A 72,089-nucleotide genomic window follows, 5' to 3' on the forward strand; every position below is an offset into this window, starting at 1 on the left:
CCATTGGTCCTTGTTATTTACCTCAATTCCTTATTTTCTCTCTCTCTAAGATAATGGAGATAATGTGCCACATTATCTCTGTAGGAATTTAAAATAAGAATAATGTTGCAGGGCCAGGCTTCCTCCCAAGAGTCATCCCAAGATATGTTGGGCCTGACCAGCCTATTTCCTCTCTCTAAAGCATCATGATTTGGGCACACCCAGAGTGGACCCTTATTTTGAGATACACTCTAATTAACAACCATGGCAATTAATTACTTTACTAGAGGCCTGGTGCACAAAAATTTGTGCACTCAGGGGGGTCGCTCAGCCCAGCCTGTGCCCTCTCGCAGTTTGGGACACCTCGGGGGATGACCACTTGCTGGCTTAGACCCACTCCCCGGAGGATTGGGCCTAAGCTGGCAGTCAGACATCCCTCTGGCAGCCCGGGAGCCCTCAGGGGATGTCCACTTGCCAGCGGGGAGCAGGCCTAAGCTGCAGTCTGACAGCCTTAGTGCTGCTGAGGAGGCGGGAGAGGCTCCCACCACCACTGCTGTACTGGCAGCCGGCAGCCTGGCTTGTGGCTGAGCAGAGCTCCCCATGTGGGAGCACACTGACCACCAGGGGGCAGCTCCTGCATTGAGCGTCTACCCCCTGGTGGTCAGTGTGTGTCATAGTGACCAGTCATTCCCAGTCTTTCTGCTGTTAGGGTCAATTTGCATATTACCCTTTTATTATATAGGATAGTGAGAAATATAAATTACAGGGTTTAAGGGACTTGATGTCCATACGAACAATGCATTCTCCTCCTGAAGAGCTACCTAAAGAGCCAAGTCATCATTAGAAGGTTATTCTTAGGCTTAAAATAAAAATAGACAGAAGTAGTTAGTCATTTTTGTTGTTTAAAATCCAGCTAAAATTGCTTGATGCAGCCTTCTCCACATGATGAATCATCTTGTCAGGAGAATTAAGACATTAAAGGTTGACTAAAGCTCTCTCTTTCTTGAACTAAGCAGCTTGAGTGGATACTATCAATATTTACCTCTGTTACTTTCTTTTTTCTTTGTAGGAAAAATGATCAACCCCCCAACGTCTCTAAGTGGTTTGAGCATTAACCCTATCACTGCTAGTAAATGTATGAAGACTCTTTAGTAAAACTAAGGCAAGGCACCATATCACAAGGAGAAAATAATAATAATATAGTAATTTTTATGTAGACTTGATACATGTCCTTAAAAGAAAATTAATCTATGATAAATATGCTTAATTTCAAGTCTTTGGGGAAAAACAAACCTTGATAGCTCCCAACTTCTTTACACACCCAGTTAGTGGAATCAGAATTATTTCTTCTTCCAACTTTCTCCTTAAAGCTTGAGCTCATCACTCCCTAAAGCAGGTCACTAGAGCAAACTATATAGTTTTTCAATTAGTAAGACACTAGAAGAAATTTCAAAAGCTTGGGGGATGGGCTGGGTTCCTTACTGAAAACGATTAAATAGAGACTCCAGAGGCAAAGAATGGGTAAGCGATTTCAGAAAGCTAGAAAATATAAGAGATTCACAAGAAAGCTACCATCCCCAAAATCTTCCTGTAGGCTTGGGGGAACATCCATCCCACCATTTCTCTGTAAACCCCCACATCTAAACAAGGAGGTGCTTTATCTACCATGTGGTAAGAATAAGCTAGATATCTAGAGGAGGGATAGTACCCAATGTGTTGTATATGGCTATATGGTTTTGAAACTAACATCTGAATTATTGAGTAAAGAACTACATAGAATTTCATTAGAAATCCTGAGTAGGGTTAGATTTGTATTATAGTGTAGGATCTCCACTTCCAGCAAGCCATAAACAGGCAAGAACTCATACCCCCACTGGACTTCTTTCTATAAGATTAACTTTCCCATTCTGTAGAGAAAAGCCTACTTAGAAGGGGCAGAAAGAAAAGAGGAACTATCAAGGTTAAGGTCTTTTATGATTTACTCCACCTTTTCTTTATGATAAGTGACTAAATTATGTAGAACAGAATGGAATAAAATCTATTCTTTTTTATAATTATTCTTTCTTATATTAAACTAGAGGACTGGTGCATGAAATTAGTGCATGGATAGGGTTCCCAGGCCTGGCCGGCAATCAGGGCCAATCGGGACCTTCTGGCTTCTGGCAAGGGCCTCCCTTCCCCTGCTACCAGCTGCAAGCCAGAGCCTTCCTTTGTTCACACTTCCCCCCTGGTGGTCAGTTCACATCATAGCAAGCCATCAAACTCCTGGTCTCCCGGTTAAACTCCCAAGGGGAAAATTTGCATATTAGCCTTTTATATATATAGATGTTAATTTCAAAATTGTATTCCATGATAACAATATTATTCTTCTTATTTTTCAAGTTCTTGAAAGATGTCTTTCTGTTTTCCTCCTTCAACAATATATTTGATGTGAGGTCAGAAGTAGTTTAGGTTTATAGCTACTAAAATAGCTTTTTCATCATGGCTGCCCCAAAATACATGGAAGTGTTAGATTTATTGTGACCAATCCCTCTTGTTGGAGAAGTTGTAAAAATTAAGGCAGTATGGAGATCCTAATCCCATTTTTAAAGAGTTGGTTTGAAAACCCTCAATCCATTGAACAAATGTGTCTTGAAATAACATATAGATTAGGATTAACCCAAACATTACTATGTAATTTTATCATTCAACTTGGTGACTGGAAGCAAAGAGATATAGATAGATGTCATCAAGTAATCAAGATGTCAGAATCAAAGACATCAGACAGCATTTTCTCATATCTATACTATTCTGACACCTATGATTTGAATTTGATTGTTTTTTATACCACTCAATATTTGTTGCACTGTTGAAACAACTCTTTCCTATCTCAACCTTTCTTTATCATTAAACACATCACAGTACCTATCATTTAATTGCAATCTCTTTAAAGTTTTGACTCACCCTGTATGACGCAGAAATAGTAACCAATGTATATGCCACGAAGTCCCAGCCTTGTTTCACTTCCTGAGTAAAAAACCATTAAGGTAATATGTAAAGCAGTCCATGGAGACAGCTCTTTTGCAATTTCCCTGTTTCAGAACATGTCTTAAGCAACATGTGGCTTAGTGGTTGAATAGTGATAAGGAGTTAGGTGTGCTCTATAATGACTCTCTACCTCATTCCTGTACTGTCGACCTTTAACTTCTGAATTTGCTGGATCGCTGTGGGTCACTTATTAAATATCTCAGCAGACCCAGAATTTCATAAAATAGATAATTGATAAAATAGTTTCTACCTTGCCACCTGAGATATTTTTAGTATCAAGGAGTTAAAAGCAGATTGTAATAGGATCTCAAATGTCAGGTCTTTTAATCTCCAGGAAACATCACTCTTGAGTAGAAGATTAGAAAATTGTTTCTCTCATCTGTAATTCTGAAGGAAAAGAGTCCTGTTTTATTTATATTTTCAATATTCTTTATAGTGTTAATGATCATAAAATTCCTAGAGATCATACATTGGGATTTTATATAAACTGCTTGAGTGTAATACTTTTTAAAACTACATGTACTCCAGTTATAGTCTCTGTTCTTTAGTTATTATTACAGAAATATAATCAATAGCAAACACCACACTAAACAAAACTATTTGAAACCTCATGCTTCTTTTAGATCTACAAAGATCTCTTGATATACAGCATTACTTAAATTATGTCATATAATAAGTATGTTTTTATTGGTATTTTCTTATCCTCACCAAAACCTTCTCAAGTAATAAGTAAGTTAGCATTACCATATTATTGATTGAACTTACATTTGAATTGAAGAAATGGGGAAACAGAGGTGCAGATATTTCAGTTAAGACATATGTTTCTTCATGACTTTCAATTTCTGGAAATGAAACAAAAAATTTATTTAGGCCACAAATTCAACCTAAACCCAAACAGAAAGTTTGAAAGAAGGCATACTTCTAGGTGATTACCCAAACTCAAAGTCCTGAGAATTTTCAGTGTTATCCTTTGTGTCATTAACTTACAAATATCAGCCTGATAATTCTTGAAAATATAAATCTCCTCTTGATATCTAGTAGAAGCATATTAACCACAATCTTGACAAGTGTATTCCTTCAGTTCTATTATATGATAAAAACAATATTTTAGCACGTCAAGAGGATTGATATTATTGTCATACAGCATGCAATAAATACTCAATTCAATATTTGTTAAACAATTAGCAAAATTTCAACACTGGAACTGGGTTGTAGTGAGAAGGGGCTTAGAGATGTGAGGGAAGACTGAGAAATAGTCAGTTGATTTGTTATCTAGAGAAACTGATGTGTTAGAATATAGCACCACTGCTTTTCAACCAGGGGTTTTATAGACAGAAATCTAGGTTAATTTCCAAAACTATAGAACTGGAGTTTCAGTTATTCCACGTCTCCCTTTAGTAAATCCCTAATTAAAGAAAGCTTGAGCTTCTTGCTTTTACTTCCTGGGTATCTTGGTTTTGACATTATAATAAAAAATTGAAACCCATATTAGCTCTATTCCAGACCTATAGACCTATTAAATAGGGACACTGGAGGCTTCATTTGAAGGTATGGTTGATCCACTGGATCATCACCAGAACAGCAATAATCAGTGTATGGCATTGTAGTTAGTAGCAGAAAAGTGTCTGTTTAATTGAGGGGTCTGTTTAATTGATTTCCATATTAATCAGGACTTTACAACATAGTAATATGTTAAAACAGTAACAATATGCATAATCACTTACTTTTAGAGTCAAATTCCCATTTATATTTATATGAATTTCACCCATGCTCTATTTTAAAAGTATGCATACATGCTTTACGTAGAATTACTATTGTATAAAGTCTAGTTAATTTCATCTTCCAACAGTTTACTTAGAAATGTAAAATTGACTACACTGAGTATTTTCTTAAATTTTTGGTACTAAAAAACCCACATCTAAAATTTTATTTATTGGCTCAGATGTTTTCTTCCCTTTACCCATAGATTGTGTTATAGATTTTTATTTTATATAACTTAAAATAATAAGTGTTATTTTGAAATCCTTATGGTTCTGATAATAACTGCAGGTATGTCAAAGTGTGACATTTAGGAATTTACCTCATAGAATATAGAAGAAACAGAACATTAAAGAGTTACTAAAGAACCACTATAAAAAATGCCAAGAAACTTTACCCATGTAAATATGACATCATATCCTGACCAAAGGAGGAAGTGGCAGGTCACAGGGCTCAGACTTACTGCTGTCATAGACAGCACTGCTGTCTTCAGTTGTTTCTGTAACGACAGAAAGTGCACTCACTTGGAGTAGTCTGAATTCAAAATGCTGAAGAGAAAACCATCCAATGTTTCAGAGAAGGAGAAACATCAAAAGCCAAAGGTAAGGCAATTTTATACATAGTCAAACAAAACTAAACCACTTAATATAATTACACACAGAGAGAGAATTCTTATCTGCCAGTCATACATAAATTCAACCATAGGGCTGAATGTCTCATGGCAAATATGGAAAAAAAATTGCATTACAAAGTTAGATGTTAAATAATACCTGACAGTTATATATGGTCTTTGTAATTTAACTTATAGGTAATATTTTATTGTTTATATCTGTAACTGAACTTTGAGCACAGATTATCAACTTCCTGGAAATCAATTTGGTGATCTCTGTTTGAAAGATTGATATTATAAAATCTTCTTTCACATTTTTAATGACAGTAGACTTGTCAATGTCTATTTAACAATTTACTGAATGCATTTTACCTCTTAAGTGCTCAGGTCTTCACAATAAATTTAATTATGAGAAGATTTTAAAATAGATATTTTGGTTAAATATTTGATATTTTTTATTTTTAATATTATAATATGACAGCTTGTTGTACATATTATTTTTCTATTCTGTTTTTTGAACTAAGGAGAGAATTGGGTTGTGTTTTTGGAAGCATCTAAACCCCATAAATTAATAGATTTGACAAGTTGATTCTATTTGGCATGTTTTTCTAGTCTTTATCTTGACAATAATTGCCACTTAAAAGAAAAAGTAGGGCTGCCTGGTCAGTGTGGCTCAGTGGTTGAGAGTCAACTATGAAACAGGAGGTCTTGGTTAGATTTCCATTCAGGGCACATGCTGGGTTACAGGCTTGATCCCCAGGAGGGGATGTGCAGGAAGCAGCAGATCAATGATTCTCTCTTATCATTGATGTTTCTATCTCTCTCTCTCCCACCCCCTTCCTCTCTGAAACCAATAAAAAATATATTTTTTAAAAAAGTAGGGCAAGAGGTAGCAAAGTTTAGGTTCTATTGTAGAAATCTATATTAGTTATTGATTTATGAAATCCTGGTATAGAGACTTTTTCTAACATTTGTACATTCTTGAATTTGTTATATAAATAACATTTTAATTCTGTTTGTGAATAAATAATAGCTGAGTTCCAGTATTTTTTAAAGGACTGATTTATTACCTATTATTGGTCTTTATGTACTTGACACCCATTCTCAGAGAAAAGATTTGGGAATTGTGAACTTTTGACTTGATGTGGCATTGAATAATCATCAACATTTGAAAACTCCTTGCAAATTACACACAACCACCCTGAAATAAACTAAAATTAAATGATCTCTAATCTTTGGAATAAATGATTTTTAATATTAATTCTTACTGACTCAAAGATCTGATAAAGGATAGACAAGTATCTTCACTGAAAAATATGGCTAATAACATATCAGAATTTCTGTCTTTTTTCCTAATGTAATAAACATTCAAAGTAACATTTTCCAAAAAGTACAGAAAAGTTTCTAAAAGCATTATTTACCTTTATATTTAAGATTAATTGTATATAAAATTTACTTGATTAAATGAAATAACATTGAGTTTATAATAGTAGGTTTAGGAAGATTACAATAGAAGGTTTAGGAAGAACAGTAGTTTTCCTCCAAGAATTTAAAATCTAAAGTTAAAATATTTCATAAAGACTGTATTATGTAGTAAGTTAATATGTAATTAAACTATTTCCAAAATGGTATCTCAGTCAATTATCAATTGCCTTAATTCCAGAAACTATTGTAATACAAATAGAGTGCTGTTCATCTTATTGACTTTGTTATTCATAAAAGTAAAAATATCTTGATAAACTGCATATCTGGTAACAAAATATATTTCAGAATATAGTCACATTGGAAACATTGGCTCTTGTTGTAAATGAATTTCCACTTTCTTGAGATAAATAATTTTATTCCATATAAATTTTAAAATTAATTTTCTAATTACAGTTGACATATAAAATTATGCTAGTTTCATATGTACAACATAGTGATTAGATATTTGTATATCTTACAAAATGATCACCCCAATAAGTCCAGTGCCCATCTGACACCATACATAGTTATTACAATATTATTTATTATATTCCCTATGCGTGACTATTTTCATTACTGGCAATTTGTACTTCTTAATCCCTTTCACCCTTTGCACCCATCTCTTCACCCCCCCTTCCATCCAGTTACCATCAATTTGTTCTCTGTGTCTATGAGTTTGTTTCTCTTTTGTTTGTTTATTTATTTTGTTTCTTAGATTCCACATGTGAATAACATAATATGATACTTATCTGACTTATTTCATCTATCATAAAACCCCTAGCTCCATTTATGTTGTCAAAAATGACAAAATTTCATTCTTTTTTTAGCTGAGTAATATTCCACTGCATATATACACCTCATCTTCTTTCTCCATTCTATATAAATTGGAAGAGTTTTGTGAGTATATATGTACAAGTATGTTTCATACATTTCACATTAACTAAATTACTTCCTTTTAATATGGAGTTAATATTTTGCAAATATTATAATTATGCCTTATAAGCATTTATTTTTCTGGGTAATTTTTGAGCATTTAATGGAAAAAGACCAGAATCCTTAGAGATGGCACAGATAATGTTATGACAATCCCTATAAATACATAGGTGGTAAAATGAGGAGTGCAAATTCCTTCATCTACTAGAAGGGAACACAGGGCATGTTTTTAGAAAGATAAAATAGAACCATCAAGGAAACTGTCTGAAGTATAGGAAATCACTATTTACACTGACTAACTACATACTCAGAAACATACACACATTGTGCTGCACTATTTCAGAATTTTTGAGAGAGATTTCCTTGTGTTTTATTGTAAACTAGAGGCCCAGCGTGCGAAATTGTGCAAAGCGCCCCGCCTTCCACCACGCTGCACAAGGTGCCTCGCCTCCCACCGCACTCGAAAGCCATTGCTCGAGGGCCTCAGGGCGGGGGGGCGGGGGAGAGGGGGAGGTGATGGCATGCCAAGAGGTGCTCCATGCACCTCCTGGTGACAGGTCGTTTGGTCATTATGGCATTACAGTGTTACGGCCAGTGGCTTTTTATAATTTAGATACTGAAGTAAGTAATGGGCAACATTAAAAATTAGGGAAATATTATTTAATCATTTGGTTCACGTTAATTACTATAGGTTTTATTTCAGGTGACATAGTACCCAATTCAAATGGTGGATGCATATTATACCTCAAATAAAAGTTATGAAACTGATCATTTGAATAGGAAATAAATGGAAGAAGACTTTTTTGTTAGTATTTTTAAATGTCTTATACTTGTAAGAAGAATTCAAACCATTCATGGATATAAAATGTAGCAATAAATTGTGTGTCGTATTTCTAAAACAATTTATTATTTTCTTATGTTCTCAAGACTTATTGATAACATGTCCATCAATCAAAAATAATAGGTCAAAACACACATTAAAATACAGTGTACCATATATAATTTCATCATTAATGTGTCCTCTTTTCCACCCTTTATTTTTTTGTTTCTCCATTTTGGGTATGAGTTCTTTCTTTCAAATAGCTCATAAATAGGAACAATAGTGTTCATATTTACTTTAAGAGATTCATAATGCAGGTTAAGAGGGAGAGACAAGAGATATTTTATAAGGGAAACTAAAACAGCATTGGGAAATTATTAGAAAAGAAACCCATTATGTATACTGGAATGTTAATAAATTCCAACAGGTTCAATTTGTGACTCAGAACCCTCTATGGTGATGAGATACATTCCAAATTAAGAAAGGAATTTGATAAATACTTGTGCAGTATTCTACCTTTAGTCAATCAAAAATATCCTTGGTTAACATACAGGCAAGGAAGTGTACTGTACTTCCCTTCTTTGATTTTGTTTCTACTTTATTATCATGAGTGTCCACTATAGATATAATTTTTCAAAAATTTAAGCATACCCAGGATTCATATTTAATAACATATATAATTTCACTCTATAAATGCTTACATTATAGAACAGAATTTTTCTTGACTATTTTTTCAACTAAAATGTATTATTTTTAGTTTTCTATATTTATTGTGAGTTTTTTCCATACCTGTTGCTGTGTTCAGAGCTTTTCATATACTAATTGATTTAATATTTGTAACAACTCTGTGAGGGAATCTCTTAGTTAGCCTCACAGGGGAGAGGGCATAGAGAAGGTGAATTAACTTGAGCAAAGACACATAGGTAAAAAATAAAACTGTGTGATATGAAATGCATATGTCAATTTTCAGTACTCCTGTTCTTAAATATAATGCTGCCATTACAAGTATAGGAACAGTAGATATTATTTCTAATTGTCTTAATTACCAGCTACATTTTAATGAAACTCGGCAGAACATATTTATAAGAGCCTCTGTAGGTTGGATAGGAATTTAGAGATTCTCCATTCTTATCTCTGATTAAATGCAAGAATTCCACCTACAAAATTCAACAGCTATTGAAAAACAACAATAACAGCTTCTTTTATATTCACATTGTTCAAGAAAAATCAACCTAAGATTGAAGTAAGTATAACCATGTATCTCCTTCCTGCACCTAGCATAACATCTTCCATGTAGTAGGCTCTTAATAAATATTGGTAAACTGAATCAAGTTTCTTGAGTCTACTGTATAGTCTGGTTCCAGTTTGGATGCTTACTAGTGTTATGTACTTTCATTATTCTTGGATCAGCTCTGATGGTATGTACATAAGAAACTTTGTATGTAAATGTATAAATATAACTAATTCATAGTTAAATTTTATTTTAAAAAGAGCACCAACACTGCAAATGTTGTGCAAAACTCCTAGAAAGGCCTGTCATTATGTCACAGTAGAACTTTGTTCCAGGTCAGGGAATATGGTAGAAAATTCAAATATGGAAAAGAAATAGATCCCATAAATAAAACTCTTCAACTGAATCAGTCGGGCTTTATTTGGCTGGGATTAATGATCTGTGTTAGTAAATTTTAACTGAGGTTTTTCTTTAAGTAAAAGAGATTCAAATACCATTGTTGTTTTAAAGGAAAACACTGAAATGATGGCAGTTTTGGAAATAGATTTTTTAACCATTTTTAAAAACCTGAAATACTTAGTAAATGAGATACCATTAGTGTCACAGATGCTAATTTTTACCAGCAATGACTGAAGTGGCATTCCTTCCACTTGCATTTGATCCTAGCAATGCTAGGAGGTGAGGAGTTGATTATGAACAGTTTTCACTGCACCGCCTGCTGGGCAAATTTATTCTCCTGAACAAGGATGACACATAGTTGTGGCATTAAAGACTTTTTTTCATTGCTTTTCCTATCAAGACTGTGCAGATATATTTTAACTCTTATCTAACCAAGTATGAAAAAAGAGAAGCGTATATGCTCTGCTGCGTACTTTAGGCAAGGCATTTGCACAAGGGCTTATGGCATTATCTTTTCCCTGTAATTTACAGGAAATAAAACAGTCCTGTAGCTCAAGACATGACAGCTAGTAAAAAAGAAATTGGTTTGGGATTATATGAGACAGTTTTTCTTCTTCTAATCCTGTGGGCTTCTACCCTACTGCTTCTTTTGGCTTCTTCATCTGGGGTATAATTTTCAGACTTCAATTGATCTGAATTCAGTTGAATGTTTTGGTTTTTTAAACAAAGTGATATCAAATAAGATATGTGATATACAATATAGGTAATATTTTAAGTTTATTTTTCCCATTTAAAAAATGGTGAATGTATATAAATGTTTATTTTTTTGTTTGTTTGCTGACCTCCCTCTGCAGCCAAATATCTCTCAAGATGTTCTCTTCTCTTATGTATTTAGTAGGTGTTTATGTCATATTTATTTTCCAAGAAATATTTAAAGTAAATTATGATTCAAACCTAAAATAAAATAAGACAAGTAAGGAGAAAACAAAGCATAGACCACAATAAACGGTGTCAAAGGGCCATCAAGGTTGAGTTAACATTGGGTAAAAGTACTTGCTCCTCAGTGTGGTCCTATAAACAGCAGCGTTGCCATTCCAAGAGTTGTTTAGAGAGATGCAGATTCTCAAGTCTATGCAGGCCTATTAAATCAGAACATACCTTGTAATAAGATACCCAAGAGTTCTGTGAGCACTTTAAAGTTTGAAAACTATGTTCATATGGATGGTTCTCAACCTAGGCTGCTGAAAAGCTTTAAAAAATACTGATAACTGTGTTCCATATTCAGATATTCTGATTTACTTATATAGAATATGCCTGAGCATCTAGAATTTTTAAAGTTTTACAATCTGGAGCCATTTTTTTCCAACTAGTCTTTTCAAAAGACTTAGAAGTTATTTCATTAATTCATGTATCCATTCATTAATTCTTCAACGTAACAAATATCTACTGAGTCCAGACCATAGGCTGGAGATACAGTGGTGAATAAAACAAGGATCCCTGCCCTGATAGGATTTACATTTACTGGGGATGACAGACGACAAGATAAATATGTTAAATATATAGCATGCTATGCAATGACAAATTCTAAGAAGGGAAGGAGGGATGTGAAATATAGAGAACCAGGGAAGACTTGGTGAGAATGGGATGTTTGGAAAAGAACCCGAAGGAAAAAGAGGAGCTGGCCATGAGACTGGCTGAGGAAATCTATTCCAGGCAGAGGGAGGAGTTAGTACAAAGCCTTGGTGTGGGAGTGTCCCTGGTGTGTTTGGAAACAATGAAGCAGAGCACACAGGGGAACGAGCGGTCTGTCACTAAGAGCCAGATCACAGAAGGCCTTGTAGTCATTGTAAGGATTTTGCCTAGTATTGAAAGACTGAGAAGAAAAGGGTCTCACTTACATTTTAGTAGACTTATTCTGTCTTTTGTGTTTCGAATATATTGAGGGGAGTGAGGAAGGAAGCAGGAAGATGAGATACATTAGAAGGTATTACGGAAACTCAGAAAGAGATGGTGTTGGCTCAGACAAGGGAAGTGGCAGGGTGGATATTGAGAGATGTTGAGATGTATTTGTACATACTGTATACATTTGAAAACATATAAGAAACTTACCACATGTGCTTGAAAGATGGTAAACAGAAAGGTTGCCATTGCCCTGCACTGGTCTTGCTTCCAGCTGGTGCCACATTCCAAGGAGAGATAACCTCATTCCTCTGCTCATAGCCAGCAGAAGTTCACTGCCAAAATGATGTGCCACTTCAGAAAGGTTTCTGCTTTTTCCTTCAAAACACAGGTTTTCCTTGGACTTAATTTTCATTTCTAGGACACCTCAAATAGGAAGAGACAAACTAACAATTTCCTCATTTTACCATGTTTAATTATTTGAAACTTAAATAATTTTAGCCTTGAAAACTCTCCCAAAAAAGCACAAATTCATTTTAGCATTCCTATTATTATACACAATATAAATCTATAACAAAGTTGTTTTTCAAGCAATTAGCAAAAGGTTTGAGACCAAATAGATTGCTTATACTTGAAGAAAGCACAGTGCCCAGACACCATATGGAAAATTCAGGAGACAAATGGTTGAGAGATTTGATGGAAGTACAGAATCCCCTTTGGAAATTTGGATATTATATCCTGGAATAAAAATACAAAATCACTACTCTGACTACCAATGCACTGGATTTGTTAAAAATCAATTTAATGAGACACTTACCTCTTTAATTTTTTCTTGCCTTGCTTTAGAGATAAATGGCTTCATTATCCCTGCTGGTTATTTTTTTCTAATGGAATTAAGTCCATATTCTACATATCTAAGTTTCCAAATTTAGCATTACCAAACTGATCCATTTCTCTTTCTTTCTAGTGTTAAGGATTTAGGTGAATTTCTAGAAATCAGACATTTCATATTTAGCTTCTCGGTAGAGAAAAAAAAAAATGTCTTCCATTAAGAATTGATTAATAAGAATAGAGAAGGGTTTTAAACTGGCCCTGGTGGTAGATGAAGTGGTTCTTTCATAGATAGAGCCATTTGTCAACACAGCTGGCTATGTCCTCTTTCTTCCCTCATATGAAGATCTTTGGAATTTTTCGCCTAGTCTGTATTAGTTTTCTAGAGCTTCCATAACAAAATACTATAAATTGGTGGCTTAAAGAACAGAGCTTTATTTTCTCTCAGGTCTGGAAATTCAAAGTGCTGGCAGGGTTTGTTTCCTCTGAGGGCCATGAGGGATGGATCTGTTCCAGGTTTTCTCCAGGACTTGCAGATGGACACCACTTGCTGCCTTTTTTCTTGGTTGACCCTCTGGGCATGAGCATTCTTCCTGATGCCTTTCTTTGTGTATCCAAATCTCATCTTTGAGTGGCTGTGACCACTGTCATGCTTTCCTGTCTCTGTTTCCCTTAGCCTAGAATGCTTTTACCCACTTTTTCCAAATCATGAACTAACTCATAACTTTTAATACCTCAAGAAAGCCTCCACTAGTTAGCTAAGGCAGTGCGTTAGAGGGCAGAGCAGTAGGGAACTAAAGTATTATAGACATGGGTTTGAGGTCTTATTCTGGGATGTCTTAACATTTTTTAAAACATTTCATTAAACCTTTTTGAGGTTTGTTGTGCTGTCTAAAGAAAGGAATGTGTTAAAACATGTCACATAGGACTGATGTGAGAATTAAGTTAGTTACCACATGTACATTTCAAAGCACATAGTACATGTTTGATTAATAATCTCTCCCTCCTTTCTATTTTTAATAGACTGTGTTCCACACCTGTATTGTTTCTCTTACCACAGTTCATTCAATATGTCCTTCCAACTAGAGTAACCATCAACAATAGGGGTTGTATCTTATTCGTATTTGTATCCCTGCAGTTTTTGTTGGGAAATAAGGAGAATTAAACTCTATCTGATGTTCAGACTCCATGTGCTTTCTAATATACTTTGATTACCATCAAAGCATTTGTAATATGGAATGTAGTCATGACTTCTCAATATATGTACCGTAAGAGTAGAATGATTAATGGATAATATTAGTCATCTAAAGAAATAACCTACTTCAAGGCACAGTTTTTAAACAGGGCACTGATAAAGATCTGGTACACATCCACATAAAACAAAGTAAGCATTTTTAAAATAGAATGAAGTAAAACAAAATAATAATAAAAAATTGTAATGTAATCTGTCTGAAAAGGGGAAAAAAGCATTTTCAAAGGGTGTTACTTTTCACAGAGCCTAAAAGGAGTGGGAAAGTATAAATTTGACACTGTGGTATGAAGAAACATCCAGATCAGCATAAGCAAATATTCTACTTGGCTCAGCAGACTTGTTCACTTAGGTGAGGTAGGAACTTTTGGCTGTTATAAATTTGTCTCTGTAGCCCTTAATATCACCTACTTCACTCTACTGTGACTTTACTATACCAAACACAACAAACTCCCAACATGATTTTGTGTCCCATATAGTATTTCTTCCAGGGGAGACAATCCTTTGACTGATCAAGGCAGTTGAATTTCTCATACTGAATCAATATATGGTATTGCCAGTTTGGGTATCTTATCAGCTTAGTTTATGACTCAGTTCCCCTTAAGGTTGTTTCTTTCTACAAGCCTAAAAAAGAAAGTGTGTATATTTATCAAAATGAAGACCTGATATTGGACATGGAGACCTGGCCACAGAACTAGTTTTCTAGAAGGACTGGCCTGGGCTGCCATTGGCTCTACCTTTTCTCTATATACATACAAGGAAGGCAAGGAAATAATGAACCTTTTTCTACATTTTTTTGTGATTTTTAATAAGTTAATTTCTTAGAATAAGATTCAAAGCAGATTTTCCTTGTATCAAATTCTATTTTATAATTCAGAGTGATATGACAGTCTGGATATTTGTTTAAATTTTTTTTCTGAATATTTCACATGGCAATAGCTATGCAACTTTGATTTTTAAAGTAATAAATAGATAATTAAGCATAAATTTTATAATTCTTATAGGTATATATACCTTATAGTGTTAGTTATTATAAAGCTACCATCATCTTTTCTAAATTAGGCCATCTATAAATTTCAAATTACTTTAAAATTATGAGTATCTCACTATAATTATTTATCAATTTTGAATCAACCAATATCAATGAAACAAATGTTTATAATTTAAAAAATAAAATTCCTTCAAAGAAAAATGTTCTATAATTATCAGACATTATATTGTTGGTTAGGAATTATCATAAACTGAGTTCATTCCTACCACTACTATTACATTTCACTACCACTATTATTTCTTGATTAGATTGAAATATTCAAATAGCCAAATCTAAATTTACTGAAAGGAAAATAAATGTAATAAAAATGTAAATAAAATGAGGAAGTTAGAGAACTCAAAATTCTCTTCCAAATATTCCAGCATGAACTTACTACAGTTTTTTCCCACCTATTCTTTCCCTGTTTGGGATTACATATCATATATTTGCCCCACATAAACATGTCTGTTCTTACTAATAGAAAAACGTTTAAATTCCTAAGTATAGTGACAGTGGGTACTGCCTGAGAGCAGAATGTTTATAAGCTTTATGATATTAACTGCAGCACTCAACCTCAGGTGGCATAAAGCATGCAAAAAAGTCAGTTTTATTATTTATAAAATGGTTCCCCTTGAAGCAGAAGAGTGACCTTGCTCTGCTGAGCTGACATATGCCACTGGATTAATGGTCGAGCTCTGCTGGAGGGAAGCTCACGGAGACATTACAACTCCAGAAGCTGGGCTGGCAATGACCATTAATCAGGGGACCCAAATCATGCATCAAAAACACTGATTTAAAAGTAGTAAAAATGGCTTAAAAAGCTTTTTGAGAATTAGCTTGTTGTTTGTCATTACTTGTGTTCAAGGAGATTACTACATGACTGAAATATTCTTTGGGGATACCTTTAGAAAAGTTATTATATACCCAGAGGCCAATGAAATGCAGAGGACATTAAGTCTAATGGAAGTAACTATGATGCATGAAACTTTTTGTTCCAGAGAATTGGATGGAAAAGTTTATTAAATGAATTCAATTTTTTATAATTCATTTTTAGTCCTTTATTTAACCATGATTTCTAAGCAGGAGGTACTGTGAATGTTTGCCTCTTTGTGATAATTTTATTTTTTATTTTAAAGCCAAAGCAAATGGATTTAGTGGGATAAACATTTGACTGGTGAACTTGTTAGGATATTTTTCAGGAACATGAGTTTGAGTCAACACATTCAACAATTACATATGTTAAAAAGTATCTCAAGGACTTAAAAGTACTGTATGTTCTTCCACCATGTGTTAGCTAGTGAAAAATTTTCAAGACTTTTTCTTTCTCTGATTACTGAGAAGAAATAAAGGCCTAAGTCTAAGATCTTTAAAAAGAATGTTCAGTTTAATTTTTCTGATAGTAAGTTCTTCCTGCTTTTTAAAAATGCCTTTGATAAAATTGAATAGACAATATCTTTTATATTTTAATAGTTTATCTTTTAGATTAATGATACTATACATAACATATACATATAATTTCATTATTATGTAGAACAAATAGTAGAATCAGGCCTTTATTTAAAAAAACACACAGAATATTTGATACTTAAGATTATGGTTAATGTTGTAAGGCCTGTTATGATTAATTCTTCAAAGTTATTGTTCTAAATAACTGTTGCTTTGCCTAGCCAGTGTGGCTCAGTGGCTGAGTATCGACTTACAAACCAGGAGGTCACAGTTCAATTCCCAGACAGAGCACGTCTCTGGGTTGCAGCTCCATCCCCAGAGGGGGGCATGTAGGAAGCAGCCAATCAATGATTCTCTCTCATCATTGATGTTTCTCTCTCTCCCTTTCTCTTCCTCTCTGAATTCAATTTAAAAAAAAAACATAAAATAAATAATTGTTGCTTTGTTTTAACATAATATTCAATATTATCTTCTTTTGTTAATTATTTATTAAGAATTATTTATTGTTTTTGAAGTTTAGTTATAAGATTAAAATAGTTGATAATAATGTGATCAAAGTTAAAAATTATTTAATGGTTGATTATAAATAGAAAAAATCAATATGCACATAATAAAGAGTAAATTTCTAAATTATGGGAAGATAATATGTATTTCTTATAACTGGATATCTGAATTATTCTTTCTATCAAGCTACCTACTGGTAGAAAAAAATTAGTAATGGAAATTTAATCAGGGAAATAATTTATCTTAGAGTAGGGATAGCAAATGCTTGAAATATGTTATCTGTAATTTCTAATTTCTCTCCCACTATCTTCCCTAAACACACACTATCTTCTATAACCATGATGGACATGGTTAATAATGATATCATTAGTCAGAGTCCTTTCCAACACTGCTCTCCTTGAAGGTCTTAAAAAATTATCCATGTGGTGCAAGAGCTGAAAATTTCTTATCAATTTTGGTTTCAAGTGATAGACCATCCAGAAATGGATAATCCTTGTGAAATATTCTTGTATCTAATATACAACATAAAATGATTATATTCACTAAGGACAATCTTTCATTCCCTTGAAGAGTTAAGGAGATAATTATATTAGACACATTTTTTTAACCCAGTGCTCCTTTTGATATACAGTGTACGGTTCCTCACCTTTTTGCTACTTTACTACCACTTTAGTAATCACCATCTTTGGATTTAGTGATTTCTAAAGAGTCTCCCAGTCAATAACTTCACAACCTCTTAGAGTAATTTTTGAAGATGGTTAAGAAAGTTGAAATTGTATTGATTTCACCTAATTTCACTTCCAAAATGTGATCATTTTAATGGGCCTTTCTTTAGACTGACTATAAATTATGTACATAGACCTATAAACACAAAATGCCTCTCATGTACTAAGTAGTCAATACAAATTAGTACTTGTAAATGGGGGAATATAAATTTCCAAGTTGACATCTATTATACATTATTCATTTCATTTTTTGTTTATAAGTATCTGCTTTTAGCAATTGCTTCTATATTCATATACCATTCATTTGAATGTGGCTCTGTGTAGCTCTTATCTACTGAAGTTATTTGGTTGATGGCACCAAAAAAGTGTAAATTCCTCCAGGATAGATTCCTGCCTGATCATGGTCACATTTTTAAGAGCTTTTCATTTCCTTTATATTCTCTAGGATTTTGTAAGAATCAATGATATCAAGTGACTGAACTTTTGCCAAATTATCTTTTTACCTTAAAAATAAGAGATCTTTAAGATATAACCATACTACTTATTTTAAAAACTCCTTTCAACTAAAAGAGAATATCTTACTCTCTATTCCATTCCTGAAAGTGCAGCATGACTTACAGTCTATTGTTGCAATGCAAATTATAGGATACAGTGATAAATCATGCAGAGGTACAATTGAGAATTTCAAATGTTTTGAGTCTGTTTTACTCTCAAAACTTGTGGGGTTTTTAAAAATCTTTATTGTTGAAAATGTTACATAGGTCCTCCTTTTTCCTCCCATTAACCTCTTGAGTCTGCCCTGTCCTCCCCCCACCCCCCGCCAGGCTCTCACCACCCCATTTTCTGTGTCCATGGGTTATGATACCAGTATATGCATACAAGTTCATTGGTTGTGCTCTTCCCACCCACCCTCCCCTGTCTTCCTCTAAGGTTCAACAGTCTGTTCATACTTCTATGACTCTGGGTCTATGTTTGATCATCAGTTTATCTGGATAGGCTGATATGAATGTGAATAAACACTTTTGCAGGTTAGAGATTCTGCATTGATTTAATTTTTTTAAGTTCTAGTTTATTTCCTTTGGGTAATTTTCTTTGAAGCAGTTTCAATTTGCAGAAAACATCTCGTTGACACATCATCTTCTGTAAGTAAAGCTTTACCATGGAAATTTTGACACAATTTTAAAATACTATGGTTGAGTCAGAATCTGCACTTCCTTTAGATATTTTGCAGCTGATGGCAAAGATAGTGAGCCAGACGAATCAAGTAGACTAACTGGTTCTAAGAGTCCAGATGTACATTAAAATTATTTATAGCATTGACATGTATGTGAGCATTGGCTTGTGTTTACCCAAGGTTAAAATATTAAGTATGCAAGGCCATGTTTCACAGCTCTAGTTGTCTTTTAGCCTCAGCACCCCTGACATCCCAAACAACTATCTTCCATTGGCACCACATGATAGTGTAATTATTTAACACTGAAGCATTCCTAACAGATTATTTTAAGTCAGTTAAATTTGTTTCACATTCTTCAAAACATTTCTATGGCTGAGTTTGTTAGAACAGTTAAAACCTCGAATGTCTTTGGATAAAGGCTGATAAGCTTATTGAGATTTAACATACTATTATTATAAAATATTCATATACCCACATACACCGAGACAATTTCTATCTTTTAGAGCATATTACTAACCAATGCTCTCTGTGCAATATTGAGATTATGTGAGAACTCACTGGAAAAGTGTGTGTAATTTTTAATTTTCCAGTATTTTCAAAATACTGTGGATGTCTGACTCACATATGCAAATGTTTTCTTTGAAATAGACTGAAACTTTTCCACCAGTGCCTTACACAAATATTAAGTCAAGCTGGAGGTAAGATTTTACATGAAGACCCAAAGTTGGTGAGTGGTGAAGAAATGAAAATGAAGGTCAAGTTTTTTCTGGTGTTGGTCAAAAGGATGATTTACATTTTCAAAAGGAGACTTCCTTATTCTTTTCTGCTGTTGATAATTTTAGGCTGGTCATTGTTCTAAGAAGCCTATTCAGTTCCATTCTTTCTAACAAGTCTTTCCACACTTTCCATCCTGCTCAGATAGCAAGTTTCTTTGAAAGTAAAAGAAAATATCAAAACTTTGTAATGGAATGACATAGTGGAGAGTTGAAAAAAAAGTATTTTTTTAAAAGTTCTGGTTCCTATAATCGTTTTCTCATTGAGTTGAACTAGATGATTTCTAAGAACTCTGCCAGCTTTATATCATCTGTAATTAGAATTGTTAGAAAACTAGAGAGGAAATATGACTAGCAAAAAATAAAGTGAATCTTCCTAAATTATTTTAACTATTCATTGCATTGTGTAGAAACACACACTCACACACACACACACACACACACACACACACACACAAACGTGCTCAAAACCTAAATGATTTGATCAGCTCTACTTTTGTGGAAACCAAGTAGACAGTAAGGAAAAAAGTAATCTTTACCATGTGAACTCAGATAGTCTTCTAAAGGAAATTCAAAAACATATATTTATATCAAAAAGTTAGTTATACTAACACAAATTTACAAAGCAACACTTTATTTTCTCTTTAAATACAACTGTACTAGTACTTCTAAACAACTATGAACTAAGTAATACTAATGATATTTTTACAATCTGATTGCTTAGAAACTTACAATACCATCTACCATCTTTCTCTCTCTCTCTCTCTCTCTCTCTCTCTCTCAGAGGCACCTGCATTAACTCTTTTAATTTAAGACTAATTTTTTCAGAACAGTTGAACAGTTTTAGGTTCACAGCAAAATTGAGAGGAAAGTACAGAGTTTTCCCATATACCCCATGTCCACACATTATTAATTAATTTTTAGCTTTTATATATGCACATTTCTTTTTTGCTAATCCAACATTTTATTATGGAAAATTTCAAGCATATGTAAAATTAGAGAGTAGCACAATCTACCCCATATATCCACCATTCAGTTAATCATTAAATAATGACCAATCATGTTTTCTTCTTTATGCCCACATATTTCACACACTTGCTGCCCTTCACTGGATTTTTAAAATTACAAATAAAAAATGATACTTCCTTAATATCATCAAATAGCCACTTATTTAAAAATTCCTCAGTTATTTTTTGAATGTTTTAGTTACAGTAATTTCTTTGATCTATATTTGAACCATTCTTAAAAGCTCTTGATATGTACTTTATTTTTTCTCTTTTATTTCTATTGATAAGTTTAAATAACCAGGCTACTTGTCCTGTAGATTTCACATTGTCTAGATTTTTATGGTCAACTGCATTCTCTTCATGTCATTTAACATGATCCTCTGTCTCCCTATTTAATCTAGTAATAAGATACATAAAGTTGGTATAATTGCTTTTTTTAAAGAATATTTCATTGGTGGAATTAGGTGCTTCTATTATGAAGTATATATTCTAGTCCTCTCTTTTTGTGATTTTAGTAGCCATTGATAATTATTTTCTGGATCCATTATTGCAGTAGGTGTTTACAAAATAGTAATTTTGTAATTTCATCATTCTTAATTGATTAGCTGGGATAAACATACATAGAGAGAAACAGATTTTTTTCATTATGTATGTAGTTACTCTGAAATATATTTCATACAAGAAAGACAGATTAAATGTTTGTCTTTACCTTTACTTGCCAGTTCTAATAATATAACTGTAACATTTGCAAAGGTAACTACTGGGTTTTCTCTTTTTAATATCATCATGAACTCATGAATTTTGAGATATTTTAATAGAGTTCAGGTATTATTCTTATTTGTAATACAATTACTCCATCTTTTGATACAGTCTACTCCAGTGAAAACATTTCCAATATGATCACTGTGTTGCTTTGGCCCCAGTAGGCTTTGAAAGCTTTCTTTGTTTATGGTGTGACAAGATGAGAATTGTGAGGATTCTGACTAAGAATCTTGACTCCAAATTTAATTGACATCATTACTTGTTTGCACTGTCCCTAAACCTTTTATTATAAACCAACTAGAGGCCCGGTGCACAAAAATTTGTGCACTCGGGGGGGAAAGGGGGGTCCCTCAGCCCAGCCTGTGCCCTCTCGCAGTCTGGGATCCCTCGGGAGATAACGACCTGCTGGCTTAGGCCTGCTCCTGGGAGGAAGAGGGCAGGCCCAATCCCTAGGTGCAGCCCCTGGTTGGGCTCAGAGCAGGGCTGATTGGGGAGTTGGGGCACCGCCCCCTGTTATGCACAGAGCAGGGCAGATTGGGAGGTTGTGATGCCACCCTCAGTCACACTCGGGGTAGGGCTGATTGGGGGGCTGGGGCACCGCCCCCTATCACACTCAAGGCAGGGACAATGGGGAGGTTGCGGCACCACCCCCTGTGATGCACAGAGCAGGGCCAATCAAGGGGTTGGGGCACTGCCCCCCCCCCATCACGCACAGAGCAGGGCCCATCAGGGGGTTGGGGAGCTCCCCCTTGTCACGCACAGAGTAGGGCCGATAGGGGAGTTAGGGCACCGCCCCCTGTCACACACAGAGCAGGGCGGATCAGGGGGTTGGGGCGCCACCACAGTCACACTCAGGGCAGGGCCGATGGGGAGGTTATGGCTCTACCCCATCACACACAGAGCAGGGCCTGTGGGTGTGGGGGTTAGGTTGGGGCGCCGCCCCCTGTCACACACAGAGCCACAGGGCAATCAGGGGGTTTGGGCGCTGCCCCCTGTCACGCTGATCCAGTGCCAGGAGGCCTCTCGGCTCCACTGATCCCGGTGCTGGGAGGCATGTTACCCTTTTACTATATAGGATAGAGGCCTGGGGGCCGGCTGGTTTGCCCTGGAGGGTGTCCTGGATCAGGGTGGGGGTCCCCACTGGGGTGCCTGGCCAGCCTGGGTGAGGGGATGATGGCTGTTTGCAGCTGGTCACACACTCTTCAGGGTGGGGGTCCTCACTGGGGTGCCTGGCCAGTCTGGGTGAGGGGTTGAGGGCTGCTTTCAGGCTGGTGGTTGTTGACTGAAGCTCCCAACCTCTCCTTTTTTTCTTTTTTTTTTTTCTTCTGGGCCAGCTTTAGCTCTGGCTCTAGCTCTGAGGCTTCTGCTGCTGGTTTGTTTGCCATTCTATAATCAAAACAATGTATAACTTCAGCTCTGAGATCCCAGCCGGCTATATTTGTTACAAAGTTTCAAACTGCCAGCTCAGAGGCCGGCAGCGCAGGCGGGGAACGTTGGAGTCTGCAGTCACTGGAGCAAGCAAGCCTCATGTTCGCTTCCAGCTGCCTGGCTGCCGGCCGCCATCTTGGCTGACAGTTAATTTGCATAAGGATATGCTGATTAGCCAATGGGAAGGGTAGCGGTCGTACGCTAATTACCATGTTTCTCTTTTATTAGTGTAGATATTATGAATGAAAAGGTGATTACTAACAACAGGTTAAAATTTAGTTTGCCATCTTTTTTTGTCAAATTACTGTTTTTTAATATCACTTAAAATAATTCTTCTTTCTTAGCACCACTTAAATATGGAATTAGGCTCATTTGTTTTCATTTTTATCTGGAATTTTTAAGGTTGGTTTTTACTTCATATTGTTTATAAATATATAAAATATAATATGTGCAATAGTTACATTATTTTAAAATCAAATTTACAAAACAAGGTATATTTAGATAAGTCTATTTTCTTTCCTCTTTTATTTTGTCCCATTTCTCTAAGAAGAAAAATACATATTTGCCATATTAAAACACACTCATACATTTCCACTCTTAGAAAAATTGCAGCATACTACATATGATTTTCTTCACTGGACTTTTTTTCACTTACACTGTATTCTGAAGATCATTCCATAGCAGTATAAATAGATATATTTCAATTTCTTACAGCAGCACACAATTCCTTTGTTTCACCATATATTATTCAATGAACATTGATTTTTACAGCTTTTGATAATATAAAAGTTTTACAATGAATGTGGATGTGTAAGTCAGTTTGTGTACAAGTGTATCTCTTGTTTAGATGTCTAGAAATGGAAGTGCTGGGTTAAGGGGCAAATACAAAAGCAATCTTGATAGTTTGACAAATTACCCTCCACAGCTATTGTGCCAGTTTACAAACATGTTTAAATATTTTTATTGATTTTTAGAGAGAGAGGAAGGGGGAGGGAGAGAAACATGGATGTGAGAGGAGAACATCGATCAGCTGCCTACTGCATGGAGATTGAGCCTGAAACCCAAGCATGTGACCTGACCAGGAATCAAATCTGTAACCTTTTGGTGCACAGGATGACACCTCACCAACTTAGGCCAGGGCTACAAACATATTTAATTGGACAACAAAAGACTATAGATTTATAGAGTCAATTTAAAGACTAAATATGATCTAATGTCAACAGAAACAAAGAACTATCTAAGATCTAAATTGCATTTCTATTTGTTACTCTTCTGTTGGTAGTCAGTGCACAAAATTTGTGCATGGGTGGGGTCCCTAGGCCTGGCCTGCAATTGGGACTAATCAGGTTCCCCGCCTCTCCACCTCCCCGCCTCCTCCTTCTCTCGCCGTCCACGCTCCACCATCACACAGTTCCCTGCCTCCCCACTTTCCTGCCTCCCCCCCTCCTCTTTCTCTCAATGCCTGTGTCCACCACCACCCACCCTTGGTTTCCCATCCCAGTCCAGGACCCAGCCCCGATTGGGTGATTGGGACCTGCTTGCCAGGGGGAGGGACTGGAAGGTTGGCCTCACCTGAAGTGAGGGAGGGGTCAAGGGGAGGGGCCAACTGCTACCACGGTGGATGGGGAGTGGGCCAATTGGCACCTCCTGACTGGCGGAGGAAGACGGGGAGGGACCCAGGAGGCCTTGAGGAGGGAGTTGTCTCTCAGTCCCCCTGGGAAAGAGGCCGAATCTGCTGCAACCCACCCCCAGTTTCCCACCCCAGCCCAGGGGCCCAGCCCCAATCAAGCCATGGGGCCTGCTGGCAGAGGGGAGAGACCAGGAGGCCCCATTGGCAATTGGAGCTTTCAGGCTGGGGACAGCTCCTGCATTGAGCATCTGCCCTCTGGTGGTCAGTGAGTATCATAGTGACCAGTCATTCTGGTTGTTCCAGTCATCCTGGTCATTCCGTTTTAATGGTTGCTTAGGCTTTTATATATATAGACTAGAGGCTCAGTGCATAAAAATTTGTGCACTCGGGGGTTGGGAAAGGGGGGGGCCTCAGCCTGGCCTGTGCCCTCTCGCAGTCTGGGACCCCTTGGGAGATAACGACCTGCTGGCTTAGGCCTGCTCCCAGGTGGCAGAGGGCAGGCCCAATCCCTAGGTGCAGCCCCTGGTTGGGCTCAGAGTAGGGCCAATTGGGGACTTGGGGCGCTGCCCCCTGTCATGCACAGAGCAGGGCGGATTGGGAGGTTGCAATGCCACCCTCAGTCACGCTCAGGGTAAGGCTGATTGGGAGGTTGGGGCACCGCCCCATCAGACTCAAGGCAGGGTCTATGGGGAGGTTGCAGCGCCACCCCCTGTCACGCACAGAGCAGGGCCAATCAAGGGGTTGGGTGCTGCCCCCTGTCACTCACAGAGCAGGGCCAATCAGGGGGTTGGGGTGCCGCCACTGTCACACTCAGGGCAGGGCTGATGGGGAGGTTGTGGCTCTACCCTGTCACACACAGAGCAGGGCTGATCAGGGGGTTGGGACACCTTCCCCTGTCAGGAACAGAGCAGGGCAGATAGGGAGGTTGTGGCCCCGCCCCCTGTCACACACAGAGCCGCAGGGCGATCAGGGGGTTTGGGTGCTGCCCCCTGTCACGCTGATCCCAGTGCGGGGAGGCATATTACCCTTTTACTATATAGGATAGAGGCTTGGGGGCCGGCTGGTTTGCCCTGAAGGGTGTCCTGGATCAGGGTGGGGGTCCCCACTGGGGTGCCTGGCCAGTCTGGGTGAGGGGCTGAGGGCTGCTTTCAGGCTGGCGGTTGTTGATTGAAGCTCCCAACCGCTCCTTTTTTTTATTTTATTCTGGGCCAGCTTTAGCTCTGGCTCTAGCTCTGAGGCTTCATATCTGGTTTGTTTCGGTTCTATAATCGAAACAATGTATAACTTCAGCTCTGAGATCCCAGCCGGCTATATTTGTTAGAATGTTTCAAACTGCCAGCTGAGAGGCCGGCAAGGCAGGCGGGGAACGTTGGAGTCTGCAGTCACTGCAGCAAGCAAGCCTCCTGTTCGCTTCCAGCTGCCTGGCTGCCGGCCGCCATCTTGGCTGACAGTTAATTTGCATAAGGATATGCTGATTAGCCAATGGGAAGGGTAGCGGTCATACGCCAATTACCATGTTTCTCTTTTATTAGTGTAGATAGTTCTGTCTTGATGGGAGCTTCTGTCACAGGATAATATTTGTTAAATCTAATCCATTACAATTATGCCATGCACCATTATTAATATTCCAGTACATTCTCATTTACAAAGGACTATTATCTATGAAGCCAACTTGCTTCCACATTATTCACCTTTTCATCAGAAACTTAATAGGAATGGAAATGATAATTTATGCATTGTCCATAACTCAATGTAGATATTAGCCCTTTTTTATTATAAACCATAACCTATACATCAGGAAACCATCTCAGAAAGTTACCAACTTTCAGACTTATCAAATAATAAAATTTTTAAAATGTCATTTTAAATACATAGATTTGCTTCTTAAGGATATCTTAGCATGGATTGCTATTATACTCCTCTCGCTTAAAACTGTTGAGTGAATCATAATAAGATGACTGACACATCCAAAGTAATAGTCCTGAAGCTTTCTTAAACCACTACTCCTAAACCTGCTTCTCTTTATTGATATAATGAGGGGGGATTAATTTTAAAAGGTGGTGACTATTGATTACTTAATGGCAGAAGATAGTGTAGAGAAATGCTGAAGTGAGCCTATTCCGTACCCTCTTGGGCCACATAACCCCATTATCCATGGTGGAAACCATGCTGTAACCCTCATTAATAGTTAATAGGCAGGATGCAGGCTGGATGTAGGCTACAAATGTACCCTAAGCATAGGCTCCAATAATGCATACGAATGTTTCAAGTATATAAAAGAGTAACAGATTTCCCTGTGTTGAAATAGTTTATAAGCTGTACAACATTACATCAATTCCCTTTTCTGATCTCTGGACAATGATAGCCTGGTGGAAACACTTACTCGGCACGCTAGAGTGATTAATACTTTGGGAAGTCACTCTAGGTTAGTAAGCTCTGCATTAGAAGACTGTATTTTCCAGTGTGGTTCTCAGTTTCAGCCCTTTTTTCTTCTCCTCCTGCCATAAGCTGAAGGGCTCGTTCAGCAGGGGTGGCAAGTCAGCAAAAGGGCTAACCCCTTGCCACATGTCAGGATCTTTTTATTTCAGCTCATTTAAAATGGAAACAAAGAGTTTTAAAGATAACTATTAGGGAGAGATGAGTATAAGAGTGCTTGTAAGGACTAAAAGTCTGTGATGCTCATTTGAACTAAAGTGGGCTGTGACATCTGAAAGGACAAAGTTTTCTAGGTTACTGGTTCCCATTATTAACTTTTCTAATCACCAGATTATGTTTTGGTACCACCAGCTTATTTTGAGAATATAAGCTTGAAATAAGATGGAGTTCTTAAGACAGAACATGTTCTTAGGATTTGTGGATATCTAAGGACACAGTATTAAATATCTACCTTCTCAAACAATGTACAAAATTAAACAGAGAGTGAGGAAATATCAATTTTTTGACTCAATGACTAAAGATTTTTGTAAATATGTTTAGGAGAATATCAGAAACTATTTATAGTTACCTTCCTAAAATGAGTTGCGTAAGAATAAACATTTATCTTCACAGGACAAAAAGTAGCCAAGGGAACAAGTCTTTTATTAACATATTGAGTTTTTTCTCACAGCCAGTGAATGAAATTGACTTAAGATCTCATTGTAATTCCATGTTAAATGTGGGAAAATTCAGGTTTATTTCAAACCTTAGGCTGTGCATAACTAAGTGCTGTTTTCAGTTTATTTATAGGTCTATGTGTATGCTTTCTCTTTCTGACATCAAGTAGCGAATTTAAACTTAGCAAGAGTTAGAAGTGGAAAATATATTTGTGCTTATTTTCATTTTGCTTTTTGACTAATATGATCTTCATGAAGCATAATGTTGTATCTACTCAGATGTTTTCTTTGTTTTGTTGTTTATTAGTTGTTTGGTGGGTTAGTAATACATGCCATTCATATGAGCAAAATTAACACTATAAAATAAAAAATTAACAGATTTTCTCCAAGGTGTGTACCACTATAACATAAAACCTATGAAGATAATTGATCAAATGTACAACTACAATTATAATAATAGTTATACATTCAATGTCCTTATTCCAGAGATATTTTTTCCTTTTTATTGAATTTATTGGTTAATAACATTATACCGGTTTCAAGTATATAACTGATGCTTACCAAACCATACTATATTTTGCACTTTTATCAGTGAAAGTCACAAATCCTAAACTTCCTTTCCTTTTCCTTCATTTTCTATTTTCTAGCGCAGCAGCAGCTTCGGGAGCTTTGATCGTTTTCGGAATAATTCCGTATCAAAACCAGATGATTCCACTGAGGTATTTATTATGTTTTTATATGCAAACACACAAACATTATAAAGCCAACAACACTTTTGTAAAGTATAGTAAAACACAAATATGTTTAAAATAGCCTTCCATGTTTTTGGTGATAAATAAACAAACATTATTACATTAAGTTATAATTCTCTTCTTAAATTCTCGTTCTGCCTTCCCAATGGCCGGTTAGGCTTTTTGGGGAGTTCTTTACTCCCAGCACGATGCTAGGCACTAATGTGACTCAGACAGTCCCAAGTTTTCTGAGCAGTTCCACCATAAAACAATATATATTTTAAATTTTATTTAAGTTCTAATTCCTTTAATTTAGGAGATGGTTAAATAGCTTAATAGTAAATTTGTTAAGGAAAGCATATGGATACTCAATTACACTCTCACACTTCTGCCATCGGCACTGAAATATCTCAGAGGTGACCATTCCATATGCATTTGCAAATCATGAACACTTTAAATGTAGCTTAAGAAAAGCTTCCTATGTTACTGCATGTGATACATTTGTTTTAAAGCAATAGGTTTCAGATTTTATTCACTTCTTAATTATTCATTCGAACTAGTGTATCTGTATTCTTTGTTTTCTATATAGAATTAGATCCCTTTTTTGGATATAATTTCTCAAAATACTTTCTAGATTCTCATATACATCTATCTATAATATTTTAAAATATGTTAATTTCAATAATGGATATTCTAGACAAAAAATGAAAATAAAGTGACACCTTTTATGACTTCATAAATCTCTATTAGTTCTATACATGCATGTGTGTATAAGATATACCCTTTTATACATATATATTATACATATCCCCTTTTATACATCTATATATTTATATATATGTGCTTATAGGTAAACTTGTATATAGCTATATTTTCTATCAACATTTACATAATTGTAAATACTACAGTGTAATATATTTTTACATATAATTATAGATATACTAGAGGCCCAGTGCATGAATTCGTGCAGGGGTGGGGTCCAGCTTGCATGGCCCCAATAGGCAGATCGAGGCCAGCCTGTCGGGAGGAGGAGATGGCGGGAGATTGTCCGGCCAGCCCGCCCCAATCAGGGCCTGATCAGTTCTGGGCCAACTGGGGCAAGGGGCCACAGGTGATTGGCCAGCGGGCCCTGCCCCCGATTGGGGTTGGGGGGCCGATTGTAGGTGTATATTACATTATAAAATATATTAATTATACTGTCACATTGTCTTATGTTGTGTTATATAGTAATTTCAGAAAATGATTTTTATTGCTTATTATCTTGTCTTTTGCAAACAATTCTAACTAGGTGTTTGAGGGGGAGCCTATAAATGAAAGTGGAGAAAAAAATAAAAATTCAAATCATGGAGGAGGTTTAGGCAAAAAAATGAGAGGCATTTCCTGGACAATGAAGAAAAAAGTGGGTAAAAAGTACATCAAAGCCCTTTCTGAGGAAAAGGTAAGTGTACTCTGCTAATCACTTGTATTTTTCTATTAAACTTTTCTTAAAACATTTAGCATGTACTTCTAGATATAGAAATGCTTGTGCTTTATGAAGGACTTCAACATCTATTTCTCCTCAATAATTGTGCTCATAAGTTAGGTGGAAGAAAGTATTATTACTCCCATTTTAATAGAGAAAACTGAAGTTCAAAAAGATCACATGTGTAGTATGTGAGAAACATATGCCATTTATGTTATAGAAAACAGTACTTCATTCCTTTTTATTGACAAATAATATTCCATTTTATAGATAAGTCACAAGTTATCTTTTCATCAGTTGATGGACATTTGGGTTGTTTTCACTTTTTGGCTATTAAATATAATGTATAAATATACTAGAGGCCGGTGCATGAAGTTTATGCTGGGCTGGGGTCCCTCAGCCCGGCCTGCACCCTCTCCAATCTGGGACCCCTCAGGGGATGTTTGACTGCCTCTCACAATCCAGGACCACTGGCTCCTAACCGCTTGCCTGCCTGCCTGCCTGATCACCCCTAACCCCTCTGCCTGCCTGCCTGATCGCCTCTAACCACCTCTGCCTGCCTGATCGCCCCTAACCACCTCTGCCTGCCTGCCTGATGGCCCCTAACTGCTCCCCTATAAGCCTCATCATCCCTAACTGCTCCCCTGCTGACCTGATCACCCCTAACTGCCTCTGCCTCGCCCCACACCTGGGACCCTGGCTTCCCTCCCTCTGGCTGGCTGCAGGCACCCAGGACCTGGGCCAGCTTCACCCGGACCAGCTGCAGCCGCAGGGGACCATGGGCAGGTGGCTTCATCCAGGCCACAGCTGCAGGTGCCCGGGACTGCGGGGTGGGTGGCTTGTCCCTTGCCTGGGCCACAGCCTGGCTGGTCCCCATTCCTCCCTCGTGAGTTCATTTGTGCCGGTTGCTCCCCATACCTCTCTCCCCAGGGTTAAGTGTCTGAGCTATTACGGTGTGATGGCATGAGGGCATGATGACCATTTGCATATTAGCTCTTTATTATACAGGATTTTTGCTAATTTCTGCATGGAAATATTTTTTTGCATTCTCTTAGGCAACTCTGATATTTTGAGTAAATGGAAAACTATTTCCCAAAGCAATTGCATCATTTTACAGTCCCACTAGCAGTGTATAAGGTTTCCAATTTTTTCACATGCTTTTCAACATTTGTCATTGTCTGTCTTTTCTATACTACCCATCCCAGTAGGTGTGAAGTAGAATCTCAATGTGGTTTTAATTTGCACCTCCTTGAAGACTAATAATATTAAAAATAATTTCATGCGCTTATTAGCCATTTATATATTGTCTTTGGAAAAAGGTTCATTCAAATCTTTTGCCCACTCTTTAATGGGCTTGTCTTTTTAATGGACTTTTAAGTATTTTAAGATATATTCTGGATACAAGTCCTTTATCAGATATCTTATTTGCAATCTCATGCATTTTCTTGCATTCTGTGGATTTTATTTCTGCTTTCTTGATGGTATAATTTGCAGCACACGTGTTTACAATTTTGATGTAGTGCAATGTATCTATTTTTTCTCTCATCACTTGTGCTTTTAGCATTGTATCTCAGAAATCATTGTTTAAATTTCAAAAGACTTACCCCTATGTTTCCTTCTAGGAGTTGTTTAGTTGTAGCTGTTAAATTTTAGTGTATAATTCATTCATGTTTCTACATGGTGTGTGGTAGGAATCTAACTTCATTTTTTGGAATGTGTATATCCAGTTGTCCCAACACTTCATTAAAAAGACAATTTTTCCCCATTTTACTTATTTTCTTGACACTCTTGTTGAAAACCAATTGATCCTAAATATATGGGTTTATTTCTGGACTCCCAATTCTGTTCCATTAATCTACATGTTTAATCCATTCTCTGTTGAGCCCCCTTCAATAGGACTCCCAAGACAGTTGTCACAATCAGTGCTGACCTCTGTGCTGCCGAGGCCAATTTTCTTTCTTCTTACATTACTTTTCAGATGCATTTCACTTTGTGGTGATTCCATTACATATGAAAGATTCTCTTTCCTTGTAGTTTTTTAGGCATTCTCCTGGCTTTCCTTATTTCTCATAACTTCCCTTATTAGCTCTGCTTTCTCTCCTTGAGCTATAGATTTCCATTAGAGGAGCCCTCACATCCCACCAGAATGGACTCAACCAGTACTCAACTCATCCCACTGTTTCAGTCGTTGGTAGGGAGCTAGCTCCATGCAAACACAGTGGTGGGACAGAGGGGCAACAGCTGGGGCTGTCAGTAAAGAAGGGCACCTCAGCAAGAGGTCTGAGTGGCACATTTCCATGGCCACCTCATGTGGTGCTCTGCCTCCAGTCTACTTCTCTTAGATCATATTCTCACACTCTCCTTTCTTGTTGTTTCCCCCTGCATAACCCAAGTTAATTCTGAGTATATTTATTTGGATCTCACTGTTCCTTTTGCTTGAAAAACTGTCTTCAAATATTCACATAAGTTATAGCTTCTCATCATTCAGGTCAATAATGCAGAGCATATATTACCTTATGAAGGAGGTCTCTGGAGGCTGCTCCTTCTAAATTAACTGAACTTTCCCCAACCCTAAGTCCAGTAGCTAATCTCCCAGCATCATCCAGTTTTATGTCCTTTATAGCACTTATTCTCTGATTTTTTCTTCCCTATTATGTTTACACGTGCCTCCCCCAAACAGTACACACACACACACACACACACACACACACACACACACTGTCTGACATTAAAATGTACCTCATTAGAGCAATAATCCTGTTACCTTGTTCACACTGTATCCCTAGTTCCCAAAACAATGCCAGGTACTTAGAAACTGTTCTATAAATGTGGGTTGAATGACTGAACAAAAGGTTAAATGAATGGATAAAAACAGAGAATCAAACTGAGTATAAATCAAATGTATATTCTGAAGTTTTATTAATGTTTAGAAATGCTCAAAAATTAGGATTATTAAATTACATTTTGATGAATATTAAGAAATTTATAGGTTTTGTCCAAACTATCTAAATATGGAAAACATTTGAGATGTTTTCAAGCAGATGTAATTTATTCTGAAATTGTCTGTCTTTCTAAATTTATGCAAGATTTGCTTTTCACTTGACTAGGTAGCAAGCATGGTATGAGATTTGTAAAGCTTTGCTTTAAAATTGTGAAGTGTGCATGTTTTATTCATATCTAGTGATCTCATGGGGTGCAAACACTGACATGAAATAACTATGCAGAGTTTAAACTTTTAATGTCAGATCTCAAAGGATTAGTAATAGTGGTAAATAGGGGATAAAGAGCACATACATAAAGAAATAAAAGTCTTTAACAGAAAGAGCATAGATGTCAATAATATAACATTTCTGGTTAAATAATCTTGATACAATATTCATCCTGATTTACAAATTGCACTATTATAATTTAAGTTGAATTCCATAATGAGAAATGTTCTATCTAAAGAATACTATACATTTCTTTGCAAGAAGTGAAATTAAGATTAATGACACTCATATTTCACATTGATGTATTCCTAAGTCCTTTATTGCTGAACTATATCTTGTTTGTTAAACCAATGTGCACAGTGAGCATCTCCAGGGAAAGCAATGATCTACCCTAACCTCTGATATGTTTTTCTGAAGGATGAGGATGATGGAGAGGATGCCCTCCCGTATCGGAACAGTGACCCGGTTATTGGGATTCACACAGAGAAGCTCTCCCTCAAAGCCAGCGATTCCATGGATAGTCTCTACAGTGGGTGGAGCTCATCAAGTAAGGCTACAGAATCAGGAACAAGTTCCTGATGGGAGGTCTGGGTTAAATTAACTGAAAACAATAGACTTGCTTCTCTGGGACTGGTTTCTCAGATTAGCAACAAGGTTCCAGCTACTTGATAAGATAAATAGTAAAAAAATGTTTGATGTGTTGAATTTAAAGTGTTGCTATTGTTTAAAATGTTACTTAATATATTAGATAGAATTATGTACTATTTTGAAACGTTTAACACTGTTGTCAGAAGTGTCCTTGGGGATATGCCTCAGAAGATCATGTTGGGTAATTAAATCTGCATCCCTAAAATAAAAACATATGCTGGGGAGAACTAGTGTTATATTGAGTCGGTATTTTTAAAATGACTTACAGTTTTCAGATAAATAAAATCCTGTTCTCTATCTCTTCTTTCCTTCTTTCCTCCTCCCTTGCTGCCTCCCTCTCTCTCTCTCTCTCTCTCTCTCTCTCTCTTCTCTCACTCTCTCTTTGTCTCTCCCATGTCCCTTCCTCCTCCCCCCTCCTCTCTTCTCCTGTCTTCTCTCATTTTTTCCTTCCTTTCCATTTTTTTCCTTAAAAAATTCTGGATAAAGCAGGACATTTACATCAATTCTGACATTTAAGTTCCCCTCCAGCATTAGTGGGTAAAGAGTACAGTAATATGTAAATATTAAAAAGTAGGAATATCACCAATTGGGTGACAAAAAGAAATCATCACATGATCAAAGAGGATTTTCTTAAAACATTGATATATTCCTAAGAAGATCAATCACTCGGGATTCAGTCACATATCCTGCTACAATATTTGGGAACTGCTGCTATTGCAGGCCACTTTACACTGCTTTACATCCCTCTAATCTGGTAAGGGCCTTTAAATGTTTTTGCAGTTTATTTTTCATTTCCTTTTAAATCAGCTTCTTCTGTTATTTGAATTTAGATAGCAAAGACCAGATGTTTCAAATATCCTGAATTTTATTCCTATTTTCCTATTGGCTGTTCAACAGTTATTTTGTTAAAAAAGCAACTGCAGAAACATTTGAAGGCTATATTTTTGCATGTGTGAAATTCAGATATCATTAGTATTCATTTCTGCTGGCAATTTTAAAATTCTGAAGTGTGATGCTGAATGTGGGAAGAATTTTATTACCTAGAACGTACCAGGGAAAACCAGGGCCCAGGGTGGTCATGGAAGGGAGGTGTGGGGAGACGGCGGCTCACTTAGCTGTTACGTACAACTTACTTCTGTAATTAAAAGAAACTACCCTTCTTCTACATCAGTTCATATACAATATGGAGCATCCATAAGGGTCTTGACCTTGTTTCCACAATTATTGTTGTTCATGGTTGAGAAACTGAGGCTGTCGGTCATTGAACTGAGCACCCAAAGGCCCACTGAAGGAGAAAGTGAAGTGACAACTGAGAGGGGGACACTAAGAGTGACTTCCACTGGAAAGAATCCTTGCCCCCAGTCACACATCAAAATAGAATCACTTTCCTCTTAATCCCCTGAGGTTCAAAGTCATAAAGGAAGAAGACCAAAGAGCAAGGATTTAGAGCAGCTTTAAAAAGTCCAGTTTAGAACATTTTTGAAAGCCATATGTACAAACTTAATTATTTGGCTTGTACAGGGAGTTAAGTTTACACTATCTGCTTCTTTAACAAGTACCCATACTCAAAACACTGTCCCAAGTCGGATGATATTTGGGTTAGTGGTTGAGGAAAGAGTGGTCGGATTGGCTGGAGAAAGGTCCAAAGTGGCTCAGAGGACAGAGGTCGCTGATGGAGAGTGACTGGGAGGCAGAAACAGGATGGGTCCTTGGAACCTCTGAGGGAGGATGGCATCTGATGTTTCAGCATTGTCCCTGCTTAGTGGTTCCAGGTGATGGTTCAGAATGTTATGAACTTTCCATGAGAATTGTTAACCTCTGCTTTGCCTTCTTCAGGTGGAATCACAAGCTGCTCAGATGGCACAAGTAACCGGGACAGCTTTCGACTCGATGATGAGGGCCCCTACTCTGGACCATTCTGTGGCCGTGCCAGAGTGCACACCGACTTCACGCCAAGCCCCTATGACACTGACTCCCTCAAAATCAAGGTGTGTGCGCACACATCTGCATTCTGTATGGTGTGTCCAGTGCTGGTTGTGTGATCTGTTTCTCAAGGGCAAGCAGTGAGAACTGGGGGGAGGGGATGTGAGTCTGTTCTTCCCAACAGTAGAACTGGAGACCAGATTGCTGTGGCAAGAGTTTAAACATAACATGCCAGGCAGAGTTGGGATCAGTCCTTGGGGCTATTAGCATAAGCTGCTGTTATGTAGATAATGCATAATCAAAGCCTATCAGAGAAGAAAGGATTGTGTACATTTTCCTGAAAGCAGGTGCCCAGCTCTGCCTGATCATTCCTAAAGTGAAAATAATAAAGCAAAGGAGAGGGAGAAAAGGTGGAGATATTAGGCAAGAGTCCAGCAGAGCAAAGGCCTTGGGAACCAGACTTGTCTGGGGCAACTTCAGTACTTAAATTGGTTACTCTGAGTAACCAAACATCTTCCTACCAGTGATATTCCCTCCTGAATTCCCTCTTCCTACCCTTATCCTCTGTATTCATTTTCTATTACTGTGTAACAGATTACCACAAACTTTGGGGCCTCAAACAACACAGATGTATTATTATCTCATAGTTCTGAAGGTCATAATTGGGGCATGGTTCATCAGCTGAAGGTCTCACTGGGCTGAAATCAGGTGCCAGCTGGAAATGTGATCTTGCCTTAGCTCGGGTCATCCTCCAAGCTCACTGGCTGCGGGCAGAATTCAGTTACTTGTGGTTGTAGGAGTGAGTCTCATGCTCTCTTCCTGGAAAGCACCCCGGGTCATCCTGAGCTCCTGGAGGCGGCCGGCCGCGGCCCTCTCTATAGCAAGTTCTGCAGGAGAAACACTCAGTCATGCTTCAAACACCTCTATTTTTAAGAGCTTCTACCAGATTGAGTCAGAAACGCCCAGATAATTACAAAATTAACTAGACTGGGACATTAATTACATCTGTATAGTCCCTTCTGTCATGTAACACAACATAATCACAGGGGAGAAATCCATCATTTTCATTATCCTGCTTATACTTAAGGGGAGGAGCTGGTTGCAACAGCACAAATAGAAGAAGGCTTAGTGCTAAAATATTTTATAGATGTCAAATTATTCCTTTTAGTAACACAAAGTGCTATATAGCTAAAAGGACAGAATTTATGAATTTTTATATTGTCAGCACCAAGCCAATGTTAACCAATATTTATAAATTATGAAGTATTGATATTATCATTTAACATTCAAGGCACACAACTCTTCTCTTTGTCCATCCTGTGGTATCAAATCTGAGCAAGCTCAGTTGGAGGAGGAAGAAAGCATTATTCTCTGCAATTGGCCCCTTAGTCATTTCTTAGTTCCTGTTTTGGGGAAAGGAGGGGAGTAGAAGGGAATAAAATTAACACATTTTGATTCAGGATAGCTGTTCACCATCCCTACAGTATTGTGACAGTTCACTACCTCTGGTGCTGCCCAAGGTGATGCTTGCAGAAAACTTGTAAGACACAATAAGAATCCCAGTTACCACTGAAAATTGAATACTAATGTTTCCAAAAGGGTCTTATCCAAAATGACATTGAGTCTTTGCTTGGTGACCTTTCCTGGAATGTACAATTTTTACAAGTTTTAAAGATACTAGGAAGGATGCGGCAGAGGGCTGCCATACTTAGAAACTCCCTTCAGAGCTTCTGGAGATTTTCTGGGACTGGTTAGCTGATCCCATCGAGCCTAAGATTTGATGCCCTTATAGTGAAAGGCAGGAAAGAGCTAGATGAAAGCTCATAGGGTCAGAGAGGCAGACAGTTATAAATCAGAAAGCCCAGATCTTTTAATCATATTGAATTCTACTTCACAAATAAAATCTGTGTTTTAGATGTTAGAATATACATTCACAGAGCAGCAGAAAAACATTTTCTTCGTAGCCGACTAAAGGCTTTGTTTATTTAGGGGTAGATCCCTAATATGGCAAAACTATCAGAAACTATAATGTCTTCTCTGGGAAAGAAAGTTATATCTCAAGAGATAACTATTCTCTTAAATGTAGACACTGTATTTGCATAGATATCCATTTTCTTTACAAATAATTACCCCTGTGGGGTTTTCTGCTCTTCCAATAACTGGCAGCGTGTAACCAGATAGTATCATATTCGAATAAAGAAAAAGACCAATTTCTTTGTCTATCCCAATGTGCTTCATTGATACTTCAACCCAAACTTTGTAGGCGAGCTTGATCTAAGAATTGTCATCTCTAGAATAATTAAGTAACAATTTATCCTTAGTGCATACATACTTTTATTATGTATTTGGTATGTACAAAGTTCTGAACACTATCATTATGTTATATGAATGCAATAATTTAGGTGTGTTTATTTTGTACTGTGGATGAGTATTTCAGTTACTAGAGGCACAAACTGAATCACAGATTTCTCTTTCTTCCTTTCCCTAATATGGGAGACCCTCCAGGAATGGCAGCTTGAGTTTTGCTACATACATAGTACTTTAACAGGATGAGTGAAAAGATCATCATTTTTTAGTTCAGACAACTTAGTCTTGAGTTCTGGTTCTGCCATTAAATTCCTATAAGCTCTTGGGAAGTTATTTAATGTTTGTGTTTATTTTTCTATAATATTTATAGAAACAATGACACCTTGTATATGTACTAAGATGTGTGTTGTGGGCATAAAATGACTTCATTTGTGCAAAAATGTTTTGCAAATTACATTGTGCTCTACAAATAAAAGTTGACAAATTGATAGGATACCAAACACAAAAACATGTCATCAAATGCATGTAGGATATTTTCTTCAACATGTTGTTTTCTTCGTTGTCACTAGTAAATAGTTTCCTTAAACTTTTTTTAAAAAGATATATTTCATTAATTTTAGAGAGGAAGGGAGAGGGGAAAAGAGATATAAACATCAAATATGAGAGAGAAACATTGATCAGCTGCCTCCTGCATGCCCCACCCTGGGGATCAAACCCAAAACCTGAGCATGTGCCCTGACTGTGAATCTGACCATGACCTCCTGGTCCATAGGTCGATGCTCAACCACTGAGCCACACCAGCTGGGCTTTCTCAAACTTTTAAAAGAAATTTCCTCTTATACTTATTTGTTATCTTGGAATCATCTTAGCATAATGCCCTCATTATTCTATTTTCTATTATTCCATTCTTTCTACAATAGCACCAGAGTTCTCTGAAATTTGATTTGCATATTTCTTTGTCCTCAGAAAGGTGACATCATAGACATCATCTGCAAAACACCAATGGGGATGTGGACAGGAATGTTAAACAATAAGGTGGGAAACTTCAAATTTATTTATGTGGATGTCATCTCAGAAGAGGAATCAGCCCCCAGGAAAATAAAGACACGCCGAAGGAGTGGAAGAGAAAAATCCAAGACCCTGCAGGAATTCTTAGAGAGGATTCACCTTCAGGTTAGCAAACATGTGGCCTATTGGATTTTTTTTGGCATATGGACAGAAAAATTAAAGAGACTAGATTACTGTTTGAACAGAATTGTTAAAAAATACATGACTTACAGCAAAGGAAAATCTGTTTTTCAAGAACAGTTCTTATTTCTTCTTTATCACTTTTATTATGCTAGAATGGTTCTTGATATAATATCCTTTGGACTAAACTCTATTGGTACTCAGCAATGACTGTAGAGATTAATGTTGAGAAAGTGTAGTGAAAAATAAAAAAAATAGCTAGGAGAATAAATGACCCAGAGGAAACATGTAAATGAGAATCATAAAGAAAGTATAAAGAATGAAAATAAAAATCCAGATGTTATCAATGTAAAGATCTCCACATCTCTACAGGTTGCTAGTGGGAATGAGTTTCTTGTGATATCCCCAGAAAAAGAATTTTCTGAGACTTGCAGGGGCGGACGTGGTATTGTAGAAAGCTTTATTTCTGATCAATTAAACACCTGAGTTTCCAAGGTCCCCTTTTGCTTTGTCCTTCCAAGGAAGTGTTGCAGAAGATTAGAGAAAAACCAAGCGATGCTTTAGAGAAAAGGAGTGACACTGTTTATTTATGCCGGTGGACTCAGGGAATAACTTTCCAAATCTGAGGAAAGTAACATGCAGGGGGCTTCTCTTTTATATCTTCCTGGAGTCTTTTTCCCGCAAATATGGATTATACTTCTGATCCTTTTCACGGGCCTTGCAAGAAGGCCCCCAGGTATTGGGGGTCTCCAGGCCATATCTGATGGTCTGGCCTGGCGCCAGCGTTAATAACCCTCCCTCCGGGGCAGTGCACTGTTCACAGTTTTATGGCCTCTGTAACAGGTTCTGCAAAACCAGTTTCTGGGAAAGAGGTAGTGACTTAATTATAGGTTATCAAGAATGTACACTGAGCTTGCTGGCATAGATTTAGATTGCTAGTCCCCCCCCCCCCCACCCCAAATATCAGGGTTACATTGGAATTAGCCTTTTAGCCTCCTCAGAAGAAGTCCATTTTGCTTTTAGCAGGGCTAAAATCAAAGCCAGTATCCCAAGTTTCCATTCTAGGTTGAGACACAGTCTAATCCATCATCAGGCTAGCTTAGTTTGTGCTCCCAGATACAGTTCATCAGTCCCTTACATGTGGGGTCCACATGGCCGTTGGCTATGTAGGAAACACAGGTTAATGCAAGGAAGCAGGAACAAGAGGGCCGAGAGAGAACATGAACTCCTTTTGTTTAGGGGATTGTATAGTCCCAAATTTTTGCAGGTTTGCAATGGCCCTGCCCTACTCTAGTCAATTCATGGTTCCCCAGGCTTGACTGACAGCCACTTTCCCTGTGACACCCCAATTCACTGTGCATGCACTCATCTTCCGCTTTGTCCAATTCCATCCCCCAATAAGCTGCAAGGAAATGGGCCTGTGGTTCCCTGGGGAGTGTGAAGTTGCAGCTTCCTGGTGAAGCTGCCCAATTAACAGGCCTATAATGTCTGGTCTCCCTTATGCTTCTTTCCTAATATTAGCAACTAGCTAATTACAATGATACCAGAAACTTGAAATAAAAAAATGAAAATTGTAGTTTCTTTAGAGCAGAGATCAAAAGCAAGTCAAAGGAAAATAAGTAAATATAACTCTTTTAAAACTAATTTGTTAGGAAATAGTGATCTAAGCCTGCATAATAATTGCATTAAAAAAAAACTGTGTTGTCTATATTTATAATAAAATTATTTTCTCATATATTAACAAAATATCTACCGTGTTAAATAGTGTATATATACAATATACCTAGCCTCACTCAATTTACTGTTTTGCAATCCATTTTAAAAGTTAACACAGTAGTACTTTGATACTTTTTGAAATTCATTAAGGCAATAGCTAATTGAACTTTCCTTAATTGTTTGTCCTGAATTATCTAGTTACAATCTTGTCTGTAGACACACTGCCTAGGTCTTCCTACATTACTACTGGTGCCCCAAATTGGGTGCTCCTTGGAAGAAGTACAAGTTTGAATCCTGCTTCCCTATTTGTTTTTATCATGACCTATGAGAAAACCAAGGTCTAAGGAAGTGAAATAACTTAGTCATGAACCCTCAGTTAGTTGGTTATATCAGAATGGGAATTTCTGTTTTCTCTGTCCTAATTCGGTGTTCCTTCTAGGATATTTTTAAAAGAATTGCTACTGTTTTTTTTGTTGTTGTTTGTTTGTTTGTGGGGTTTTTTTAACATTAAAGGGCTAGTAATAAGCTTTTTCTGATTACCTAAAACTTTCATACTTCCTCTTATTCGATTTTAATAACTAAATAAGGATATTGAAATAATAACCAAATAAAATGGGAGGAATTTTTGAGAAAGTTGAAAAGCATTAAACTTCACTTTGAATTTTTATGCTGTTAGAACAGAGGTTACATAAATAAAATACAGATTTTGAAATCAAAAGCCCAGGAATTTTAAACTAGTATATCTTGGTACAAATGATGGACAAGATATATGTGCTGAGGAAAGGAAACAATACTTTTTCCAACCACAGTACTTTTGTAAAGCTTAATAAAACTTTTAATTAAATAGAAAGCCTTGGATTCCTTCGGTTTATAACCAAAATCCTAAGTCCACTTTTACATATATATATATATATATATATATATATATATATATATATATTTCAGAGAGGAAGGGAAAGGAAGAGAGAGACAGAAACATCAATGATGAGAGAGAATCAGCTGTTTCCTGCACACCCTCCAGTGGGGATCAAGCCTGCAACTTGGGCCTCACGCCCCCCACCCACCAGAACAGAACCTGGGACCCTTCAGTTGTCAGGCTGACACTCTAACCAGCTAGGGCCTAAGTCCACTTTTAAATTGCATCTATTTCAAATTTATTTTTACCCTACCCCAAGAAATTAATGAGGGTAGCTGTTTTTTGCAATCAAGCAAATAAGAGATGTAGATTCAAAAATATTACTTTAATATATTCTATTAAAAGCACTTTGTTGCCCTAACCGGTTTGGCTCAGTGGATAGAGCATTAGCCTGCAGACTGAAGGGTCCCAGGTTCGATTCTGGTCAAGGGCATGTACCTTGGTTGCAGGCACATCCCCAGTAAGGGGGTGTGCAGGAGGCAGCTGATCGATGTTTCTCTCTCATTGATGTTTCTAACTCTCTATCCCTCTCCCTTCCTCTCTGTAAAAAATCAATAAAATATATTTTTTTAAAAAAGCACTTTGTTTATAAACTTAAGGCACTCTAGTTTTGTCAATTTAGCAATTTGAGAAGTGAAAAAGTGCCAAATAGGATGACTGATCCAGCTATTTAATTGATCCATTATCTAGCATTGTATAGCGTAAGGTAATTATTTCTTCTCTATGTTTGTCCTTCCAGAATGTCAGAATTATACCTCCAACTCTTTTAAATGCCCTAGAGTTTATATGTGGAAAACTAGTACAAGTAAAATAAAGTTAAGCAAAAGTTTTATTGGCTTCCATAAGCATTTCTACACTTTCTATAAATCTACAGAGAATTAAAAGTATTTAAATCCAACTAACTCATATTATACATAATTTTTTCTCCCACACAGGAATACTCATCAACACTTTTGCTCAATGGTTATGAGACCCTAGAAGATTTAAAGGATATAAAAGAGAGTCATCTCATTGAATTAAACATTAAAAACCCAGAAGACCGGAAGAGGTTACTATCAGCTGCTGAAAATCTCCTTGATGAAGAAAGTAAGTTTCCACACCTAGTTTTCTCCCTAGCTGATAATAACAGTTTAATGTAAATAGTGAAATCATTAAAAACAAAGGCCCAATTTAATTTGAATCATATAAAGCATTCTTTCCCATAAAATAAGTGTATTCTTATACATTTGTAAACAACAACTCTGATCAAATATACAATTAGAAAGAGGTCTTTTTTTTTCCTTTTGGACTCAGAAAATGATAGGTCTTTTCTGGGTCCCTCATTTAGATTCTGCAGTTATTAATTTACATGCAAGTGCATGTCTGCATTCCCAAAGGCTGGAGCAGATAGAGGCAAACATTTAGTGGCAGCATGAGCCATTAGTGAGAAATGTCATAAGCAACTCCTGTAGAACAGCCCAGAGCTTGGCTCCAAACTAACAAACCTTCATGCCACACAAGATTCATTTTATTACCATATAGTCGCATCTTGTATGTGTTTATACTGTTCTTTCAACATGTTAAAATAGCTTGCAAAAATATTCAGCACTCCATGGTATTATCTGAGATGGCTCTGGGTGTTTGTGAGTATAAACTGAAGATGGAGGAATATATGCAGATTTACTTGTGCCAGAATACTGGCTATACCAACTGGGTTTGTAGAGGTAGGTTATCTTTTGCTTTTACAATCGCTCAGTCTGAACACTCTTCTTACTAAATCTGGTCAGGCTCCCAGAACCCTGAGTTCAGAACATGCCAAGCTCTGCAAGGAATATTTTGTTAGAAAAAAGGAAAGAAGTACCTAATTTTAAAGATGAAGAATAACTTAGATCATCTAATCCAATCTTCTCTTGCAAAAGTAATAATAATAATAAGCATTAACTACTTCTTTAACATGTTCTGAGTACAATTTTGAGCCAGGTTCTTCACATTTATTGCCTTCTGCAATGTTCTCCATAACTCTGTGAGTAAGATAGTACTGCCCCCATTTTATAATGAGAAATTGAGAAGATAAGGAACTTGTCCAAGCTCACATACCTAGCAAATTGGAAAACTAGGACCAGTGTTTGTGATGCAGTGCTGTACTTTCTAACACTACAAATGACAGCCCAGAGTAAGGAGGAAAGGTGCACTTAGGACCCAGGCCTCCTGGCTGTCCCTTCGTGGGCTTCCCTACATCCTCTCTCTTATATCCCCCCAAATGGGCATATTTGCACAGCACATATTTATAAATACTGGCCTGTTATCTAAAAGGAATTCATTTTTTTAAGAAATTGTACCTTTACTTTTTTTTTACTTGCTGTCTTGAGTTTGCATAGATCTTCATCCTTTTCAAAAAGCTTTCAAATGCATGACTAATTTGAAACCTGCAGAATTGATTTCACTCTTAGGCCTATGTGCTTATGTGCATTCTTTGAAGTTGTGGAAGCTAGGAGATGCAAAGAGAGGGGATAGGGTCACAGGGGCAGACAAAGATCAAACTTAAGTAGCCAGTGTACTCAACAGTCCAAGCCCAAACAGAACTGATCAGCTTAAATTGATGTAGCAGTATCTTTCATGTAAATGAGGCAGTTTTTTGTCACATCTTGTCATTTTAAAATATGTCTCCTCTGTAAGCAATGTTAGGCTAAGAAACAGATTCTGTAGATTTTTTATAATTGATAATGTTCAATATCATTGTCAATACTCTTCAAACTAATTTGACATTGAAGTAGAGGGAAGGAGAAGACAGTATTTTTTGGACACTTGCACAAAACTGCTTTTCTTCTACAATGCCATCCATGTAGGTATTTTGTCAATTTTGCAGATAAGAAAATATTTCAGAGATGAACTTCAAAGAGGCCGGACAGCTAGATAAGTAGCAGAGCTAGGGTTTCAATCAAAGGCAGTATGCTATAAAAACCCACATTTTTCCTTCCACATAGGCAAATTGATAAGTATGAAAACAACAAGGAATATTTAAAAACTTAAAATTACTACTACTTTCCAATTTTTTCAGCAGCTTAAGTTCAGTTTTCTATCTCAAAAAGTGGAAGCTAGTATTTAGATGAGAATGGAAACCTTATAACAGCCTGACTCCCTGAAAGGTGGGAGCTGCTGTGGTTGCACTGCAACAAGATTTGTGAATGGAAGGGGCCTGAGAGGCCCCAATTATCCGGCTTTCAGCTGTAGAGCAGTTTTCAGCGAGGACCCACAGAGGGAAGATCAGCCCAGTACCAAATGCTTGAGCCACTTGCAGTGTCCACTTGCAATTTTTCATTCCAACTCCCTTATCACCCATCTACTTTCTCTGTTAACAACAAAAAACATATGATGATTTATCTTACCCAAATTCTTCCTTTGTAACATGAAGGAAGTAAAACTAGAGTAGGTGTCTTTCTCAAGGTCATGTATCTAGAACTCATCTACTAAATCCAGATATTAGAAACACATACTGCTATACCCTGATCTCTGAAAACAAAGCACAATATCTCCAAAGCATGATGTGAAATGCAATGTTTGCTATAAAAAAAGTACAAATCCTCCAAATTATTTCCCTTGTAAAACTTTGGAAAATGGTACTTGAAGGTCACTAGAAGTTGATCATTTAATAATAGCCAGTAATGTACAAACATACATACACTGAGCCCAATTCTGGGAGATGAAAAATGGAAAAAATGCAGATTCAACTAGTGTTTGTTGTAAACACACAGCACAGGGATTTTTCTTATTTTAATCTTACGGTCAAAAGTACTATTAGAATATACATGTCAAAAAGATGCATATTGCATATTAGGCTATACTGACTGAAAGCTATTTATCTTACATGAAACTTCTTTGCTCAAGAAATAAAGAAGAATGACTTCTATTTGTTGATAAGATGTTGAGTTCTGATGATTCGGCACCATGCTGCTATATGCTTATTTTTATCTATTCTCTACTCTGTGAATCATATCTCCTACAACCATGCTAAAGATTAAATGTACAACCTTCATGTACCTTCAGTGATAAAGACCTTGAATATATGGTTTTAATAAAACTAAGACAAATACATGTCACAGGTTAAAAATAGTTAGCTTTTTGTATGTGTGTAGAAGAATGGGGTATGCAAATTTGCCAGGATTTTATGTATGTATTTTATTCTGATCATTGAATAATGTCGGTTTGGGAACGTCAATAAATTTCTAGTTTAGAGCTTTGTTCTTTCTTAGGTTGGGAATTGGAATGTTTTGCTTTGCTAACCATTCAATATAAAAACTGAGCAGAGTGGGCACCTATTTTGAGGACGAGAATAAAAACTTTGAGATAATGTAGAAAGACCACAGTCTCATGTGAGCCTTTAACATATCTAAAGAAACCAAGAGAATGGGGGTTGGGGCAGGAACAAAAACAGAAAACTAACACTTAAAGCAAGCACTTTTCCTTTTCTCTTTAGGCCAAAAGAGATAGCATTGTACCCTCTTTGACTTTGAAGATGTAAACAAAATTAAACTTTGTAGATTACTGCTTGACAGGAGGTAGAGATGCTTCTCCATCAGGCTGATGGAAGAGCTGGCAAGTGGTGCTAGACTGATCACAGGGTTACCTCTGGAGGAGAACAATTCGGGCTCTGCAGTCCCAGCAAGGCTGGCACAGGGATATTCTGAACTCACTCCTGTGCTGCATTAGAACTGAGCAGATCAGGTCACGGGCTCTCAGCTGGGAATCCAGACCAGGTTAGAAGGAGAAGAAAAATCGGGGTTAGACGGCTCTTAAAGGAGCAAAAGATCAGAATCTGTTTATTTTGTGCACATTAGGGTTTCTCTATTCATCATCTGAATTTTAAAATGGTCTGTTCACTTAGAATAAATATTCCCAGCAAGTAAAAAAGAGTAAAGAATATATGTGTGTGAGTGTTTGTGTGTGCATTGTTCCCTAAAGACAGCCTTCAAGACCCCTTTGCCTTGCTGAGAAATGTCTCTTTAAAATAAGTTAATTGTTGTTAATAGTAAATATTTTCTCTTTATTCTGAACTTATTATTTTCTCACATTTAGAAACACTTTGATGTGTCTTAAAAGTGTGTCTATGAGAATGTGTACTGTTGTCCTGGGGGGAAATGGGTGATGGAAATATCTTGTCTTCCCTTTAGCACAGGGATAATTAAATTTTAAAATAAAAAACAACAACTTAGTAACTGAATAAACAAACTGTATCAGCATCTGTGTATATTGTAGATACCTGCAAACTTTATTTGTAGTGCTCAGTGAGGAGGAAGGGGGAAGGGTGGATTGTGTGACAGGCTGTTGGCACCAGCTGTGGTCACAGCAGCCCTCATTGCTCAACTATCCCCAGTTGTGCCTTCCTGTCTGCCTACCTGCCCAAAATGATGCAGGGCAAATGGTAAGGCCCAGCCAGGAGCCTGGAACATGAGCTGCCAGCAGGGGAGACTTGTAGTTATGCCAAGGAGCAGTCCAGCAGTTGGCCTGATAGCGTGCCAGGGCAGGCTGGTGCTCTAGCCCCTGACATGTGTACCTGGTGTTTCCAACCCTCTTGCCATATGATTTCAATCTAGAGTCAAGAAACATACATACAACTTAAAAAAATAAGATATGCTAACCATCCATATATACAGAGTAGAGCAGGCATGTAGGCATTTTCCTATTCTGTGTTTATAAATATGCTTTTCATATTTGTTTCTAGTCATAGCTATTTGGCCTTATATTAATTTTGACAATTTAATTTCTTCAGATTTGGGGAGGGGGTTTATTCCTAAGATTTAATTTATAATTTATAATAGATGCCATGTTTTATGTAATACAATAAACACAAATCAGTCAAATGAAATATAAACATTTATACTCTTCTACCAGAGAACAATTCTGAGAGAAGGGAGTTCATAAGATTTCATGTCAGTCACCTAGGAAACTTGTACTGCCTGTGCGTGCAGGGCACTCCTGTTCTTGTTAGATTGCACTGTGATTGTGTGCTGGGCATGACTTTGTGATGATTACCCTGGCCAAACAAGACTGAATCCTCTGTTACCATGTGCCTTCCCGATGTCCCCAATTCTGTGCTTGCATTAAGAGGATTGTTAACAATGCCTGTAGAATTAATAAATGTTGAGTGCAGGAGTAAAGAGATCTTCAAATAGTAAGCAAGACTTTTTTTGGTTATAATACTTAAAGTCCCCCACAACCCCACAGCATACATAAAAGTTTTTGTAACAGGCAGGAAAGAGTTGGTGTGCATTGTCAAGATTTGTTTTATGCATGTGTTAACCATGTGTGCATGTGTCCATGATAAAATGTAAATGAGTACTTTCTAGAGGGCAATAATGTAAAACCTATCAAAGTTTAAAATGTGCATACTTTTATTTTATACCCAGGAATTCAGTTCTAGGAGTTTGTTTGGTTAATTTAACCTCAACATACAAATACATAAAATACTAATTAAACTACTACTAGTTTTAGTTTAAAACTAAAATAAACTTCCATCATTAATTCTTTTAAATAAATTAAGATATATACAAACAATAAAGCAGTATGAAGATGTTAAGAGAATAAAATGCATACTGACATAAAAAGATGATTAAAGCATATTGAATTGTAAAAGTGATTTCTGGATCAGAAATATGCAGGACATTCATGTTTGTGTGAAATAATAATAACTTTTAAAACAAAGAAATTAGGTTAATTTTTACCATATCAAGTAAATAGGATTAATTTAACCTATAAGAAATATAAACTTGATTTCCCAAAGTCCCAAATTAAGCAATATAAAATTATAGTTTTTAAAATTACTTGATCATTATCAAAATAATCAGTCCAATATGGGTGTGCATGCTGGGCACTGTGGCAGCCGAGTGGTGCCGCCCGAGTTGGTGCCCAGTGATTGTGATCTTGAGTGAGTGTCCCTCTAGGTTCTTACTGAAGCAGTCAGCACAGTGCAAGTGGAGGCTGCTGTGGATGTGAGTGAAAACATTTCCTTTTCTGCACACATGTCGATAGAGGGTAGACTATGATGCTGGGCTAAAAAGAAATATGTGCAAACAAAAGGAGAGTCACTTCAGCTCCATATTCTCTCATAGCTTCAGAAAAACAACAGAAACTGGTTGGTTGTTCATAAAGGGATTCCTGTTTTTCATTTGTTCTTGATTTTTCAAAGGGCATGTTAATATTCAAATGAAATGAATACCAAATATTCATTATAATTAAAAAATTAAAGTGTTTAAGTGATTTAAGGATGTGCTTAAGATGAAATTGAAATTACTAAGAGTTGTGCCATTTGTCTACTGAATATTCCTCCCTGGACACCACCACCTCTGGCCAGATAAACACAGCTATAGTTACCTGGAGAATGACTGAGTTTTGGTGTGAATCACTCAAGTGTGACTACAACATGAGGTTGAGGTTTGGAGCCACCCTAAGATGCATATCCCTGTTTTCCTCTTTAGAGATGGCACCAGGAGAGAGAATTCAGAGCTGAATTCAACAAAATTCCTTATTTGATCTTCTTTAGTTCATATTTCCTTTAATTAATCTAAAAATCACATTCTTTTTATTTAAAAAAATGTTTATTGGTTACTTTTGTTGGCCAGGCATCTTCCTATGTTCTCTAGATCACGTTATTTCATAGTACTTGCCCCAAAGAACTAGAGGCTTCAGACCTAAGGCAAACAACAAAGTAAAGTCAGTATCTAAATATTTGCATAAGAAACCTGGAAAGTCAAACAAAAATTGCATTTTTAGTGAATCCTTAACTTTCTCAATGTGAATATTGGACAGATTTCTTTCCTTAAGGTTTGAAAACTTTTTACCATAATTAGGACCTAGTTTGATTTCCTTAAAGTTTTCTTCACTTCTAGTATAATTGAGATGCCTATACTTAATTAATTAAATGTCACAACTCTGATATAATTATTTCATGAATAATTGTATTATCTGTCATTTGTTTTAATCACCATGCTGCTTTGTATCCCCATTGATGACTATCTTAAAATATTGATGAGGATAAAATATTTTAATATTCAAATTAGTACCTCATGACAAAATATTATCTAAATATTTTTTTCTTATAATTATGTTTTCCTTTTTATTACATAGAGTACAGAACAGTTTGGAGATGTTTCCCTGACTTCCTATTATACCTGCTGTTAGCTGAAAGCAAAAAGGACATCTTTTTCAAATTATTTAATAATTTCCAATATACTCAGATTTGAAAATGTATAGCCTTTAGAATGTTTGAAAACCATTCAGGGGCTTTATAGTAAAAATGTATCATTTTAATTTTTATTAAAACTAGAGGCCCAATGCACAAAATTCGTGCAAGAGTAGGCCTTCCTTCCTCCGGCTGCTGGCACTAGCTTCCCTCTGGCACCCAGGCTTCCCTCCGGCCGCCAGCAGGCACCAAGGACCTGGGCTTCCCTTGCAGCCCCGGCTTCATCAGGAAGGTCATCTGGTCTAATTAGCATATTATGCTTTTATTATTATAGATAGAATATAAAACACTGTAGATGATCTGAGGAGGATAGAGGAAATATATCTAAAACTTTAATTCTTTCATTTGTAAATTATATGCATATGTCTATGTGTTTATATAACGTTTATAACAGAATACATAAATTAGAAATACTGAAATAAAGTATTAGAAATAAATTAACAAGTCACAAACATTTTGGTATGAAACAGATGCACTCAGACATCCTATGGCAAGGGTGTAATTTTGGAAGCAAACTGTTTCTTATTCCAATGTTACTTGCCTGGTTAGCTCAGATGATTGGACCATAGGACAAAACTGATGAAGGTTATAGTTTCAATTTGTAGGTAGGTCAGTTACAGCTTTACACTGTTTCACGGTCACATGGAGGGGCTAAATGACTTAGAAAGGAAATGTGGGTGCAGTACTGTGAATTCATCCCCTCTGCTGGGAAAACCACCCACAGCTCCAGTGCTAGGTTTGTGCCAATCCCAAAGTCATTAGTGTCAGGATGGAAAAAAAAAGAAAAAAGAAAAACCAAAGAGGAAATCCTGACCCTCACAATACAAAAATTTAATGCTATGTAGCTCTCATTTCCATAATATAATATAATGACCTGCCTTTTCTTTTTATAGTTATAGTTGAGGGGCTCCAGCTGATCACCTGCCTGAAATTATTGCAGGCCTGGTGGGAAGCATTTGAGGAAGCATAGTCATGTTTTCATTTCACTAGGAAATCATTTAGCAAATTACTGCTGTTCTGTAAATTACTGTGCTGCATGACTTTCATACTGAGAAACTATTTCCTTTTTCTATAAAAATTGCAGATAAAAGATTACCACAATAAATAATATGTATTTAAAATAAACCAATTTCTAGAATTTAGAGAATGTGACACACCGTTTCTCATATGGGAATATAAACAAATACATTTTTATTACTAATATTAAAAATATATCCTCTGTTAAAGTCAGATTTTCACTTATTTTGTTTGTTTCCCTTTGAGATGATACATAAAGGTTTCTGAGGGTAAAATAACAAGCTAAGTACTTATTTTTAAAGGAAAATAGCTAATTTTGGAAATCATAGTACTTTAAGCCTAAGTTTTATCTTTAAGAGAACCCCACAGTCAGTAATCAACCTAAATAGAACGTGGTATTGAGAGCAGTTTTTATTGTGTCAAGCCCTGTATAGATGTCAGTCTGAAGGGAAGTAACTCAGTAATTTTAATTTTGCGATGAAGTGATAGGCTCTAATATAATCTAGGGAAATAGCCTCACAACCATTCTAAGAGGATCACATTCTAAATATGGTGATCATTGCTGATGTGGCAGAAAGCTCACACCAGACCTCGTTCCTCTGGTCTTTTCCAGAGACACTCGGATCGTGGAATTCAGACCTGGCTCATCCACTTCAGTGGCAATAACGATAGACAAGCAGAGGCAGGGAGACATCTCTTCCTCAGAGAATGAGGTTCCACTTTCAGACCTGCTTTTTCACACACAAAAAAAGGGGGCTTGGAAACAAAAGTGAAACAGAGTCTCATAAAGACTAAGTAGATTTTCCCAAACTTAAAGGTTGTTAAGACTAATAAAGAAAAAATGCTTCATGGTAGCTAAAATTTTAAAATAATTATAATAGGTGCATATTGAAATTAAAGCTCCTTATACCTAGAACCAGCTATAACATCACTGGATTTAAATATCTGATAATTGAATCTGTAATTAAAGTTGTGGCAAACCTGGAAAAAATTCAGAAAATGACATAAATTTGGTTTCATTGTTGCAAATAAAACCTTGGAGGAAAAAGTTAAAAGGGCTGTTATGATTCATTTTGAAGATGAGTATAGTTAAGAAATGATTTTTATTATTTTTTCAGACTTTCTCAATCTGTGTTCCTCATCTAAACTATAGAATACTGAAAATAATTTAAGTGACTTTTCAACTCCTCCATGGATCGGACATAACTAGTATTATTCTAGATACATTGAAGAGAAGTTTACCCATTACATATAAGGCTGCCTTAGGGCGCCAGGGCTCAATTCTCTCTTACAATGGAGGTTGATAACAAGTGGATACACAGTGAACCATAAGCTAATGTCAGCAAGATATCTATAGCCTAAAAAATGCATTTATAAAGCAGATGTGTAGATTAGAATAAAGGGTGAATTTCTTAAAGATAAATTACTTAGCATTATATGAGTCTATCGAGGAAAATTACACAATATCCTTCTCCCAAAGATTTTGAAGGTGGGATTTATAGTTCTTCTGGCAAGAATGGAAGGAAGTATGTAGCATCTGAAGGCAGAGGTCTTGAAAAGTATGCTTTGTTCTTCCAGTTTGGGCTACTCAAATGTTGACAATGGGGGAGCCCTGAGGTTAGAAGGGGGAAGAACGGAACATGCTATGGGCTAAGAGCATCGCCTCTGTGAGGAACTCACTGTAATAATGCAGAGAATTACCCGTTCACTGGTGCAAAGAAAGGGAAAGAAACAATCCTCACAGTAACAGAAAGAATACTGATGCTGAAGAATTCTTGAGAAAAAGTAAATCTTTATAGGGCTACTTAGGTTCTTTAGAAATACCTTTTGTTACATCTCTAATATTAATTTTTTTCTAACATATAATTCCAGTTGAATCTAGAATACAGATTTGATGACACATTACCAATATGAACATAAACAATTGTTATTCAGAACTACAAAGATATGGAAGACAAACTAAATAAAGCAGACTCGATGGTGGTAGCTTACTACCTAAAGCAACCTGATTTCTATGTCTATTTTTTAATGAATGCACACATAGGAAAATCCTGAATACTCTGTTCTTTTATTAGTATTTTTTTAATTACATTCAATATTATTTTGTTCAAGTTTCAGGTGTACATCATAGTGGTTAGATAATCATATACTATACAAAGTGTCCCCCTGATATTTCCGGTACCCATCTTGCAGCATACATAGTTATCACATCATTGACTATATTTTCCATGCTGTATTTTACATCCCCATGAATATTTTTGAATACTGTATGTTTTATGAGTTAAATTCTAAGTAACTGAAGTCCCACTTTATTGTCCATAGTGATCTTTTATTCATTAATCTGCATTATCATGATTCAAAATCGCTCACGAAGATCACTATTAATGTGGACTCTACATTTAAACTTCGCAAATGACTTTTTCTAATGTTACTTTAAGGAGTATTTGGACAAGGAGTCAGTCACACTGTGGATACAATCTGCTTTCTTTGGCAACATTAATGTAAAATGCGAGTCCATATTGGTCTTTGCTTATGCAGGCAGTTCGCAAGAATTCCATGACATTGCAGGAGAGCAACAGTGGTTTGCTCACTTTGTCTTCTAAGAAAACAGTGGTTTGAATATTTGAGTGTAAATACCTTTTTTATAATAAACAAACATATCATTTACTTACAGAAGTTCCCATTGTAATGAAGTCCAGGTTGGAACAGTTAAAATAGCTCAAAGATGAATGAGTACATGAATAAAACTTTTCTTAGATCTGCGTAACAGCTGCCCTCTTTTCCATTTACAGCTATTCAAGAACAAGAAAATGAATCTGTGCCCCGATCCTTAAGCCCAGACATCTCCTTAAATAAGTCACAGCTAGATGACTGTCCAAGGGACTCTGGTTGTTACATCTCATCGGAAAATTCTGATAATAGCAAAGAAGACCTGGAATCTGAAAATCTGTCTGACATGGTACAGAAGATGACTATCGCAGAAACAAGTGACTGAACACATTCTCAACTCTATACCCACATCTGCATCCCGTGTAACTCTTCCAGAGCTAAAAGGCCAAATAGGAAAGAAAGAGAGTATTTGAAAATAACAATCTAAAGTTAAGATGTTTTATTCTGAATTATTTTACATAAAAGTTTATATCTCTAACATTTCTAATTACTGTAAATAATATGTATATTTATTATTTTAAATGCTACATGTTAATATTTCACATGAGAGTATTAGAAAAGGTGTAATATAAGTCTTTAGTATGTGTGACATAAGTTTTATTTTGCAAGTGCAAAATGATAAATTCTGCAAAATCCCATTTCTTCATACCTGCCAGTTTTGAATTTGTGTCTATTACTCCAGCAGTGGAGCCTGTGTCTGTTTAACCAATTACCCAAGCAGTATTTACACTCATTTTTATACCTACTATAAAGTACAAGTTAATATTGGAGACATTTGATCCACAGTGTTTTCATTGTTTTTTGTTGATTTCTTCACTGTTACATGGTATAAAAGTATAGACAATATACTGTTAGTTCTGATTTAGTGAAATAAATTGTAATAATTGCACAGATGTTTCACCTTTAAGTGTAAATACTTTAAATTTTGAAATGTCCTAATTTTAAAAATAAAATGAACTATGTGCATTTGGTATTTTCCAGATTAGTGTTACTTTCATATTAGGCATTTTCATATTAGACATTCAGACAAAATATCTCCTACCAGACAAGGTTTTATAGTCAGTCCTCACTATATATATCTTATATAATAAAAGCTTAATATGTTAAATGTCTGGTCATCCAGTCATCCGTTCAACCAATCAAAGCGTAATATGCTAATGATATGCTAAGGCCGCTCTACCGCTCTCTATGATGTACATTGACCACTAGGGGGCAGACGCTCAGACCAGTAGGTTAGCTTGCTGCTGGGGTCTGGCCAATCGGGACTGAATGAGATGGGCCGGACATGCCCTAGAGCCCTCCCTCAGTCCCTCCCCTGCTGGCCAACCTCTCGCATCCCTCCCTGGCCCTGATTGTGCACTAGTGGGATCCCTCAGCCTGGTCTGTGCCCCCTCACAATCCAGAACCCCTTGGGGGATGTGAGAGAGCTGGTTTTGGCCCAATCCCTCAGGCCAGGCTGAGGGACCCCACTGGTGCACGAATTCATGCACTCAGCCTCTAGTATATATAATTCCCAAATCAATTACCTCACCTCACTCTGTCTCCTGAGCGCCAGATCTGTTATCTAACTTCCTGAATACTTCTATGTATTAGCCAGCTTAAGTTGCCATAACAAAATACCATAAACTAGATGGCTTAAACAATAGAAATTTATTTCCTCACAGTTCTAAAGGTTAGAAGTCCAAGACCATGTGGCCAGCATGGTTGGGTTCTGGTGAGAGCTCTCTTCCTGGCTTGCAAAGAGCTACCTTCTTACTGTGTTCTCACATGGCAGAAAGATAGAAAGCTATCTGGTGTTTCTTCTTATAAGGACACTAATCCCATCATGAGGGCCGCACCTTCACAACAATTATGGCCCAAAGGCCCCATCTCTAAATACCATATGTTGGGAGTTAGAGCCTCACATATAAATTGGAAGGGTGGCAGGGCATAGTTTAGTTCATAGTACTCTAAGAAGCTTTGACTCAACATACCCAAATCTTTGCTTTTGTCTACAAATTTGTCTCTTCATTTTTACTCCCAACCTACCTCTCTTTAATAGTACCAACATTCAGCCAGTTATGCAAAGAAGAAAATAATTTCTCACTTCATTTCACATATATCCTCTTCATATAGATTCAATAAGTAATCAAGCCCTATGAGTCCTACCTGTAGAAATGCTTTTGTATTTATGGCTTTCTATCCATTCCCATGGTTGCAATCTTGCTTTGTAACCTCAGGATTTCATGTGTAAAATAGTGCAATAGCTTTCCAACTGATCTGTTCCACAAGTGTCCTCCTTCTTAACCCGTCCTCCACAGAGCCTCTAGAAAGATCTTCCAACATGCAAATCAAGTCATGTACTTCCCAACTTGAAATTGTTTGGTGGCTTCTCATCATCTTCAGTATAACATTTAAACTTTCTTCCAGGATACATAAGACCCTCCCCAACTATTTTTTACCCACACCTATGAGTCATATATTTCTTCCCACACCTCTCACTTTACGCTATCCAGCCATAAAAATTCCTTAAATTCATGTGGGAACCTTGCCAGGGTCCCCGAATACTCAAGGCCAATAGGAGCACAGAGGCTTTGTTGTCAATACTCCAGAATGGCCAAGGCCACTCTGAGTATGAGCCTAATTGGGATGCCCAAGGCCTAAATACCATGAACAGCTGCAAAGCCACAGCGATCCCAGGGTACACCGTGCCCTTCTGTAACCCATAAGATTGATGGCACTGTTGGCAACTAGCCTTCTTTGTCTCTGGAGTAATATACCGGTTACTGACCAGGAGTCTGAGAGAGAGAACAGCTGAGTAGAGGCTAGAGAGAGCTCAGAAAAGCAGAAGCGATAGGCACAGAGGATGTAGCTCCTATGTGTGAAGGAGAGGCTAGAGAGCTCAGACAGAGCTGAGAGCTGGTACTGCTACAATGCTAAGAGCTCATAGAGAGCTAAGATATAGTCACCATGTTAACCAGCCAGTGTGCTGGATAGGAGAGAGCAGCTGGGCAGCAGAAGCTGCTGAGCCAGAGAGCTGAGATACCACTATGATGTGAGGCAATGAGTTTAGGGGCAGCGTGCGGCTGCTCAGATAATAGCTGTGAGTACAGACACTAATGCTGCTTTTATGGGAAAGATAGGTATTTACCAGCCAGTGTCTGGCTGCCTGCCTGTATGGACTTTGCTATAAGGACTGTTTTTGTCTGATGGCTGTGTGGACACTGGCTTCTGCAATAAAGACTCATTCGTATACACCCACAACTTCTCATAGCTTCTCCATCTAAGACCTAGCATCCTAGGAGGTCCAGTCCCAGGCAGAGGGGCTCGGACTCAACACCTGTTACTAGTGAGCAGAGGATAAAGGAGGAATTTGGACTAAGTTCCCAACAGTTAGTACAGTGGGCAGGGTTTGAGAAGTCACCTGTCCTGTGCTTGTGATAGTCAAATGAGAGAATGTAGAAGCATATATGGACTCAAAGCCACTCAGAGCAGCAGAGCTGTGCAGTGCTCTTGCTGTCCCTGACAATTTATGATTCTCTTTGTGATTTTTTTACATTATTTATTTTTTCTGGAAGGGTTCCTACTATTTTCTACATCCAGAAGCCTCCCCCTGTTTCCCATCTTAAGACTCACAGAAGTTATTCTGTGAAGCCCTTCTAGGATTTCCTTTGGTGTTCTCCTCTTCATCTGTCCAGAGCAACCTGTATCGCTGTTGATTATAGCACTTATATATTATACTTTATCTATTTGTATAACACTTCCCCTTCCATGAGACTGTGACCTTAATTGTGGAAGAGCCTCCTTAATCCCTGAAGCCTGGGTACAGAGTGAGCATTTAAAACATTTGCTGTTGCCCTGACCGGTTTGGCTCAGTGGATAGAGTGTCAGCCTGCAGACTGAAGGGTCCCAGGTACGATTCCAGTCAAGGGCATGTATCTTGGTTGTGGGCACATCCCCAGTAGGGAATGTGCTGGAGGCAGCTGGTCGATGTTTCTCTCTCATCGATGTTTCTAACTCTCTATCCTTCTCCCTTTTTCTCTGTAAAAAGTCAATAAAATATATTTTTAAAAAAAATAAAATAAAACGTTTGCTGTAGTACCTTGAATATAGCAATGATTCCCATATAACACATTCCCTATCTATAGTTAAATCAACTTACTCAACCTATAGGTAGATACTTTCCAAAGTGACATAAAAGCTTTTTAAATAAATAAATCATAAGGCCTTAGAAAAAAATAAGGAAACACAAAGTGTTATTTCAAATGCTGGGGAACAACATTACACTGTTCCTCTCTAAAGTATTTTCCAGGTCCATGAGATTTAGTCCCATACGCAGTGCCCAGGTCACAAGTGAAGCACATGCCTACCTCCCTCTCCACAGCAGGAAATAGTGTTTCAATTTCAAACTTCCAACATGCTGCCTTCATCATCCTCCCACTCCTGCAATGGCTACTACTCCAAATAGATTATTCTAGGGACTTACTGGACATACCACAGCCACTGACCATAATTTTCTTTTAATTTTTAAATTTCTTTATTGATTAAGGTATTACATGTGTCCTTATCCCCACATTACCCCACACATCCCCCACTTGTGCCCTCACCACCCCCCCTGTTGTCTGTGTCCATTGGTTAAGCCTATATGCATGCATATAAGACTTTTGGTTGATCTCTCCCTCTTACCCCCACCCTCCCCTACCTTCCCTCTGAGTTTGATGGTCTGATTGATGTTTCTCTGTCTCTGGATCTGTTTTTATTCATCAGTTTATGTTATTCATTATATTCCATAAATGAGTGAGATCATGTGATATTTATCTTTCTCTGACTGGCTTATTTCACTTAGCATAATGCCCTCCAGTTCCATCCATGCTGTTGCAAATGGTAAGAACTTCTTTTTTACTGCAGCATAGTATTCCATTGTGTAGATGTACCACAGTGTTTTAATCCACTCATATACTGATGGGCATTTAGGCTGTTTCCAAATCTTAGCTATGATGAATTGTGCTGCTATGAACATAGGGGTGCATATATCCTTTCTAATTGGTGTTTCAACAAGAAAGCCCACTGCATGGGAGAACATATTTGCCAATGTTATCACCAATAAGGGTTTAATCTCCAACATTTACAGGGAACTCATACAACTTAACAAAAGGAAGACAAACAACTCAATCAAAAAATGGGCAACGGACCTAAATAGATACTTTTCAAAAGAAGACAGAAGGCCAAGAGACATATGAAAACATGCTCAAAGTCACTAATCATCCAAGAGATGTAAATCAAAATGACAATGAGGTACCATCTCACACCTGTCAGAATGGCTATCATCAACAAATCAACAAACGACAAGTGCTGGCGAGGATATGGAGAAAAAGGAACCTTCTTGCACTGCTGGTGGGAATGCAGACTGGTGCAGCCACTGTGGAGAACAGTATGGAGTTTCCTCAAAAAACTAAAATGGAACTCCCATTTGATCCAGTGATCCCACTTCTAGGAATATATCCCAAGAAACCAGAAACACCAATCAGAAAGGATATATGACCATAATTTTTAAACTTTACTCAATTAGCTGCCTCAGGGAGGTCAACAGAGTACAATTTATTTATGAAGATGCCAGGAAACTGTAGGTTGAAAAGCATCTAAAGAATTGCTTGATTATCAAATGGTGGAAATCTCCTGTGACACACACTCAGTCACAACTTCAATCCCTTCAAAAGGAGGATCTGGTTTGCAGCCAAGGATCCAGGCAAATGCTTTTGAGCAGAAGTGGTACAGAGGCCTCGAGGAGATGAAGCAAAAGAAGTGAGATCAGATTCCTGAAAAGAGGAAGGGAGGGAGCAAAGTGGAGACACAATGAGGTTAAAGTTGGTGGAAACATGGCCACATCACAGAACACAACACTGACAAGGACACACGTGGAGCAAAAGTGTATCACATCCAGGAGCGCTGCTCCCTTCACTGTACCTACTGGTTCCTGCAGCTCTAGCTTCACCTTCCTTAGGTTTTTCTCTTGCCCCTGGTGGGCTGGATAACGAGGAGTGGGAAGGTAGAAGCTAGTTCAGCCAAGGTTGTAAAATAGTGAGAGAGGCATGAGTCTGAGCCTTTTAAGAGTGGATGTGAAGGTGGCCAGGGGGTTGAGACTTTAATGTTTAGAGATACTTACACTGACTTTGTGTTTATAGGTTAAAACCTGGTGAGTGTCCTAGTCTTATTTGTGTATTTATTCACAATAGTTAGGCATGGAACATATATGCTGGCCTAGATTGTGCCAACAAAGGCCCTTCAGATCAGATAATCTGCATTAGAACTTCCCCACAGCCTCTCCATAAAACCAGTTCAGTCTTTCAGTATAGGAAGGTTGTAAAACCATTCTGGGATGCAATGATTATTCTGATCCCAGGGATATCTTATATTTACACATTGAGGTTTGTTGTGATGGTATACGTTTAGAGAAATTTTATTCCAGGTAAATCAATAAAATCCTCATAATACTTCTTGGATAAAGGCAAAAATCAGATCATTTAAATTCTAGTCCCTCCCCCATTCTATTGCTAATATAAACACAAATATGTCTTTACCCTGAAATATTTTATCAGCAGTTTTTTAATCAATTAAATTGCTAAAAGAATTAGTTAAGAAATAAAACAACTTTTAAAACTTTAAAAGGGATAGGGGGGATAATGTTGGGGGGAAATGATAGGCAGCTAAAGATTATCATCTTTTAGAGAACATCCAGTTCATTGAGGTTACAGTCAGGCACCTCGCAACTTCCTGAGTGAGGCCAAATTGATGACATTTTATGTTGAGAAACTTCCGTTACAAGCATAAGTTCTCAGAAAAATAATATGAAGAAATTTTAGATAATCCATCATCCTACACATGCACACACTTCCATCCCCCTACCATGGGCAAAGAAAATTGTATAACTAATCAGCATGCAGACTACAAGTACACTTTCATAAAGTGGGAAGTTATGCTAAATTATGTAAAAGTTGAAAGCAAAATGAATAAGTACTAAATATAGGCAGAAGAACAGTTTGTAAATTTGACCAGTTTGGGGGGACTACAGAAATAAGATCAAAGTAAACTCCACTTTATGCTACTTTTTATTTTACTCATCTGATCACACCTAATTTAGACCTGCACACAAAGATTAGAGGTCCTGGTCTGAGGACTGTGTGACTTTGGGGAAGTCACTTGTGCTCTGAGCTTAATTTTTTCCCTCTACGAAATGTAAATAATTATAGTTACTACCAAAGGCCCAGTGCATGAAATTCTTGCATGGGGGAAGAGGGGTCCCCCTAAGCCCAGCCTGCACCCTCTCCAATCTGGGACCCCTCGGGTGATGTTCAACTGCCGGTGTAGGCCCGATCCCCGGGAGTTGGACATCCCTCTCAGAATCCTGGACCTCTGGCTCCTAATCGCTCACCTGCCTGCCTGCCTGCTGGTCGCCCCTAACTGCCCCCCTGCCAGCCTCATCACCCCCAATTCTTCCCCACGCTGGCCTGGTTCCCCCCGACCTGCTCCCCCTGCTGGCCTGGTCACCCCCAAATGCCCTCCCTGCCAGCCTAATTGCCCCCAACTGCCTCCCCTGCCAGCCTGGTCACCCCACAAAGCCCACTGTTCAGTCATTTGGCCGTCCCTCACTAACCACCCTGCTGGCCTGGTTGTAGGCAGCCATCTTGTGAGGGTGTAAGGGTTAATTTGCATATTACCTCTTTATTATATCTGATTATTTCATATCACTGTGTTAATTAAATGAGATAATGTGTACAAAGCACACAGCACAATGCATGCAATATGTGCACAAAAACTGACACCTGAACATAAAATGCAAGCAGTGTACATGCTGCCACAACAAGGCTAGGGACTTGTGGTAATTTAAAAGTTTCCAGACATAAATTGTCTGAGGGCCTAGCAATGAGAGAGAATCATTTTGTCATGACAGAGTATTTCTTTGTTTACTCCTGATGGTTTAGGAAGAGGCTGTATTGTATTTAGCTTTGATTCCTTACCCTTGGCACAAGATAATAGTAATCATTTTTGAAGACTGAATGATTGAATAAATAAATGCCAATATTAATGAATGAATCAATAAAGGGTTTGGGTTTCTTACTGCTACTACATCACCTTGGGCCCAAGTCTTTACAATATAGAGTCATAGTTGTTAGCGCTATTGCCAACAGAGAAACCCTTAGGAAGACACCCTGCATGTAGTAATTTATAAATTTATAAAGCTTATGGGCATTTAGGCAAATAATGTTTCATGGGAAATCAAAGTTCAGAGAGAGGCCACAGGAAAATGTGAGCTTTTCATTACTTCCCCTTTTCTTCTTCATCATGCTAGTTCTCACATTTGAATTAACAAGTATCTGTGTGATATATAATATACATTAAGAAGCCATGACTGAAGATTCTAAAAAATGACATTAGTCCATTCAGAGATTTCTTTTGACCTTCTGGGGTCCCTGGTGGGCCTGAGTGCACAGCACCATTTCTTCATAGGGAAGGAGTGGAATCCTGATGTGTACGGGATGGTTTTCCTCTCTGAGTTCTTGGGCATGAGGCCAAATGAATGGGCAGGAATCATTTTATTTGCAGAATAAAGTGGGGTGAAAAAGCACTTCTGGCACACTTTGTCCACATAAATTATACTTGTTTGCAATTCATCAACTCCTTCTCTCCTTTATATCCATATGTAATGTAAATGATCATCTTTTTCTGAAACTCTATAATGATGTACAGCTCAGAAATGTGATAGAATCAGCTAAAAGAGAGCAGATGGAAGTTTTTTCCCCAATGTGCATATTCATAGAAAAATAGAGAACTCAACAAAAGGAGATACATAAATACTTGTACCCGGGGGCTGCGTGAACTGCTACAACAGAAAGTAGGCTTTCTGTAGCTATTCATTCTTGAAACCGTTACTCATAAATTCATGCAGCAATCATTAAAAATGCTCTGGAAATAATCTCTGTATAACATCAATATACATTGGATTTGTATTGCACCTTAGAATCTATGACTCAGGAAATACGAGTTAAATATTTTACTAGAGAAATATAATTAGACGACTTCAGTGTTCCTTTAGACTACAAACATTTAAAAGCACACTGTTTTACTGAAAAGAAAAAAAACTACATAGGGAGAATAATGAACTGTCTGGATGGCATTTAGCTGTGTGTGTGTATGTGTGTGTGTGTGTGTGTGTGTTTAATATCTGATCACTCAGAGGCTAAGGTGGTTCATGCACATGTACTGCGGAAGGAACATCTCTACTAAGAATGTTAAGACAATGAATACAGCATCAGGATATATTGTCAAATAAACTAAACATAAAAGACATTATAAGAAATTGTTTTTAAAAAAACAGAAAATCATTCAAAGGGTGGTAATAAATTTTAGGTTCTGACACCCTATGTCTCCCTCCAGATTCACTCTTCACATATGAAGCCCTGGTATCGCCTCAGGGAGCTGACCATCCTTGACCTGTGACTTCAGGTTCCTGTTGGAGTCAATGAATGGGAAGCCCCATCAGGAAACTGGAGGAAAAGAGGGGAGTGAGGTCAGGGCATTTGTGTGTCTATGGAATCACCTTGTGTAGACTGTTTCCTATAACCAAAGGTCACTACTCCCCTAAAGGTGACTTTTTAACACAATTCTCTTTCCTACAAATTCTGATAATTGCTCCTTTCTCTCACCTCTTCAGGCCTAAATTAAATACCAGCTCTGTGGCTGTTAGCGCTCACTACCTGCACAGTTCTTAATGGTTCCCCTACCCTCTGCCCTGCCCACATCTTTCTTTGTAATTAGTCCCTTTATAATAAGCCTTCCTTGGATTATCCTAATTTGACTGTGCCATCTGTTTCCTGTTGAGAACTTCCACTCCATGACTTCCACTTACTTGGGTCATATCCATGAGTCCAATGAGCACTGTTCTATGACTCCAATACAACTACATTTACACGGTCTCAAGCCACTTCTATGTATTTCACTACCAGGCTCCATCCCTACTGGTAATCAGATAGCTTCAGGGTAAAGCACTACCACTAAAACTACCAAAACTCATGCCCTTTACCCTTTCAATTCTTTGTCCATTTCATGGGACACATCCACATATTTCCCATTGTTCCAAGCAGTTAAGATTTTCTGGAACTGGGATGAGTGGCAGCATATAAATGGAGGTTTCCATGGTGCAGTTCAGGCTAACCTAACTGCAAGAAACACATATTCTATCTTTTGCTAACAACCAACTCCACAGTCCACTCTGCTATATAACACAGGGTCATTTCTATTGAGACAATACACCATATATCAGCATTAATATCCATCCACCAACTATGTAATAAAATAGAATAAAGTACATATTTTAGCTGCTTTCTACCTAATCAGAAGTATCTGACATTAATATCTTTCTGGTATTTTTTATAAATGTGTAGAGCATAAATACTGGAATTTTACTAGCAACTTCTTATTTCTAAAATTCTTTAATTCTAAGTTATATTTCAACTACAATATCAGTCTCTAACATGGTGTTCTCAAACACAAAGCCTTGGGCCTCTTCATCTCAAAAGAGGTTATTGTATAATATGAACGCCCAGATAATTTGCATGATTAATGAAAATATGTTTTAGAATATTAAACATTTAAAATGTTAGCATTTAGTAGGCTTTCTGACAGAAGTTAAAAGACTATTAGAATGACTGATGAATTGCTACAGTACATTAGCCCTCAAAACAGGGAATGTGCTAGAGAACATTTATGCAACTTCTTAGTGTTCTTCTTTTTTTTTCTCCTTTTTTTTCACATTCAACTAAGCTGTCCTTTTATGACCTTGGTTCAGTTGTAAATGATCAAGAATAGGATTTTGCAAAGTGTTTAGGAGCTCAAAAATTACATGAAAAGCTATTGGCGGGGAGAAAGAAAGCAATGCTTTGCATACAGTAACTGGCACATAGTAGGAGATGAATAAAAATGTGTTGAAGAAATGAAGCTGTGGTGCAGATGGTTTTACCTTAACATAGTGGAAAAAATAAGTATAAAATTCCTTCCTAGTCAGTTACAAGGTCACTGACAATTTAGCTGTTCATAAATAAGGGATATAGACATTTATCCTTTCCAATTTTAGGAACTGTTTTTCAAAGTGAAGCTTCACCCACTGAGTTCTTTCTAAAGCCTTTTGTCTTTGATTGCTGCAGAATTTATCAGAACCTATGTGGTCATTTGTGTTCTCCTGTTGTTATACTTATAGGTGAAATATACCAGAAAGGACTGTCAGGGAGGTGCTTATATCCCCACTGGGTAAAAAGTAAAATACCATTGAAAAGGTAGAAATGCCAAAATAAATTAAGGTAGGAGCAATAAACTACTTAATGGCCATGCTTTGGGGAAGACAATTAACATCATTCTAATTTATGTCTGGTATTATCATGAAGTTATGAGCTCCCTCTGTGAACCCTACTTGCCAAAGCCTGCTTCTTTAGGAAGGATTTCCTTTAGAGTGTCATTTAGTTTATAATTCTCCCACACACACTTATTATACAGCACCCTTACTCCTGTGTCAGTGAGCAGCAAGGAAAGTATACTAGTATACATCATCTAATCACACTATTTAGTCATATTGCCAAAGAAAGCTAGGCAAATGTAGCAGGCTGAACAATTGCCCCCGAAGACAGGAAATCCTAATCTGTAGAACTTAATAAATGTTGCCTATTTGGGAAAAAGGTCTTTTCAAATGTTATTAAATTAAGGATCTTGTGATAGGGAAATTATCCTGGATTATCTGGGTGGGCCCTAGATGCAATCACAAATGTCCTTGTAAGAGAGGTAGAGAGAGAGATTCTGTGCAGAGAAGAGAAAACAATGTGAAGACAGAGCAAAGAGAGATTTGAAGATGCTGGCTGGTTTTGGTGATTGGGGTGATATGTCTGTAAACCAAGGAATGCTGGCAGCTACCAGAATCCGGGAGAGGAAATAAATGGCTTCTCCTCTACAGTCTCTAGAGAAAGAGTAGCCCTGCAGACAGGGTTTGCATTTTGGCCCAGTGATATTGCTTCTGGAGTTCTGGCCTCCAAGACTAGGAAAGAATAAATTACAGTTGTTTCAAGCCACCAATACAGTAAATAAACCATTTCCTACCTTAAACAAAAGGATAGTGACCTCTGCTCATGGTAATTACTAGTACCATGGAAAAAATATAGTATTAGCAGCAAGTTTAATACAAAGTATATCAACATATCTACCCTTTGAAACCTATGTATATTGCTCTTCATTACTTATACATGTGTTGTGTGACTGTATTCAAGGGACTCAAATTTTTTTAACAAGACAAAAGCTCCTTCAATAAAATAATGAATTTCTGAATATGATAGATAGAGGTACACTATTTTCATCCTTCAGTTGTTTTAAATTTCATTTAATAAGAGTATGCTTTCTTTCATCCCCACTTTGATGGCCAGGGTACTTATACTACTGGCCCAGAACAAAATAGCAATAGCTGTTATGAACTAAAGAACATAATGCAAGTTTAAAATGTTCTTGCAAAACATCCTGATTGTGGCATTATTAAGAACCAACGTTTCCTTTAAGGCGTGGAAATACATATTTTGCTGAAAGAAAAGTGGTATTTTTATTATAACATTTATTCTTTCATCAAATATTTATTGAACATGTTCTTGGTACCTAGAAACTCTACTAGGCTGTGGGAATATCAAGATGAATGGCAATAACACCTGTTCTCAAGGAGTTAAGAGTTAGTGTGCTCCTTTGGCAAATGTGCAAATAAATAAATCCCTATGAAATGTGATATGCTAGAGTAGTGATACAGGCAAGTGGTGTAGAAGCAAGGCTTAAAACTAAATAATTCATTTAAAAATCAAATGATTCTATGAGCTTGAGGTAAATTGTGCCTAGGTATTTGTAGTAAAAATAGAATTTAACGCATTACATTGGAAAAGTTTCTTATTCTTTAGTTGCCAAATATTTGGGACTTTTATAGCCAAAATTATATCGAAAGTTATAGTGGACAAGAGTCAACTTTTTCAAATTCTGGATAACAAAATTCTCATGGTTTCAAACCAACTATGTGTATAATACAGATTGCTTAATTAAAATTTACCCAACTGAAGCTCCCATTTATGTGACACAATGTTGGTGCTATCTGTATCAACCAACTCTTCACATGAGTAGCTAACAATAAACAATAAAATGAGTCTCAATAAATATCAGTGAAAATAAATTATTCCCAATAAAATTTTGCCTTAAAAAATATATTCCTGTATGGGCACATGTAACATATGCATACAAGTGTATGAACATAAACACACACATATGCAGCTTTCCTATTGTAACCTGTCTTCTTTAGAAGGTCAATTAGAATTTATTGCATCTTTTTGTTATTGTTGTTAATCCTCACCCAAGGATATTTTCCCATTAGTTTTTAGAGAGAGTAGAAGGGAGGAAGTGAGGGGGGAGAGAGAGGGAAAGAGAGGGAGAGAGACCCATTGATTGCCTCCCACACACACCTAGACCAGTTCTGGGGATGTAATCTGCAACCTCTGGGTGTGCGGGCAATGTTCTAACCACTGTGCACCACTGGCCATGGTTAACTTACTGCATCTTAAAGACTGTATCTTCTTTTTATCACTGAGCCCAGTTTTAGTCTCTGAGTTTCAAGCAGCCCAGCAACATAATGGGAGCTGGCCAGAGTACTTATGGTACTGGCCCAGAACAAAATAAAAATGCTGAGCTCCTTGTTCAAAATTATTACGAATTTTAAAACAGCAACAGCAGAACATTAAACCAAGGGTGGAGCCTTTATAAGAGCAGAGTTCTGTGTAACAACATAGGAACATACCAGCCCTGCATTCAGATATTCCTTATCAATAGTGCACCTTTTGATTTTCCCAAGGACCACACTATCCTATCTAATAATAGACAAACATGGTAATTAACCATATCTCCTCTATGCTTCCCATTGGCTAATCAGGGTGATATGCAAATTAACTGCCAACCAAGATGGCGGCCAGCAGCCACGCAGCTGAAGTGATCAGGAGGCTTGGTTGCCCAGGCGATGGAGAAAGCCAAGGTTCCCCACCTGCTGTGCCTGGCTCTGAGCCTGAAAGCAACAGCTCTGAAATGCAACTATGTTTCAATTATAGAAGCGAAACAAACCCCAGAGACCTGCATCAGACAGCTGGCATCAGAGCTGGAGCTGCAACAAAGTTTCAATTACAGAAGGTAAATAAATCCCAGAATAAAAAGAAAAAAGAAAAAAAGGAGAGACTGGGAGCTTCAGTTGCAGGCTTGGCCCGCCTGAAAACAGCCCTCAGCCCCTCATCCAGGCTGGCCAGGCACCCCAGTGGGACCCCCACCCTGAAGGGGGTGCAGGCAGCCTGAAAACAGCCCTCAGCCCCTCATCCAGGCTGGCCAGGCACCCCAACGTGGACCCCCACCCTGATCCGGGACACCATTCAGAGCAATCCAGCCGACCCCCACCCGTGTACCAGGCCTCTATCCTATATAGTAAAAGGGTAATATGCAAATTGATCCTAACAGCAGAAAGACTGGGAATGACTGGTCACTATGACACACACTGACCACCAGGGGGCAGACGCTCAATGCAGGAGCTGCCCCTTGGTGGTCAGTGCGCTCCCACATGGAGGAGCTCTGCTCAGCCACAAGCCAGGCTGATGGCTGCCAGTACAGCAGTGGTGGTGGGAGCCTCTCCTGCCTCCTCAGCAGCACTAAGGATGTCCGACTGCAGCTTAGGCCTGGTCCCCGCTGGCAAGTGGACATCCCCCAAGGGCTGCCGGGCTGCCAGAGGAATGTCTGATTGTCAGCTTAGGCCCAATCCCCTGGGGAACAGGCCTCAGCCAGCAGATGGTCCTCCCCCGATGGGTCCCAGACTGTGAGAGGGCACAGGCCAGGCTGAGGGACCCCCGCCTCCCCGAGTGCACAAATTTTTGTGCACCGGGCCTCTAGTAAGATTATAAAAATGAAAACAACCTGCTCAAAAATTACATTATGGTCACATATTCTTTGCACAGGCCTATATTAACAAAAGTATTATTGGACATCATTAAAATTCTCTTAGGATCAGTATGTCTCTCGCTGACTGGATTTTGCCTTTCTCTGCTCTATCCAGCCTTACTTACATAACCTGGGATGCAGAGAAGATGCTAAGTGTTCACCAAACTGTGTCTATTAGCCTCTTGGGCATATCATCATCATTCCTCTCCCATTCTGTTGGGTCCATGTGACCAGTTCTGTCCAAAATTGGGGCCTCGCCAATAAGATCTCCTTTGAGGTTCATGCCCTTTCCTCACAAAGGTGTCCTTACTATTTCCTTTGCTTCCCCATCTTTTTGCCCAAATAGATGGAAGCAAGAACTTTGAATTCTGGAGCCCACTACAGGAAAAGCCTGAATTTCCAAGTCATTTTTGGAGGACAGTCATTCAGGAATGCTGCTTGACCACATTCAAGTGCCACATAAAATTAAACTTTGTTTCCTTAAGCCATTTATATTATCCCAATACTCTGGGTTTGAGAGTATGATAGTCTGAGGCAGGAAGCATAAGGCCCAGAGCGGTATCAAGCTTATTGAGTGATTCTGATATACCTCAATAAAGTCATCTTTTCAATGGGCTATAAGCCTATGGAATTATCTCATGGGGTTGTTCACATTTTCATAATAGCATACATTTACAATTTTGGAAGCACTCTTTCCTGTGTGTTTTTAGAGAATTCTAGAACATTAGAAAGACTTCAAAATCCATAGTAATGAATTAACAAGGAAAGAATGACAGAAGTGACACTTTTCCAAGCATCCCCTCAACTCTCAAAAGTTGTCAAGTGTCTGCTTGTAGAACTGACAGATCTGAAAAATTCATATTACCCAAGTGAGTAATTGTTATAAACGTTGGAATCCAGGCTGAGTCTAGGAAGCTGGGAACACTATTCTTAGGAACCCCAGGGCCTGCTATTGTTGAGAGGGACAACGGGAGATGGCAGAGTGCTTAGAATAATGGCAAGTGTTCTTTTCCCTTTGGCTGCAGAATGTCAGCACTTATGGGAAGAAGTTGATCAAGTACTTACTGGATCTGCTTAATCAAGCATAATTGTCACCATGTGACTGGCCATTATTGGAAGCTCCTGCATGAACTGTGCCAGAACCAGTATGCAAAGAACTACCTATACTTTAGGTAGCAAAAGGGAAAATAACTTCTCCTTAGCACAGGAAATAAACATGATGCAATTTAAGAGTGTGGATTTTTTTGGAATGTGAGAGATTTAATTTCAATACTTATTTGCTTCAACTTATTAAGCATCTAAGCTTTACTTTATTTCAATGTAAAAGAGATGTTAATACCAACATTGCAGAGTTGTAGCTTAAACAAGCTTAAACAAGTAAGGCACCTAGCATGATTTCTGCAACATCTGTCAGGTTCATTACTTGTATTAGTGATAATAATAATAATAATAATAATAATTTAAGATTTAAGACTAAAGAAGCACTCCCTTCAGGCACTTTCAAATGTATACCATATAGAGTCCCACTAAACATCCTTCCTGCCCTCTCTAAGACTTAGAAATTATTTTCCCCAGACTTTCTCAAGATACAGTGTCAAGCATCCATTTCCCCATACAGCCAAACATATACTCATAATATTCCAAACAAAGCATCAATTGTCCAAACACTCTTAAGTTGTAGGAAACAATAATTTATTAAATATTTGTGAATTATTGAACTAGCATACTCACACCAAGGGAGTTTAATGACAGAAATTATTTCCTTATCCTGAATCTCAAAAAGGACTCCAGGGACCCTGATTTATATCGACTTTCCTAGAGTGTCCCCTTTAGAATACCTTCATAAATGTTTTATTTACTCTGCTTTAAGAAGTCTAGGATTGTTTCCCCTGAAAAGTCTCCAAATTCTTCCAAACCTAGGCAAAGGATGTAAATTTAAGGGTTATTTATAAGTGCATTTATGGGAAATGAATCAGTCATCACATAAATTTCTATTAATAAAGATCTACTTTTTCAATAATTGGAAAGTTGCCTCACATTTTAATGTGCACTGCAATGTTGATAAAGAAAAAATTCAGTTACCCAGCAAGTTTGTTGTTTTAGATTAACTAAAGGCATTTTAAATATTGAAATATTCTGCTCCTACTTAGACTAAACTCTATGGCAGGATTTAAAAGACCTAAATATGTCTTTTGATATAAGGAAAACAGAATAACAAAAGTTTTGAGTAGTTAATTTACCATTAAAAAAAACAGCTACTTTTGAATTAAGGTTGTTTCATAAATTAAACTTGCATTTGCTGATTTTATTGTGAGCTTGCAACAGGTAATGTGTCTATTAACCTACTTACAGGATTCAGACAAATATTAATTGAGCACTTTCTAGATAAGTAAATGTCCATTAGAAACTTGGAATACAGAAACATAAGATACATGTCTTTTCTCTCAACAAGTTTTTATATAGCTGGGAGAGAGGGCAAATACCAAAGACTGTAATAGCAGCACAATCCTGTAACAAAAGATGTAGCATAGTGCCAAACCAACAGAACAAAGACATAGCTGTGGAATTCACAGAAGGAAAATATCCCGAAGTATTATGAGAAAGTCAGATATTATTTCTCAATTTATAATTTTAAGAGGTGAGGTTGGAAGAACAAGACAGATACCTAGTGTATAATCATCTCTAGTAGGTAAGCTATTTGTGAAGTAGCAACTACTTAGCTATCCTAATAAATAAAAACCCAGGGTCCGTAACGTCCAAAACAACTGAAGGCTGGAAGGACCACCAGGCTAGGGAGCTGAGGGAGCAGGAGCTGATCAATCAGTGGCAGCAGTGACTGGCGGAGGGGCTGAAAGGCAGGCCTCTTGGTCCCTCCTCCCAGCTCTCAGACTCCAATCAATCGGTGGTGGAGGTGGGGCAGAACTGGGGACTGGCTCCCTTAGTAGTGCTGGAGGTTCAATCTCAAGTGGACAGGCCAGGCACCAACGGATCAGCACTGCCGGCATGAACCCAACAGCGCTGCCCTGCCGGCCTCCTGGAACTTGGCCTTCCTAGACGCTCCACAAGGTTACTTGAGCCTGCCCTGCTCCAGAAGAAGTGTGATCATTGCACATGGAAGAAATGTAGTAAAAAAAAATAAAAACCGATGACCAAGAGCCCGCCTCCCCGAGCTCACAGGTGAGCAGGGGATGCAGAGGGGTCAGGAAACCTCCCTGGAGGTCGGGCCATAGGTCTGATCGTGGATCCATCCATCCTGCCATCTGCCATCAGCTGCCTCTGCAGAGAATGGGAGAACAAAGGGAGGGGG

The 72,089-nt window shown here is 37.6% G+C and overlaps 1 protein-coding gene across 2 annotated transcripts; it reads left to right on the forward strand.

Moving 5' to 3' along the window:
- Positions 1–5,241: 5,241 nt before the first annotated feature.
- Positions 5,242–54,671, forward strand: SAMSN1 (SAM domain, SH3 domain and nuclear localization signals 1). 2 transcript variants are annotated; one of them, XM_070406001.1, is made up of 8 exons: positions 5,242–5,366; positions 28,419–28,490; positions 29,791–29,940; positions 33,591–33,720; positions 35,658–35,809; positions 39,018–39,224; positions 42,807–42,957; positions 53,896–54,671. In XM_070406001.1, the coding sequence occupies exons 1-8, from the start codon at positions 5,310–5,312 to the stop codon at positions 54,096–54,098; spliced, it is 1,122 nt and encodes a 373-aa protein (XP_070262102.1). In that variant the 5' UTR covers positions 5,242–5,309; the 3' UTR covers positions 54,099–54,671. The 2 variants fall into 2 exon arrangements, with proteins under 2 accessions (XP_070262102.1, XP_070262103.1); XM_070406002.1 differs by having other exon boundaries at positions 5,244–5,366; positions 28,424–28,490.
- Positions 54,672–72,089: the final 17,418 nt, after the last annotated feature.

The sequence above is a fragment of the Myotis yumanensis genome, unplaced genomic scaffold (assembly GCF_028538775.1).
Source record: "Myotis yumanensis isolate MYYU_CA2020_CCGP unplaced genomic scaffold, mMyoYum1.0.hap1 SCAF_2, whole genome shotgun sequence".
Classification (NCBI taxonomy): Eukaryota; Metazoa; Chordata; class Mammalia; order Chiroptera; family Vespertilionidae; genus Myotis; species Myotis yumanensis.

Bases quoted from the DNA above. Each gene is read 5' to 3' on its own strand.
- SAMSN1 (XM_070406001.1), top strand. From the start codon at position 5,310: ATGCTGAAGAGAAAACCATCCAATGTTTCAGAGAAGGAGAAACATCAA. The intron at 28,491-29,790 runs GTATTTATTATG...AATTCTAACTAG, and splicing joins AACCAGATGATTCCACTGAG to GTGTTTGAGGGGGAGCCTAT. The intron at 35,810-39,017 runs GTGTGTGCGCAC...CTTTGTCCTCAG, and splicing joins CTGACTCCCTCAAAATCAAG to AAAGGTGACATCATAGACAT.